At 39.1% G+C, this 72,089-nt stretch overlaps 2 protein-coding genes across 2 annotated transcripts; both read right to left on the reverse strand.

Moving 5' to 3' along the window:
- Nucleotides 1–31,307: 31,307 nt before the first annotated feature.
- On the reverse strand, nucleotides 31,308–43,752 carry LOC104236944 (internal alternative NAD(P)H-ubiquinone oxidoreductase A1, mitochondrial-like). The gene is made up of 8 exons (XM_070150592.1): nucleotides 43,246–43,752; nucleotides 36,362–36,575; nucleotides 36,114–36,274; nucleotides 35,824–35,889; nucleotides 33,350–33,510; nucleotides 32,661–32,775; nucleotides 31,865–32,044; nucleotides 31,308–31,790 (listed from the first exon to the last, which is right to left on the reverse strand). The coding sequence occupies exons 1-8, from the start codon at nucleotides 43,663–43,665 to the stop codon at nucleotides 31,638–31,640; spliced, it is 1,470 nt and encodes a 489-aa protein (XP_070006693.1). The 5' UTR covers nucleotides 43,666–43,752; the 3' UTR covers nucleotides 31,308–31,637.
- An 18,031-nt stretch (nucleotides 43,753–61,783) lies between these two features.
- On the reverse strand, nucleotides 61,784–62,317 carry LOC138873683 (uncharacterized). Its single transcript, XM_070152160.1, has one exon. It carries the CDS (start codon nucleotides 62,315–62,317, stop codon nucleotides 61,784–61,786), a length of 534 nt encoding a protein of 177 aa, XP_070008261.1.
- Nucleotides 62,318–72,089: the final 9,772 nt, after the last annotated feature.

Here is a 72,089-nt window from a genome sequence, read left to right on the forward strand (position 1 = left end):
CTGATCTTTCCTTGTTTGATGCAGGCTCAAATTCGAGGACAAATTCTCTTCAAGAAGAGAGGAATGATAGTATCCATGGCAGCTTGTTGTGGCCAAACACATACGTAAATATACACGGCCATCAAGTAATAAATTGATAAGATAGAGTGACGAACCCATGAAGACTTGTTATCAACTATTAACTAGATCAAACTATCCTAATTATCTTAACAATGATTAAACTCAAAAGTAGTAATACTAAAATAATTTATCTAAAAAGAAAATAAATAATAAACTTTGAACAAAGGAAGAGTAGATTTTTATGTATCAATGTAATGAAAACGATCCGGGGTTATGAGATATCTAACATTTCTATTGTATTCTTCAATTAACTTGACTAACTAATTCATCTAGTTTATTGATTGACAAGGTTAATATTTCTCATAAGAATCTGTCGAGTTCTTACTCGCCTATTCAAGCTAACTTAACGCCTATATGTCTATGGAATTTAACTAACAAGAACACATTTATAATTCCTGTACATCAACTAAGCAAGACAATTAGGTATATATGTATCTTAACCGCAAATCCGTTCTCCGATGCTCAAGTTTAAGAACTTGCTCTACTCAATCCTATGTGCAATCTAGAATTCCTACTTTCGAGTTCAATTCTAGATTCGTTGATAATATTTAATTGGTGATCAAGTAATTAAATAATTAAGTGCAAGATTGAATAAATAAACCAATATGATAAATCAAGAAAGCAAAATCAATATCCGAATAACAATAATCATGAAAGAAATACAACCCTAGAACGTGAAGTTTAGCTCCACATAGATATGGTAGCCAAACAAGAAATCATACAAAGAAACATAAAAATTACTAAGGTTTGTGGAAGAAAAGATAAAATCCGGCTTCATGGCGGCTCTGTGCTCTCCCTTTGATAACACAAAGGTTGGGAGATCCAAGAACTTAAAGAAAATAAGTTGAAGAAATACGAAAGTAGTAAAGAAATGCAATTGAATTGAGAAAAGCAAAAAAAATAAACTAGATATGTGGAAATTCAAGGAAAGATCCAAGAACCCCGAGATTATGTTAATCTAGATTTTGACAAGATCCTAATGACAATACGTTGGTTATGAAACCAATTGCCTTCACCAGAGATAAGCTAATCAAGAACTAGATTCGGATCTTAACTTCTAGTTTGGATAACTTACTAGTTGCCTTCGAAGAATATCAAAAGAAACCAAAGATATCACAAGAAAGAAAATTATCTTACTACCTTAACCTATAAACTAGTTAAGGTTTCAAGATAAATCTCAAAGTAAAGTTCATAAAGATTCAAAAGAACTCACAATAATAATATTAATCTTCAATGTTGTTTCTCCACAATGAAAGACAAGCACCCCTTTATATAGTAGTAAAGAAGGAGCTAGTCAAGACTTCAATAAATGGGAATTATATTCCCTAGAAGCATAGAAGACTAACCATACTAAGACCAATGTAGTCAACATACAGATAACCAATGCAAGTCAACATAGATTAAACAACTATTAAATATATATTCTAGAAACTATTTGTGGGCTTATTTGGGCTGCTGAAAATTTCCCTTTTTGGGGCATATTTGGGCCTCATTCCATCTCTTCTTCGACTTTAATTTGGGCCTCCAAATAGTTGTAAGACTTCGCCCAAAGATCCTCCTTGTGTTGGAGCTCTTCTTCTATTATAAGACACTTTTTAATTGCCAATTGAAGCCCATAAGCTTGTCTTGAAATTTCTTTGTTTCAGACCTTGTCATGGGCCTTCTTGGAGCTTCCAGGGCTTCATACTTCTGCTATAATGACATTGAGTTGCCGCGGATGCTATCATTCCCCTCTTCTTGAAGAGAATTCGTCCTCGAATTTGAGCATGCAACAAACAAGGAAAGATCAGAAACATTGAAGGTAGCACTAACTTGATATTCACTAGGAAGGTCAAGTTTCTACGCATTGTCTCCAATCCTTCCAAGGACTTCAAATGATTCATATCCTCTTGGATCTAATTTGGATCTTCGTTTGGCATGAAATCTTTCCTTCCTAAAATGCACCCAAACTAAATCTCCAGGCTTAAAAATAATAGATTATCGCCCTTTATTTCTTCTTAAGGTAGTTTGTTCATTTTCCCTTCAATTGCAAGCCTCGTATAATCATGAATCTTCTTTATCATTTCATCATTATTCCTACCATCAAGATTAACAATGTCACTAGTAGGCAAACACAACAAATTAAGGGGAGTGAGGAGATTAAATCCATAAACAACTTTAAAAGTAGACTTACCAGATGAAGAGTGGATTGTTCTATTATAGGCAAACTCTACCATGGGCAAATGTTCTTCTCAAGAAGTTAATTCCTTTTAAAACAACTTTCAACATATTCTCTAAGGTCCTATTAACTACTTCCGTTTGTCCATCAGTTTGTGGATGACAAGATATAGAAAATAGCACTTTATTTCCCACCTTCGCCTACAAAACTCTCCAAAAGTGGCTTAAGAATTTAGCATCCCTATCACTGACGATAGTTTTAGGTATGCCATGTAATTTAACCACTTCCTTCACAAATAAATCAGCCACATGTAATGCATCATTAGTCTTCAAGCATGGAACAAAACAAGCTATTTTTGAAAATCTATCTACCACCACAAATATACTATCCTTACCATACTTAGTTCTAGGAGGTCCTAATACAAAATCCATAGAAATATCAATCCAAGGAGAAGTAGGGACATGTAAAGGAGTATATAAACTATGTGGTAACACTTTTGATTTGGCTTGTTTACATTCAAGACATTGCGAGCACACTTTTTCAACATCCTTTCGCATGCCAGCCCAAAAAAAATATTCAGCAAGTATATCCAAAGTTTTGGCACTACAAAGTGTCCTATGAGTCCACCACAATGTGCTTCCCTAACAAACAATTCACGCAAAGAGAAATTAGGAATACACAATTTATTTTCCTTAAAATAGAACCCATTTTGAAGATTAAACCTCTCGTAAGGGACCAACTTACATTCAGCAAAAGCCTTGCCAAAATCAGAATCATTAGAATAAACCATTGATTTGATCAAAACACAACAATTTAGAAGTAAGAGAAGAAACAAGACACACTTTCTTGAAAGTGCATCAGCAACCACATTCTCTTTTCCTTGCTTGTAAGCAATCACACATGGGAAAGTTTCAATGAATTCAACCCATTTTGCATGGCGACGATTAAGCTTACCTTGTGTCACGACCCAAAACTCAACCTGTCGTGATGGTGCCTATCATGATACTAGGCAAGCCGATAACTCATACACACCAACACTTTCAAATGCAAAATATACTAAAACAAGTTTAAATAAATGAAAATTTCATAAAACTAGATGAAACTTCCCAACTCAATACATAAATTCCCAAAACCTGGGTGTCATTGAGTACATGAGCACTATATAGTAACACAATCTAATACATTGTCTAAGAAAGTAGAACAAACAAAGCAAAAACTGAGAGATAGGGGATGAGAGTCAAGGTTTGCAGACGCCAAAGCAGCTACCTCGATAATCTTCGAATAGGTAAAACTCTATGATCAACAACCACCGTGCCCGAAAATGCCCGGATCTGCACACGAGGTGTAGGGTGTAGTGTGAATACAACCAACTCAATAAGTATCGTAAATAAACAAGTCAAGGTAAGAGAAGCTTAAATAATTGAGAATACTAGTTATTCCGGTTTAATAATGTCTTTTTAAACCAGCACAACGCAATATTTAAAACTAACTCATTAAGCTTCGTGAGAAGAATATCCGTGTGTATACATGTGCACTGTTTCTCAAATACCCTGCTCAAATAGTACTATGATATGTAGAGGAAGGAAACCAATAAATCAGATAAATGCTCAAGAAGATGCAAATTTCCACACACTGCACGGACAACTCACGTGTTGTACGGACAACTCATGTGTGACACGGACAAATCACGTGTCAATATTATCAATATATGAATTCGTACGGACAACTCACGTGCCAATAATATCATTAAGTGGATCCGCACGGACAACTCATGTGCCAATAACACAATCCGCCCGACACAGTCACAGTTCGCCAGTCCAAACACATCATACAGAAGTAATAAAACAAGTATACATATATATGATGAATGAAATAATATTCTCACACTCCTGGATTTGTATAAGTGATATGCTAAAGTGTAGGTATGTGCAAAATGTGTTATCGTAGCTCAAACATGCAATTTCATCAATGAAAAGCATCTATCAAGTTCGTTCAGGGGTTAAACCTCTATGTAGCCTCATCATGGCTCAAATGGATCACATAAACTGTTACACCATGTGAGATATGATAGCTTAAAGCTTAACAGTCATTTCTAGGCTTATAAGAGCACGAGCACAACTCAAACATGAATACATAATCCTGGTGCCTGTATATGGGCTCATCCCCATGCATGTGAGCACCTAAAGGCATGCGGCTATCACAATTCAGGCAACTAGTGCCTCAACAAAGTTTAAATACGATACTTACCTAGAGCAAATCGAATCACTCCACTAGCAAGCCCTTGCCTCGCGAATCGGCCTCTGAACGCCTTGAATCTAGCCACAAACAATTCGATACAATCAACACGAGTTATAGGAATCAATTCCATATGAAAATGCTAAGCTCTTATTCAAAAGTAAAAAAGTCAACTCAAAAGTCAATCCCCAGGCCCACATCTCAGAATTTAATAAAAGTTACAAAATTCGAAAGCCCATTCAACTAACATACTAAATCTACCAAATTCTAACACTAAATCGTCATAAATCCCCAAATTTAACTCTTCAATCCCTAGCCTAAAACTCACCGAAATTCCACCTAAAAAACACACAAACTAGGTGGGAAATTCAATGGAGAAATAATATTATTGCATAGAAATGATCAAGAGTGACTTACCTCAAGAAACCCCTCGAACTCTCTCTCAAAAATCGCCTTAGTCCGAGTTTGCAAAGTTCAAAATGATAAAAATCACAAAAACCATTCGGCTTATATTCTGCCCAGTGCTTTTCGCACTTACTGCCCTTTTGTTTGCTTCTGCGGTCAAGTCTCTGCATCTGCAAAACTCACTTAAAACTTCGCTCCATAACCTCTGTGGCCCCCAATCCCGCATCTGAAGACTCGCTCTTGTGTAACAAGGTTCGCTTCTGTGAACTACCATTTCCAACTCACCCTCCGCTTCTGCGGAGCCACACATGCATCTGCGGGGTTGTAGATGCAACATTTCCATCGCACCTAGAACCCATCAGCAGCCCAGTCAAACTTGCTTCTACAATGCCATTCCTGTACCTGCAGCCTCGCACCTGCGACCATGACCCTTGCAGGTGCAATTACACCAATCCAACACTCATCAACAATCTCTTAAGCTCAAAATTCGATACACTAACCCTCCAAAATAAACCCGAGGCCCCTGGGACCTCAACCAAATATACCAACAAGTCCTAAAACATGATATGAACTTAGTAGAGGACTCAAATCACATCAAACAACATCAAAAACACGAATTTCACCCCAATTCAAGTCTAATAAAAACTAAGAAATTCCAACTTCTACAATCGATACCGAAACTTATTAAATCAATTCTGATTGACCCCAAATTTTGCACATAAGTCACAAATGACATAACAGACCTTTTCCAACTTCCAAAACCAAAATCCTAGCCCGGTAACCACAAAGACAACTCTCGGTCAAACTCCTCAACTTTCCAAACTTCTAATTTTCGTCTTCCGCCCTTTCAAGCCAAAATCAACTACGGACCTCCAAATCGCTATTCGGACACACTCCTAATTCCAAAATTATCCAATGCAGGTATCGAAATCATCAAAACTTCATTTTGGAGTCGTTTACTCATAAGTCAACATCCGATGAACCTTTTCAACTTAAGTTTTCAACCATGGGACTAAGTGTCCCAACTTATTCTGAAACATCCCGGAAACTAACCCAACTACCCCTACAAGTCAATAACGACAATTGATCATAGACTAAGTAGTAAATAGGGGAATGAGTCTATGACACTCAAAATGACTGGCCGATTTGTTACATCCTCCCCCTCTTAAACAAACGTTCGTCCTCGAACGGGTCTAGAAACATACTTGGAGTCTCAAATAGGCATGGATATCTGCTCCGCATCTCCCGCTCGATCTACCAAGTAGACTCCTCAATTGGCTGACCTCTCCACTGTACCTTCACTGAAGCTATATTCTTTGACCTTAACTTTTGAACTTGCGGGTCCAAAATGGCCACTGGCTCCACATCATAAGTCAAATCACCATCCAACTAAACTGTGCTGAAGTCCAAAGCATGAGACGGATCACCAACATACCTTTGGAGCATAGAAACATGAAACACTGGATAAACACTCAACAGACTAGGCAGTAAGGCAAGCTTGTAAGCCACCTCCCAAATCCTCTGAAGCGCCTCAAACGGACCAATGTATTGAGGGCTCAACTTGCCCTTCTTCTCGAACCTCATAACACCTTTCATAGGTGAAAATCTGAGTAGTACCTTCTCCCTAACTATGTAAGCTACATCATGGACCTTCCAATTGGTGTAGCTCTTCTATCGAGATTGCATCATGCGAAGCCAATCCTGAATCAACTTAACCTTATCCAAAACATCCTGAACCAAGTTAGTACCCAATATCCTAGCCTTACTTGGCTCGAACCAACCCATTGGAGACCGACACCGTCTCCCATACAAAGCCTCATTCGGAGCCATCTAAATTCTTGATTGGTAGCTGTTGTTATAGGCAAACTCGGCAAAAGACAAAAACTGATCCTAGGAAACCCGAAATCTATGACACAAGCGCGTAGCATATCCTTCAATATCTGAATAGTGCGCTCGAACTGACCGTTTGTCTGAGGGTGGAATGCTGTACTCAATGCAACCTATATACCCAACTCTCATTGTACTGCTCTCCAAAGTTGCGATGTAAACTATGTGCCCTGATCTAAAATGAAAGACACCGGCATACCGTGAAGGCGAACAATCTTGCGGATGTAGATCTCAGCCAACCACTCTGAAGATTAAGTAGTCCCAACTGGAATGAAATGCACAGACTTGGTCAATAGATCCAGAATCACCCAAATAGCATCAAACTTCCTCGAAGTCCGTTGGAGCCCAACTACAAAATCCATGGTGATACGCTCCCATTTTCACTATGGTATCTCAAGCCTCTGAAGTAATCCGCCCAGTCTATGATGCTCGTATTTCACCTTTGACAGTTTAGGCACCGAGCTACAAACCCCACTATGTCTTTCTTCATTCTCCTCCACTAATAGTGTTGCCTCAAGTCCTGGTACATCTTTGTGACACCCGGATGAATGGAATACCACGAACTATGGGCCTGCTCAAGAATCAACTCATATAGCCCCTCCACATTGGGCACACAAATCCGACCCTGCATCCGCAACACCCCATCATCCCCAATAGTAACCTTCTTGGCATCACCATGCTGAGTTGTGTCCTTAAGGATAAGCAAATAGGGATTATCATACTGGCGCTCCCTGATGTGATCATATAAAGAAGACCGAGAAACCATACTAGCTAGAACCCGACTGGGCTCCGAATTATCTAATCTCACAAACTTGTTGCACAAGGACTGAAAATCGGCTGCAAGCGGTCTCTCACCAACAGGAATAAATGCAAGGCTACCCATACTCACTGCCTTTCTACTCAAGGAATCGGCCAACACATTGGCTTTCTCGGGATGATACAAAATGGTAATATCATAGTCCTTTAGCAGCTCCAACCATCTCCGCTATCTCAAATTTATATCCTTTTATTTGAACAAGTGCTGGAGACTCTGATGATCTATAAATGCCTCACAAGACACCATAGAGATAATGCCTTCAAGTCATTAATGCATGTATGATGGCTACCAATTCTAAATCATGAACAAGGTAGTTCTTCTCATGGGGCTTCAACTGACGTGAAGCATAATCAATTACTCTACCTCCTACATCAACACACACCCAATACTGATTTGAGAAGCAACACAATACACTGTATAAGAGCCTTACTCTGAAGGCAAAACTAGAACTAGAGTTATGGTCAAGGTAGTCTTGAGCTTCTGATAGCTCTCCTCACACTCATCCGACCACCTGAACAGAGCACCCTTCTGGGTTAATTTGGTCAAAGGCGCTGCAATGGACGAGAAGCCCTGCACAAAGCAATGATAATATCCGGTCAAGCCGAGGAAGCTCTGAATCTCAGTAGCTGAAGACGGTCTGGACCAACTCTGAACCACTTCTATCTTCTTTGGAACCACCTTAATCCCGTCACTGCACACCATGTGCCCCAAGAACGCCATCGAACTAAGCCAAAACTCACACTTGTATAACTTGGCATAAAGCTTCTCATCCTTCAACCGCTGTAGTACAATCCTCAAATACTGGGCATGATCTTCCTGGCTACATGAGTATACCAGGATATTATCAATGCATACTATAACAAACAGATCAAGATATGGCTGAAATACACTGTTCATCAGATGCATGAATGCTACTGGGGCATGGTCAGCCCAAAAAACATCACAAGGAACTCATAGTGACCATAACGGGTTCTGAGTGCCGTCTTCAAAATATCCGAGTCCCGAATTTTCAGCCGTTGATACCCAGACCTCAAATCAATCTTAGAGAACACCCTCTCTCCCTGAAGCTGGTCAAATAGATCATCAATTCACGACAAATGATGCTTGTTCTTGATTGTAACTTGTTCAATTGCCTATAGTCGATGCATATGGTACATCCTTCTTCTTCACAAATAGAACGAGTGCATCCCCAAAGTGACAACTAGGCCGAATAAACCCCTTATCAAAGAGCTCCTGAAGCTGCTCTTTCAATTCCTTCAACTCACCTAGTGCCATATCATACGGAGGAAAAAATGGGCTAAGTTCCCGGCACCAAGTAAATACCAAATTAATATCCCTGTCTGGTGGCAATCCTGACAGGTCGGCAGGAAACATATCCTGAAAGTCTCGTACTATCGGTACATAATCAATAGTAGGGGTATCAACACTAACATCCCTCACAAAGGCCACATATGATAGACACCCCTTCCCAACCATACGTTGGGCCTTCAAATAAGAAATCACCTTGCTAGGAACATAATCTAGAGAACCTCTCAACTCGATCCTTGGCAACCCCGATATTGCTAATGGCACGGTCATAGCGTGACAATCCAGAATTGCATGACATGGAGACAGCAAATCCATACCCAAAATCACATCGAAATCAACCATACTAAGTAATAAGAGATCGACTCTAGTCTCCGCTCCCCCAATAGTCACCACACAGAACCGATACACACGGTCCACAACAATAGTATTGCCCACCAGCATAGATACATGACATGTGAAACTAAGGACTCACGAGGCATATCCAAATAACTAGTAAAATAGGATGATACATTGAAATAAGTAGAACCAGGGTCAAATAATGTGGAAACATCCTTGTGGCATACTAAAACAATACCTGTGATCACTGTGTCTGAAGCAATAGCCTTTGGCCTGGTAGGGATAACATAGAATCGAGCCTGACCACCACCTGATCGGCCTCCCCTTTTAGGATGACCCCAAGCTGCCTGAGCCCCACCCCGAGCTGGCTGAGCATATAATGTAACTACTAGTGCGGTATCATCGACCGAGAACTCTGCTGTGGAACCCCACTCAAAAATCTAGGGCAATCCCTCTTGAGATGACTCAAGTCCCTGCACTCGAAACAACCCCTCATCTAATGGAGTTGCTACTCTTGATAACTCAAGGAACTGCTTGTAAAGACCTAAGCAAACAAAGCATGGAGAGAACTCTGCACTGGTAATGCACTAAATGATGACTGACCCGAGCGAACACTATAAGAATCGTGGCTAACTGATGCACCACAATGAGCTGGAAGATCCATCTGAGTGGGCCTATAAAGACGACCCCTGCTGTGGTGGGACTGACCCCTAGAAGAAACACCGCTGAAACCACGAGGCCTCTTGGCCTCTCTCTCCTCACGCTTCTAGGTATGGACCAACTCTAGCCTTCGAGCAATGTCAACCACCTCGTCGAACCTAGAACTTAATACACTCTTCTAAGTCATAACAAAATGCAACTGAAAGTTGAGGCCATCAATGAACCTCCTAATCGTCTCCCTCTCAGTGGGATTCAACCAAACTGTGTGATGGGCTAACTCTGAAAACCTCATCTCATACTAGGTCACAGACATGCCCTCCTGACGTAGCTGCTCGAACTGCTTGCGCAACTCCTCCCTGTGAGCTTGTGGCATAAACTTCTTCAAGAAGAAGATGAAGAACTCATGCCATGAAAGTAGTGCTGCACCGACTGACCTACTCCTCTCATAAGTCTCCCACCATATGAAAGCTGCCTCAGTCAACTGAAAAGTAGTAAATGAGACCCCACTAGTCTCTAGAATACCTGTCGTGCGAAGAATCTGTTGGCACCTATCGAAGAAGTACTAAGCATTCTCTGAATCAACCCCACTAAATGATGGAGACTGGAGCCTCCCAAATCTCTCTAGTCTCTTTTACTCCTTATCACTCATAACGGGACCCACCTGGGCATGAGCAATTGCAACTAGTTGGGATGGTAGTACCTTCGGTGTCTGAATTCCCTGCACCACCTACTCTAGAGTGTGGGCAGCGGGAGTCTGAGCACCTCCCCTAGCTTGAGAAGTGGTTGTTGTGGCCGGAACTGAAACCTCCTGGGCAAGGCTAGTGCAAACAGTTAGTATCTGGGCCAAACCCTCCTGAAGGCCTGGAATCACAATAAGTACAGTTGGTGCTTGAGCTAGTCCCACCGACTCAACCACATCTAGAACCTGCTCCTGAGCTGGGGCAATTGGTGGGTCTGCATGTGCTGCTTTTGCTGTTGTACGAGCTGCACCTCGGCCTCAACCGTGGCCTCGGCCTCTCATGTCCCTAACTGGTGGTACTGATGGCCGTATGCCCGATCTGCTAGCACGTGTCCTCTGTGAGAGAATAGAATAACAGAAGTTTAGTTCCCGGAATCAACAAATTGGTAAGACAATAATACAAGAATGTGAAATTTTCCTAAAGGTTCGACAGCCTCTCAAAGATAAGTACAGACGTCTCCGTGCCAATCCACAAGACTCTACTAAACCTGCTCGCGACTCGTGAGACCTGTGTAACCTAGGCTATGATACCAACTTGTCATGACCCAAAACGCTACTTGTCGTGATGGCGCCTATCATGATACTAGGCAAGCTGACAACTCATACATACCAACATTTTTAAATTCAAAATATACTAAAACAAGTTTAAATAAATGAAAATCTCATAAAACTGGATGAAACTTCACATCTCAATACAGAAATTCCCAAAACCTGGGTGTCACTAAGTACATGAGCATCTATATTGTGACACAGTCTAATACATTGTCTAAAAAAGTGGAACAAAATAAGCAAAAACTTAGAGATAGGGAAGGAGAGTCAAGGTCTGCGGATGCCAAGAACCTACCTCGAATCTAGCCACAAAAAATTCGATACAATCAATATGAGTTATAGGAATCAATTCCATATGAAAATGCTAAGATCTTATTCAAAAGTCAAAAAGTCAATTCAAAAGTCAACCCCTGGGCCCACGTCTCAGAATCCAATAAAAGTTACAAAATCCGAAAGCTCATTCCACCACGAGTCCAACCATAGAAAATTTACCAAATTCCGACACCAAATCATCAGTCAAATCCCCAAATTTAACTCTCTAATCCCTAGCCTAAAACTCCCAAAAGGCCACTTCAAAAACACACAAACTAGGTGAAAAATTCAATGGGAAAATAAAATTATTACATAAAAATGATCAAGAGTGACTTACCTCAAGACACCCCTCATACGTAAAGGTCTGTCGTAAGCAAACTAATGTAGGGGAAAAATGAGATAATATTTGAAAGTATATAAAGTAAGTTAATCATGTTACCTTGGAGGATACAAATATTGAAAATCATGAAAAACACGTACAAAGAGGGTTGGAAGGTTCAGAAGCTAAAGGAATTGAAGAAAATAATGTTTCGTCGAAAGTCGACAAGTTGGGAATGTTATAACATGTACATTTGGGGTGAGACTAGGGTGATTAACATGATAAGTAGGTTATGTTATGATTTATTTTATTTGTATGATAGTCGTGTGTTAAGGTTTGAAGTCAAGCGAGTTGTGGAACAAAAGTCGATGAAAGTCATCACAAGTTACGTTCATAAGTTTTACTGAAAATATGGGTCAAATATAACTGCGATATTCTCCCAATATACTTAGAGTTATGGGGTGTTCTATCCATCAAATTGAATATCTATGAGTCTACATTCTAACTCATTAAACCATTTGTCAATACGACATTAGAGTAGAGAGTTATGGGCATTTTTGCGAGACGACGCAGATTGTTAGGTGACAAGTAGGTGTGTCACCTACTTGCTTAAATGAGTGGATTATACATGTCCCAATGAGCCAGTTCGGGTCGTCCAAAGAGTCCTTTTAAAGGCCTATTTCCTTCATATATAGGTCATAATAACCAGACATAAGCTCTGCAAAAAAAATCCTCCCAAAAAATATTTGGGTCAAATGTAACTGCAATTTTCTCCCCATATATTAGATTTATGGGGTGTTCCACCCATCAAATTTAATATCTATGAGTCTAATTTCTAACACATTAAACTGTTTGTCAATATGACATCGGAGTAGAGAGTTATGGGCATTTTTGTGAAACTGTGCCAGACCGCTAGGTGACAACTAGGTGTGTCACCTACTTGCTTAAATGAGAGGATTATACATGTCCCAAAAATGGGCAATTTTGGGTTGTCCAAAGAGGCATTTAAAGGCCTATTTCCTTCAGATATTATACTGATAATAAGGCATAATAACCAGACATAAGCTCTGGAAAAAAAAAATTCTCCCAAAATATACCCACAAACCCTAATTAATTTTCTCTACCTTTCAAGTTCTAATTGGAGGTAAAACCTAGAGTTTGAAGAACCAAGATAGGAGCTGGGTTATCCAAAAAATAAGGTAAGTTTACTATTCTCTTTCATCCATTTTTCTGCTGTAAATGCATGGTAAGTAGTTCTATATTTGTAAGAACTCACAGGACGGTGATCGGAAGCCGTGAGTTCGAGTTATTCACTTGTAGTGGACTATTTTGTGTTGCTGTTGGGATGCATGTTTTACTACTATTTTGTGGAGTTTTGGAGGATGAAGGGTGTGGAGAAACACTACATAAATGTAGGGTGGTAGGCTGGTCGTTCATCGTAATATTTTTGAGTTGTTTGACACTACTACAGTGGTCATTTTGTGTATGAAGAGATTGGGGTGTGTTGGGCTATTTTGTAGTATTTTGTGGTGTATATAAGGTTGGAATATATATATATATATATATATATATATATATATATATATGTTTGCATTGTTGTGTTCTTGTATTGTTGGTGTTATCTTGAATTTGGAGGAAGTAAAGATTATAGAGGAGATGCTGCCCGTTTTAATACAAAATAAGTTTGTCGTTTGTTGTGCGATAGTGGTACCTTTCATAACTTAATGATAGTATTATTATTGTTGCTATAGATTAAGGTGCGAAGAGGCGAGTTCAACTTGGTGATTGGAAAGATTGTGATAAGGTATGTTAAGGCTAAACCCTTCATTTATTTTGGCATGATCTCATAACTACATGTGTTTGATAACGAGGCATAAAGAGAAGTTCATACTCCCGAATTTGTATACATTATCCTAGTCTCATAAGTTGCAGTATTCTCCTTTATCGGGACTTTATATTCAATTGAGTATTGTCTTCTTCCAGTCAAGAGAGTGGAGGGTCTATATATATACAATATTACAGTATTTTCACCACCATCGAGTTATAATCGGTGTGCAGGCCTAATGATAGGCTATAATTGCATATTTTATTTGATTATTACACTCTAATTTACTGCACTTTAGTTGAGTTTGCGCTTTAATCGCTAGTGTTTTGTACTAACAGTGTGTTTTATGTCTTGTAGGAGTGATTCCGAGCTATATAGATGTTATAAAATGAATTCAAGTGATTTTGAGCTTTGAAGTCTGAGTAAAAGCCCATGGAATTAAGCCGGGATCGTATTCTGGGATCAACGAATGATAAAGCAATAAAACGAAGACTCGAGTAGGCATATTGCGCACTGTCTAGTAAAATGCACATAGCTTTTTATGCAGAACTCCATTTTAGCTGCACAATATATGGTTGGAAAGCTAACTCAAAGGGCTACAACCTTCATGTTTTACGTGTTTTCGAATTCTAAGCGGAACAGGGTGAAAAACGTGGTCGAAACAGCAACCGCGGAGCTAAGGCGGCAAAAATAGTATACCTGCCATATACCGCGGTTGACCGCGGCCGCGGCAGTCCAGACGTGAAATATTGTCCTTTTTCGCGTAGGAGAAGGTATAATTGTTTGGGCCCGACCCTACTTGTTATATATACATGGAAAAATGGTATTTTTAAGTGGGACACACTTTTGACATAAAAATTAGACCTAAGGAGGCTAAGGAGACCGAGGATTCGACCTAAGGAGTCAAGAACACAATAGGAGGAAGGCGGGGAATTCTTCAACGAGTTTTTCCTTCCTCTTCCTATTTTTCATTGTTGGTTATGATTTTTAGTATTGTAGGTTTACATACTATTATGAATAGCTAAATTGTTATCTAGGGTTTTGATAGAGCCTTTTGTAGGATAAATTCTTGTTATGTTTTTATATAATTGAGCCATTGGATTTCTCTACTTGTTCAACTACGTGTTTATTGTTGTTGATTGAATGGCCATCGATTGACTGTGCCTATTTATTATGTGTTGCTTGAGAAAGGATACATATTTAGGTGATTGTTGAACAACGTCACTCCTAACGTATGTGAGAAATCAATACAACGGGTTTAAAGGTAGGTTTAGAAATAACAAAGCCTTGACGTGGTCATAATGAGAGGTTAGATAAAGCCAACTAGCGTAGTTCGAGAGAATATGTCTAGTAAATTGTTGTAGTTGCTCGAGAGAGAATTACGACACCTAAAGTGCTCACGATCAGTAGATAATACATTTGCGAAATTGTAGGGAATATAGCTAGAAGGATTCCGACAATTGGGGAAATCATAACTCTAGACCTCTTTAATTTAGTCTCCAACCATTTGTCTCGTTAGTTGATAATTTTTTACCGTTTTCTAGTATTTGCTAATTAATTAGTTAGAAATATAAATCTCAATCTTTATAATTTAGAAAATTGTTCAAACTTGTCTTTTTAGTGATATTAAACAGATATAGCTAACCCTTAGTTCTCTGTGGGATTCGACTCCAAACTTTTAGACCGGAATATATTTGCAGCAACCGCTTATCCTTTTTAGGACTAGAGTTGGGCGTGATCAAATTTTGGCGCCGTTGCCGGGGAACTAACGGTATAGTTGTAACTGTATATATTGCTAGGTTTCGAGTTTGAACTTTTATTTTGTTTTATTTTGTTTTGTTTTTTTGTATTTTTTATTTTTTTTATAGCTATTGATCTGAGAAACATGACATCTTAGAATTATGGGAATTTAGGTGTAGATAATTCTACTATTAATCTCCATACATATTGTGAAGGAAACCACCCATGACAAAATTTTCAAAACGTTCCTGAGAGTGAGTTATCTGCACCAACTCAATCTTATTTGTGGAATGTGTGTGATGTGTGTGGTGGTAAAAATGGTCACTTTTATGGTTGTGCTTATATTTCTTATCTTCCCCCAACCCCTTATTATGATGGTTCTACCTTTTCTTGTGAAGTTAGCAGGAATAAATAGCCTAGGGATGCAGACCTGAAGGAGATCAAGGATATGTTAAAGTGCCTTCTGGAACAAAATAATGAGAAACAACTGCAGATAGAGAGGCAAGTGACAACTATTCGCAACTTGGAGACTCAATTGAGTCAAGTGGTTGGAGCTGTTAATGCTCAACAAGACAATATTGGGGATAGTAGCCAAGAAGAGCATGAATTTGAGGTGTTAATTGGGGAGGCCAGAGTAGAACATCAACAACCTAGCCAACTACAATTTGAGGATGTCAATGTTGAAGAAGTGGGACTAGAGTCAGCCAAGGACATTGAGGATACAAATTTTGTTTACTCTAGTGTCATTGGTGTTGAGGATGCTGAAAGTCCTGAAGTTCATGTGTTTGAGCGCATTGATCTTCACTCCAAACATTTTTCCATATTGGGCTTGGATGATGATATGGAAATAGAGTCATCCGAGCCGATTGAGGAGTCAAGGAATGAGGAACAAGGTGTCTAAAGTTTGGAATTTTTCTTGCCAGAAAGACAGGACTATATACCTCATCTAAAAGCCAAGAAGTGTAGAATAGTACAATGGTTGCTTGGGCCAATTAGATTTGTTCCTCCACCCCTAGATCATAGCCGAAAACTTGATGCCAAATTGGGGGTTCAATTTATAAGCTCAAGGTGGAGGCAAAAAAGTGATTCGCGTCGTGTCGCGACGTTAAATCAAGCGCTTGTTGGGAGGCAACCCAACTTTATTGCTTTCTTTTATTTTTTTAATTGAATTATTTTTGTAGTGTCAATTTTTTATTTTCTAGGAGCATGGAAAGCAAAGGTATTGGAAAGATGCAACAACAAACCAAATGGTTGGAACTAAGTGTGAGGTACCCGCACGAAGGACCAAGCTTGGGAGAAGTCTGAGTACCCCATGAGCTTTTAGTGCTTCAGTCTTTGGCCTACCAGGGAGTCTCTTTTATTCTTTTATTAGTTATGGTGTACAATGCACAATTTTAAGTGTGGGGTGAGGAGATTGTCTGGGTGACTTTCTATGCTATTTTAGTTGTGTTAGTTTAATTGAATAATTTTATTTTTTAAATAGAAAAGATTGGACTTTTTCCGACGATGGATATATTAGACAATTTTCTTGAGGGATTTAAGTCTAAAGAAAAAAAACAAAAAGATTTTCTTTTGTTAGGTAGTGTAGCAATTACCCCTTGGTTTTTCTTTAAACCACGGTTCTTTTCCAAGGGTTTTGTTTGAACCGGGTGTAGTTATTTTTTTTGGAGTAGGAGCCATTGTGTTGTGTTTTGAATTGAAGCAATATATCTTGACTTTGTTATGACTTGAGAATAGTGAGTACTTTGGTTGTGACGCTTAGACTCAGTTTTTGACTCTTGTATAAGTACCTTAAATTGTATGATCTTAACTTTCCTTAACTGCTTTGACTAGAGTGTCTATGAATCCAATCCTGAGTGAGTTATGTGCCATGTGTGTGTAAGGTTTTGTGTCATTTTGTGCATTGTATTTGATGCCTAGAACTTGCCCCGTGTGTTTGCAAAGCGAAATAGTAGTTTTGTTCAGTCTAGGAAGTGATATAGGCGTTTTTTTGTTGAGCCAGAGATGTATATTTTATCCGCCTAATTGTTTTGTATCGTAGTTAATCCCTTTGAGTCTGTAATCTTGTTTTTGTGGAAACCACATTACAAGCCTTACCCATTTATTCGAATTAACCATCTATTTGAACCATTGTAACCTCTCATGAGCACTTGAATTGTTAATGAACTTTGTAAAGGTTAAAGTGTGGAGTGGTTGGTTTGGCTTTTGAGTGGAACAAATTAAATAAGGAGAAATGTGCAATGTTTTGAAAAAGTAATAGCCACTTGAATTAAAAAAAATAGTTGGATTGTTGTGAAAAAAAAATTCCTTGATAAGTGGTGGCTCTTGATGTAAGTGCGCTTAAAAAATAATGGGGTAATATACATTGATGTGAAGGTGGAGTTTTGGTTTGACATAAGTATTGCGTTTGAATGTTAAAGTATATGTATTAAAGTGCTTAGGGAGGTGTAGTCACTCTTATATATAAATGTATCCTACCCATCCCGTAGCCTACATTATAACCAAATAAAGTCCTAATTGATCTTAGATTGAATGAGCTTTATTAGTGGAGTAATACACTACGGGCAAGCTTATGGTGCATCTTTTGTGGCATATGAATATTATTTCTGAGAGTGAGTGAATTCTTTCTATCTTGAGTTCCTAAGTGTTCTTAAATTTTATTGTGTGGAACTACTCTCTTTTGTTGTGTGAGGGCACTTGATTCATGAAGGAAAGGTAATGTCAGTGACCTCTATGTTAGAGTAAGTAGGTGAGTTGTGAATAATGCATAGTACTTGTGAGTCAAATCTTGAGGTGAAGATGTTACGCTTTTGTGCTTAGTCTATTTTAAATATTCTTGGTGTGATGAGTTAGGAAAATTGTTTAAAAAGGTAGTGTCTATCTAAAGTGTAGTTTGATTGCTCGAGGACGAGCAATGGTTTAAGTGTGGGGTGTTGATGATAGGCTATAATTGCGTATTTTAGTCGATTATTACACTCTAATTTACTGCACTTTAGTTGAGTTTGCGCTTTAATCGCTAGTGTTTTGCACTAACGGTGTATTTTATGCCTTATAGGAGTGATTCCGAGCTATATAGATGTTATAGAATGAATTCAACTGATTTGGAGCTTTGAAGTCTGAGTAAAAATTCAAGGAATTAAGCCGGGATTGTATTCGGGGATCAATGGATAATAAAGCAACAAAACGAAGACTCGAGTAGGCATATTGCGTATTGTATAATAAAATGCACATAACGTTTTGCTCAGAACTCCATTGTGGCTTCACAATATATTGTTGGAAAGCTAACTCAAAGGGCTAGAACTTTCATGTTTTATGTGTTTTCACATTCCAAGAGGAACAGGGTGAAAAGTGTGGTCGAAACCGCGACCGTGGAGCTGAGGTGACAGAAACAGTATACTTGCCATATACCGCGGTTGACCGCGGCCGCGGTAGTCCAGACGTGAAATATTGTCCTTTTTCATGTAGGAGAAAGTATAATTGTTTGGGCCCGACCCTACTTGGTATATATACATGGAAAAACGGTATTTTTAAGTGGGACACACTTTTGACATAAAAATTAGACCTAAGGAGGCTAAGGATACCGAGGATTCGACCTAAGGAGTCAAGAGCACAATAGGAGCAAGGCGGAGAATTCTTCAACGAGTTTTTCCTTCCTCTTCCTATTTTTCATTGTTGGTTATGATTTTTAGTATTGTAATTTTACATACTATTATGAATAGCTAAATTGTTATTTAGGGTTTTGATAGAACCTTTTGTAGGATAAATTCTTGTTATGTTTTTATATAATTGAGCCGTTGGATTTCTCTACTTGTTCAACTACGTGTTTATTGTTATTGATTGAATGGCCATCGATTGACTGTGCCTATTTATTATGTGTTTCTTGAGAAAGGATACATATTTAGGTGATTGTTGAACAACGTCACTCCTAACGTATGTGAGAAATCAATACAACGGGTTTAAAGGTAGGTTTAGATATAACAAAGCCTTGACGTGGTCATAATGAGAGGGTAGATAAAGCCAACTAGCGTAGTTCGAGAGAATATGTCTAGTAAATTATTGTAGTTGCTCGAGAGAGAATTACGACACCTAAAGTGCTCACGATCAGTAGATAATACATTGGCGAAATTGTAGGGAATATTGCTAGAAGGATTCCGACAATTGGGGAAATCATAAATCTAGACCTCTTTAATTTAGTCTCCAACCCTTTGTCTCATTAGTTGATAATTTTATCATTTTCTAGTATTTGCTAGTTAATTAGTTAGAAATATAAATCTCAATCTTTATAATTTAGAAAATTGTTCAAACTTGTTTATTAGTGATATTAAACAGATATAGCTAAGCCTTAGTTTTCTGTGGGATTCGACTCCGGACTTTTAGACCGGAGTATATTTGCAGTGACCGCTTATCCTTGTTAGGATTAGAGTTGGGCGTGATCAAATCCCCTATTGGGCAACCTCTAATCAAATGGTAAGTTATATAACGAGCCTATTATGTCCGAGCACCTATGAGCGAGCCCAAAATAGACGAGATATAGAGCCTAGTATGGCCGAGTGCCTATGAGCGAGCCTACTACGAGCGAGCAGTTACACGCATTGAGCCTTATAGGGTTTGACATTTATTTTACTTACTATATTGAAAGAGTTGAGTCAGTATCAGCAGGTAAGTATATCTCCGGATCATCTTTGACTCCAAGTTACTTTCAGTTATTATACTATCAGTTCAGTTTCAGCTTTCAGTTATTTTATTGCCTTACATACTTGGTACATTATTTCGTACTGACGTCCCTTTTTTGGGGACGCTGCATTTCATGCGTGCTGGTTCAGATAGACAGACGGGTAAACCTCCTAAGTAGGTGTTGCCCAAGTTTAGCCTGCTCGTTAAGCTCTACGTCCTTCGGAGTTGTCGGGTCTAGGGTTTTGTGTACATCTTCTGTGTATATGTATATATGTTATGGGTAGGTCGGGGCCCTGTTCAGATCATAGTACATCCATCAGTAGAGGCTTGTAGACATATCCTGTCAGTTAATACAGTATGTTGGGCTTGTAATCCTTGTATGTATATTTTGTTGGTTTGTCAGCTGTAGTAGTTATGACGTCCTTGTCGTCCCAGATTTATATTGATGGTTAGTCAGCGGTAGTTTTCATTCAGTTTTATATTTTGCTTCGCAAATTGTCTTGCAATGTGGCCCCATGGCCAAAGTATGACATTATATGTTCAGAGTCCCTCAGTTGTAAGTTGGTACGCTAGGTTAGGTGAGGCACCGGGTGCTGGTCTCCCCTTCCCCCTAGGTTCGGGGTGTGACACGATCACACCAGTCCAGCACTTATCAGCAATCTCTTAATTTCAAAATTCGATCGGCTAACTCTCCGAAATCCACCTGAGGCCCCGGGACCTCAAACAAATATATCTACAAGTCCTAAAACACAATAAAAACTTAGTTGAAGCCTCAAATCACATCAAACAACATCAAAAATATGAATCACACCTCAATCAAAAGGCTAATAAAAACTAAGAAATTTTGAGTTCTACAATCGATGTCGAAACTTATTAAATCAAGTCCGATTGACCCCAAATTTTGCACACAAGTCAAAAATGACACAACAGACCTTTTCTAACTTTCGAAATCAAAATCTGAGCCCAGTAACCACAAAGTCAACTCTCGGTCAAACTCCTCAACTTTCCAAACTTCTAATTTTCAATTTTTTCTGTTTGAAGCCAAAATCAACTACGGACCTCCAAATCGCTATCCGAACAGACTCCTAAATCCAAAATCACCCAACGGAGCTATCAGAATCATCAAAACTCCATTCCGGAGTTGTTTACACATAAGACAATATCTGGTCAACCTTTTCAACTTAAGCTTCCAACCTTGGGACTAAGTGTCTTAACTCATTTCGAAACATCCTCGAAACCAATCCAACCACCTCGGCAAGTCACACAATGACAATTGAGCATAGAATAAGCAGTAAATAGGGGAACGAGGCTATAACACTCAAAACGACCAGCCGAGTCGTTACACCTTAACTCTTCAAATATCTTAGGAATTCATGATCAGTCTTAACCACAAACTCTCTTGGCCACAAATAATGTTGCCATATAGCTAAAGCCCTTACCGAAGCATATAGCTCTTTGTAAAGATTAGTTCAATGTAGCTCCACTCAACTTTTCACTAAAGTATGCAATGGGCTTCGAGACTTGCATCAAAACAACACCAAATCCTTTTCCAAAGGCATCATATTCAACCTCAAAAGACTTAGAAAAATTAGGTAATTGCAAAAGAGGATCAAAACACAATTTTTCTTTCAACAAGTTAAAAGCATCATCTTGTTCTTTTTCCCATGAAAAAACCTTATCTTCTTAATAACTTCAGTTAAAGGAGCAGCAATGGTGCTAAAATCTCTAACGAATATCCTATAAAACCTAGCAAGCCCTTGAAAACTCCTAACTTCAGTTACATTGTTAGGTTTAGGCCATTCTTTGATTGCTTTGATTTTCTGTTCATCAACTTCAACTCCCTTATAACTAACCACAAAATCTAAGAATACCTCACGATCCACAAAAAAGTACACTTCTTAAGATTAGGAAACAAGTGTTGCTTTCTAAGAACTTCAAAATTTTGTTTTAAGTGTTCCATATGCTCATCTAGATTTTTAGAATAAATCAAGATATCATCAAAATAAACCACCACATAATTTCCATGAAAATCCTTAAAAACATGATTCATTAATCTCACGAATGTACCGGGTGCATTAGTAGAGGCAAAAGACATAATTAACCACTCATAAAGTCCATATTTGGTTGCAAAAGCAGTTTTCCATTCATCTTTAGGATTCATTCGAATTTGATGGTAACCACTTTTTAGATCAATTTTAGAAACTTTTTTTGATCCATGTAATTGATTCAACATGCCATCAAGACGAGGGATAAGATGGTGATACTTTACCATTGTCTTGTTGATTGCTCCACAATTCATGCACATCCTCCAAGTTCTATCCTTTTTGGATACCAATAGGATAGGAATAGAGTAAGGACTTATTCTCTCTCATACAAAATCTTTCTCAAGCAACTCCTTAACTTGCCTTTGAAGCTGTTTTGTCTCTTCTGGATTACTTCTATAAGCAGGCCTATTTGGAATTTATGCTCCAGGCACAAACTCAATTTGGTGCTCAATGCCACTCAAAGATGGTAGACCATTAGGAATATCCTCAAGGAGGACATCATCAAAATCCTGTAAAAGAGAAGAAACACAACTTGGCAAAGAAGAAGTTAGAAACTCAAATTAATCAAAACTTCTTTGTAAGTAAGTAGTATAATGGGCAGCCCCTCATTTCTTACATTCAAACACTCTTTGTCTATTATGTACAAACTCTCCTTTTTCTTTTCCTTTGCTTTTTTCTGCTCACCAAAACTTTCTTTTTTATCACTCAAACCCTCTTTTACCACTTTGCTCAAGTTGTTGCCCCCCTCTCTCTCTCTCTCTTTCTCTCTCCTTCTCTCTCTCGTCCATCTATCTTTTTTTCTAGCTCTTGGCCTTATTTCTTTTCTTTTCCCTCAAGCTCACTTTTCCCCCTCCCCTTTGTTTTTCCAGTATTTCCCTCAATCTCTACAAGGTGCAAGAGTACACCTCTTGCCATTAAGCTCAAGAGAATATCTATTCTTTCTTCTATCATAAAAAATATTCCTATCATATTGGTACGGACGACCTAACAAGATGTGACAATCTTGCATAGGAACCATATTACAAAGAACATCATCCACATACCTGCCAACATTGAAGGAAATCATGCATTGTTTGTTGACTTTCAGTTCACCACTATCATTCAACCATTGGAGTCTATAGGGCTTAGGGTGTTTCATGCATGCAAGCTCTAACATGTTCACCAAATGTGAACTAACCACATTAGCACAACTACCACTATCAATAATCATAAAACTAGTTTTTCCCCTTATTCCACACCTAGTATGAAATATGTTCTCCCTTTGTTATTCACTATTTATTCCTAAATTAATAGTCATATTTCTCCTAACTACTCCAACCAAACCATCATTAAAAGTCAACTCTACATTATCTTTGCTCACACCTTCCTCTTCTTTCTCTTCCTCACTTTTTTCTCCCTCATATTCTCCATCTATAGTCCTCCTAACTACCCCAACCAAACCATCATTAGTAAGTTCTACACCATCTTCACTTGCTCCTTCCTCTTTTTCCTCACTTTTTTCACTCTCATATCCTCCACTTCTCTCAAAAGAATATTTCTTCTATTTGGACATTCATACATCATATGGCCTCTTTCATGACATTTGTGACATTGAATGGAACTAGAAGATTTAGAGGATCTAGAATTAAAAGCTTTACCTCTCTCTTTTTCAACAACTTTACCTTTCCCCTTGTCTTCTTGAGGTCTAGAAATCACTTCTTATTTTGGACATGGCTTCTTGGAATTGGTGTTTGGCTGACATCTTCATGAGCTAGCTTGCTGCCTTCTTTTATTTTGCTTTTCTATTTTTACAGCCAAATCTACTAACTCATCTATAGTTACATATTGTTGTATCTCTATTACATCAATTATTTCTCTATTTAAACAATTAAGAAATATAGCCATAGTGGCCTTTTCTTCTTTCATACAATTAGCTTGGATCATAGCCATATCCATAGCTTTGAAGTATTCATCAATGGTTCCTTGTTTCAAGGTCTGAAGACGCAGTTGTAAGTCTCTTTGAAAGTGGGAAGGTACTAACCTCTTCCTCATGACTCTCTTCATCTCGGAGCAATGGGTGGTTCTCCATCTTGTTGTCTGTCCCTTGTAAGCTTTTTCCACCAAAGAGAAGCATAATCAGAAAATTCAACAACGACAAGCTTAACCTTCTTACCTTCAGAGTAGTTGTGACAGTCAAAGATGGCCTCAACTTTTCGCTTCCAATCAAGGTACAAGTCTGGGTCTCTTATGCCCTTGAAAGATGACATCTTCATTTTTATGCTACTAATATTATCATCTTCTACTCTACCTCGTTGTCCCATCCTATCTCTTCCCACCCTATCTAGATTTACATCACGAACATCAACAAAATCATCTATAGAATTTTCTTGATTTACAATGGGAGCATAAGGTATATTTTTTCTATTATGAGGCCTAGGATTATTTCGAGATTGTACATCAGGTTGATTTCCCCTCCTAAGTGCAGTTATTGTCTCATTTTGTTCAGCAATAATATTCCTTATCTCTTGGAATTGCAAGTTTCATCTCTCGAATTGTTGGTGCATAGCTTGTGGCGTGAAATCATTTCTTGCTCGGATTTCAGCTTCCTGAAGAGCCCTCTGTTAATCATAACTAGCACTTGTAAGAGACATTTAAAAAAAATAGTTATCACTCAAACTTTGGCTCTTTCCCTCAATTGTTCTCTCCCACTCTTGCCTTTTCCCCCTCAATTAACCTTTTAAAAATACCTTGTAGTTTTATGATAATCACAAATCGTATCAAAGCCCTTAGAGGTAAAATAAGAAATTTTGGGGCACTAAAGAAAGTGAAGAACTAATCCTAGAAAGAGTAGGATTTAGTTGAAACAAAACTCGAACAAAGGAAGCGATTTTTAGAACAAGATCAAAGGAGTAAGAAAAATTGATTATTTTCTTATCCTTAGAGATCTAAGACTCCCTCATCTTGTTTCTTTTCTTGACTTTGTAAACAAACACAAATAAAATCTGATTTCTTGAAGAGCAATATGATCCTCCCTTTTTTTATAATTTTTTTATTGTTTTTACATTGTACTATTCACTGCTACAATACTTTTTTTCTGCTCCTTTGTTCAAGAAATCTCCAAGATTTATCAAGAATAGAATCTTGATACAACCACTCTGATACCACTTGATAACACAAAGGCTCGGAGATCCAAGAACTTGAAGAAAATAAGTTGTAAAAATGCGAAAGCAGTAAAGAAATGCAATTGAATTGAGAAAAGCAAGAAAATAAACTAGATATGTTAAAATTCAAGGAATGATCTAAGAACCCCAATATTATTTTAATCTATATTTTGACAAGATCCTAATAATAACAAGTTAGTTATGAAACCAATTGCCTTCACTAGAGATAAGCTAATCAAGAACTAGATTCGGATCTTGACTTCTGGTTTGAATAACTTATGACAACAACTAGTAAAAGAAACTAGTCGCCTTCGAAAAATATCAAAAGAAATCAAAGATGTCATAAGAAAGAAAATTATCTTACTATCTTAAGCTATGAGCTAGTTAGGGTTGCAAGATAAATCTCAAAGTAAATTTCACAAAGGTTCAAAAGAACTCACAATAATGATATTAATCTTCAATGTTGTTCTCCACAATGAAAGACAAGCACCCATTTATATAGTAGTAAAGAAGGAGCTAGTCAAGACTTCAATAAGTGAGAATTATATTTCCTAGAAGCATAGAAGACTATACACACTAAGACCAATATAGTCAACATACACATAAAACAATGCAAGTCAACATAGATTAAAATAATTATTAAATATATATTCTAGAAACTATTTTTGGGATTATTTAGGCTGCTGAAAATTCCTCTTATGAGGGCATATTTGGGCCTCATTCCATCTCATCTTGGACTTTAATTTGGGCCTCCAAATAATTGTAAGACTTGGCCCAAAGATATTTCTTGTGCTGGAGCTCTTCCTCTATTATAAGACATTTTTTAATTGCCGATTGAAGTCCATTAAGCTTGTCTTGAAATTTCTTTGTTTGAGACCTTGTTATGGGCCTTCTTGGAGCTTCCAGAGCTTCATACTTCTCCTTTAATGACGTTGAGCTGCCATGGATTCTATCAACGGGGCCAATAATATAGTATCAAGCCACTCTGTGGGAAAAATCATGTCATAACATAATGTACCTGGCCTCGAAGTGGACTCGATTGTACCTGGCCTTAATAGGACTCGATAACGTCTCATGTCATATCATAACGTACCCGGCCTCGAAGAGGACTCAGTCGTACCAGGCCTTAAAGGACTCGGTAATGTCAAAACCACATGCAGTGGTGTGCACGTATATATATGAGTGACTCAAGGCCGTTATCCTCCGATTATAATTATGTAATTGTGTCTGTATCAATTGTCCGAGAGTCAGAAATGATCATAAGAAGACATCAGATTCAAAGGCTATCAAGATGAGAAGTGATTCTGACGAAGTACAATAAGAGCCATGAACTATAACAATATGAAACAATGAGGTTCACAAGCTTTAATCTTGAGAATAGAGTTCCTTTTGAAGTAACGACGTTATGGTTACGTTCATGGTAGATTATACCAAGAAAAAGAAAGAGTGAGCCTTAACATATCTTTGTTGTTTACTTAACGAATCAACGTATACCTTTCCGAAGACTTCAATCTACATTAAGACAGTAAAACATGTATTTAATGATATAGAAGGACTTACAAACATGTGCCTAAGCTAGTAGGTCACTTATAGAAAATCGGATAGCCTTTCCCCTATAAAATTCCACTTCCATCATACTCAAATTAGCATCAAAACAAATAAGAACAACATAAAAAATAACACACTCAAGCTACTATATCAAGAACCAGCCGAAGCCTAGCTCAAAACCCTTCCAAAATAGTACACACGCACAAACACCTCAAACATACTTCGACCTCCACTTTGAATTCATAGTTTTTACATGTTTTCTTCTTCATTTCATACATGAATAATTTTAAAAAGAGCACCCATAACATAATCATGTTATATTCCATAATTTCCAGCCATCACAAATCATATTCCCTCTATTCTAATTTATGTGAACCTGTTTGACTGGGCACAAAATTTAAGAAAAAATGAAGACTTTTAGAATTTGTGGTCCTAAACAAGTCAAAAAAGGATCCAGAGTATTTGTGTGGTTGTAAAAGCTTCTCAATAAAGGTAGAATTGTAAGTTTAAGCTAAATTGTTTCCAAATTTAAAAGGGGTCATTCTTTTTGAAATGGACCAAAAAGAAAATAGGTTCACATAAACTGAAATGGAGGGAGTAATTATCACCTCAAAACAGCCCAACAAAACAGTAGCCATATCTTAAGCTATTTCAATGTTATCTTGTAGTAATTTGCCTCAAACAACCTCACCAACACTTGTAAAAGCTTAAGCACAACCAAGGAGATAATACAATTACCTTACACGGTAACTACAACTCAAAATCCAAGCTCCTCTTAGCTCACAACAACCCTTAATGTCATCAACACATCATAGAAGCACTTTCCGCTACCTTTATGGGGTTCTTGATGTTAGATATATGTGGTTTACCTTATAAATTATCTTTAAACCTTTGAGAGATCTTAGATAGACTTCGGAGAGGTATGGGGTGTGCTTTGGTCGAAAAATAAGAGAGATAAGGGCTTCCCCCATTTTTATAACAAAAGGATAAGCTTCCACCGCCTAGGTAGGTCTCATAGGAGCTGTCTGCGTAGTCTCACTAAAACGCGAATATCTATCTATTCCGATAGCGTATCGATGAACGACTTAGTGAGATGGAAACTAGTATCGTAGAACTTAAATTTGGTGGGTAAAGCACCTCGTAAATCCAAGTGCAATGAGAGAAAAGCTTAGTAACATTATACCCAAATTTTTAGTAAAATTATGAACGTAACTTGCAATAACTTTTGTCGACTTTTCTTTTACAACTCACTTGACTGAAAAACCCAACACACAACTATTATACGATTCAAATACCTCATAACAGGAACTTCTTAGAATGTTAAATACTCCTAGTATTACCTCAAAAGTACGGGTTATAACATTCCCAACTTGCCGACTTTCGACGAAATTTATTTGCTTCTATTCATTTAACTTCTAAACCTTCCAACATGTTATATACATGGTTTTATATACTCGTGAACTTGAAAATAGTCTTGATCTCCAAGCTTATGTCGACTAAATCATGACACATTTTAACATGTGAAAATGTGGGATGTCATAGGGATTTTTTGTCCCCTACATCTGAATCATGTGCACGGACATGCTCTCTAGGCAGATTGACCATGAAGTTAACCTAACTAATTGGTTTCCAATTTCAATCAGTTCACACCTTTTCTTTGTTGATGACCTTACACTTTCTGATAGAGCCAACAGAAAGAAATGTGAAACCTTTTCGAGAACTCTTAATACTTTCAATTCACATAAGGTCAATATGACAAGGTCCAAAGTTAGCTTCTCCAAAATTTCTAATCCTTTTGACTTAGAACTATTCTCCAACATACTGGGCATTAAAGCCAGTAACAATATTGGCAAGTACCTGGGCTTTCCCAACTTTCACAAGAGACCCACACATAGTGACTTCCAGTTCATTATTGGCAACATGAATACTAAGTTGGCTGGATAGAAAATTAGGTTCCTTAACATGGCTGGGTACCACTTTGGCCAAGGCCAGCCTTGGCAGTATCCCTTGTCATGTGATGCAGTTCGTAAAGCTCCCTGGTAGCTCCTCCAATAGGATCAACAAAATTCAGAGGGATTTCATATAGGGTACTACTTTTGAGAAGAGGAAGATGCACATGTTCAGGTGGGATGTCATTACCAGATCCAAGCCACATGGTGGCCTTGGCATCCAAAAAGTAGAGCTGAAGAACAGGGCAGGCCACTCAGGCCTTTTTGGAGGCTTTTTTACAAGCCTGACACCTTGTGGGCTAAAACTCTTATTGCTAAGCACTGTAAACCTCATACTACTAGAAGAAAACCCTCATCTAGGACTTGGCAGTGCATTTTTGATGGTTTGAGAATCTTAATAAAGATTCCAGATGGATAGTTAATAAGGGGAATAGAGTTAACTTTTTCACTGACAGTTTGATCCCCAACATGACCCCATAGATACCCTTATTAGTGGACCCAAACTAAATGGGGAGGACTGCATCAATATATCCTCCCTTTTTAGCAATGAAAAGTGGAACTTGGAGAACCTTTCCTTCTCCATTCATAAGACACTGGAATACGCTATCAATAACACTTTCATCAATGATACCTCCCAGAAAGAGGACAAACTCACATGGGGTCTCACCAATAGTGGTATGTTCTATTCAAAGTCAGCATATTCCTTTCTACTAGCTGGGGGGGGGGATCACTAGGCCAGGAACCCTCCTTCACATGGATCTAGAAGCTGGATGCCCCAAACAAGATCAAATTCTTCACCTGGCTCCTAGCTCACAACATGTTACATACCAATAAGTATCTCCACAACATAGGTCTCCACCTAAGCCCTTCATGCACTATGTATAATGCCTTGAGGATCCATCACATATTCTTCTAGTGCATTAATGCCAAAGCCTTCTAGAGTAGTATGTGTCAATGCTGTACGAATCAAGCATTGCCCCAACCATTTCTCTTCAATCCAAACTCCTGGAATGAGATATGGTCCAAACTTAAGGACATGGCCTTCAATGATTGCATCCACCGGCAGTTCCTCCTACCTTTGGGCTTCTGAAATATATGGCTAACCAGGAACAACAATCTGTTTCACAATAGGAAAGATCATGTCCCAACGCAAAATGTTATTGCTAAGGCTATGGAATACCGCCTAGTGGCCAGGAGCAATTCCCAAAAGCAGTGGGTTACCATAAATGTCAAATGGAACCTCCTGACAGGGGTACTTACAAGCATAACACTGATGGATCCTCCTTTGGGAACCCACATACAGGGGGTATGGGGGTTTCATCAGAAATCACTCCGACGACTAGATTATTTGGCTACATGAAGGGCTTTCCTGTTATCACTAACAATCTGGCCGAACTAAATACACTCGTCCAGGTGCTCAAGTTAGCAGTAGAACACAAACTAACCCCCTTAATCATAAACATTGACTCATTGGAAGTCATCAGAATGTTAAATGATGGACACTTGCCTTATGACCCTAAATTTTGAATCCAGGTCCTTGATGGTCCGACTGTGAAATCCAGCTATTAGTTAGAGCTTCAGGGAGCAGAATCGGGTGGCACACCTTCTAGCTAAGGAAGGAGCAAAAGGGAAGCTTTTTGATAAGACAATTTTTGATAGTTCCTCCGGTGTTTGTCAATGATGTAATGTGGGCAGACATCCTAGGAACTACATTTAGTAGAAAAACTTTGGGTTGTAATATTATAAACACTCTTCCTAACAATGATGGCCACCTGCGCAGCCCATGAACATGCAAGGCGTGTAATTATTGTTTTGTTTTGTGAAGTAACTAGTTTATGAAAAAAAAAAAAAACTCACCCCAAAGAGGTTGGCACAAGCCCCGGCATACCATGCTCTGGCTCCAACTCAACTCATTCACTGTCTTTCTAATTTGACTACCTTCACCATCGCATTACATGAAAATACTCATTACATCGAACCTCTATTCAAAATTTTGCATTACTTTCCTATGGTATTGGTTGCCTTTTCCTTCTATTCTTTTTCTCTTCAGTTCATAATTTGGAGTCTTGGACTTTCTAAAGGATTATACCTCAACCAATATTCATAGCAATTATTTTTTATGATTTTTACACGTACCGTTATAGCGTCTTTCCAATAAATAATGAACGAGCAAGTCGAGCAACAACGAATAAATTGCTAGTCTACACTTTATAGCATCTGATACATGTCAATACCTTTTTTTTTTAAATATTACCAAGGATAAATCTATCATATCAGGTACATGTTTTGTACCAAATTTATCAAATCTGGTGCATCTACATGCTGCTGGATTGTATATAACTTGAAGATTCCACTTTGAGTTCCCTCTTACAGAAGAAATCAAGAATATGCAATATAACACATCAGTATCGAGCTAAAAGAAATGCACTCTAAATTCAAGACAAAATCAGCTCAAACAGTCCTATAGGGGGGGGGGGGGAATAGTCGATAACTTCTATAAAGCAAGAGGAGCATAAAGATTAACACGGGAACCTCATTAAGTAACAGCAAAAACCTTATTTATTTAGCCACTTTGGCAATTGCAATTTTAAGCACCTGGTCATCAATCCCTTACTAAAAGGAAGAGTACAAGTAACAACAGTAGTTTTTTCCAAAGCATGAACTCCCTTCTAACTAGGCATCCTCCAACTATTACCAATAATAGGCTAGATAAGAACCTATATCGAATTTCTGCAAGTCATACCGCAATCTTACTTAAGAAGTTGATAATAGCTTAACTTATTCAAGAAATCAACTTGGAGGAGAAGTAACACATTCAATACCACACAGTTTACCATGCTGAGACAAACTGAAGGAAGTTTTGGTAAAAGTTCATATCCGACTTATATCACGGCCAAAGATAAAAGTTGTCAACCAGTTGATTGCTACATAGAATCTGTTCCGCCAGCTTACAACACGAGTTAGATATGCTGAACGCCAAATTAACCAACTCGTGAATCCAGCCAAAGAGAGACCTTTTCCCGCCTGCAATAAGTCATCAAATGAATAAGCTAACAAGTTTTATCGGGTACGAAGCATTTCCACAAAATGATAAAGACCTTGCTCTCTCTAAGGTCCACAAGGGCCTTATATCTGCCAACAGTAGCCATGCTCCCTAAGTGTTTATACATAAATGGATCTCCGAGGTTCATGTCCTTTGCAGAATTAGCATGCCCTCCACCTTCTTTACCCAACCGGTTCAACAGACCTGCCAGATATTTTCCCTGGCGTTCTGCAACCTGATCAAACCAAAGAATGGTATATCAAGAAAATTGGACTAGTTCACCTTTCAAAGCTGCAGTTAGTTCAGACACACTGTATCTTAACCATAACAGAATATCCATCATCCATCACAGACATCCAACAACCATATGCAACACAAAGAGTACGATTATGTAAGGTGTTATTATACAGCAAGTTCCATGAATTTTCTCCACTCACCTAACAGAATCATGCACTAAACTACATAAATAATTAGATAAAAAAAATTGAAATGCCACCTACAATGGCTAATAGCATAGTTTAAGGTGGCGGAAATCTGAGATGGTGAATGGTGAGTAACAACCAGCCACCGCAACAGTATTTCCTCATATGATAATATGCATTATAGAGTTAGAGCCTCTGAAAACAGAGGGTTTTATAGCTTACATAATCATCTATAATAGAGCACTTAAATCAGCAGCACATAACTGTGTTTTCAAATCAGGTGAATCGATGATGCGGTAATCTAGATGTATATAATTAGCCCCAATAATTTTCAAAACTTTATGACTTTGCAACCTCATCTTTAGGCTTGACACACTTCGGCAACTCTATACAAACAATTTTAAGAAATGTATTGTCCCAGTAACTCACTTGAGCCAAAGCTGGAAGAACTTGTTTGCCTGTACCCTCAAGGAACCCACTGCAATCGCCAATTGAGAAGACATCCTGAACTGATGGGACGCGTAACCATTCATCAATCCCTATCCTGTTAGTTTACAGATACTTGTCAGTATATTATAGACAAATAAAACAACATAAAATAGCCCTAGCTTTGGAAAGACGAAACATGGAAAACCATGGGCGGCAATGATCCAGCTATCTATTTGAACATAAGTTGGAGTCGGCCACTTTCATATTCTTATTCTAGGTTATCAAAAAAAGAAAAGTTGTTTTTCAAGACCGGTTTTGGAGACGCCTTTCTTGAGCCGAGGTTCTATCGGAAACATCTTCTCTACCTCTCACAAGGTAGGGATAAGGTATGTATAGCCCACCCTCCTCAGACCACAATTGTGGGATTACACTGGGTCTCTCACAAGGTAGGGGTAAAGTCTGCGTATACCCCGCCCTCCCCAGGCCCACTTGTGGGATTACACTGGGTTTGTTGTTATTGTAGTATCAAAAAAGAAAAGTTGAAGTCGACCGCTTTGGCAACTTATGATCACTAAACAGAACAACCTCACCTATTCCAGCTGAGCAGGAAAATCTTACCAAGTCCAATAATCATTAAATGTCCAGATACAGAAATAAGTGACTTGCTACAATTCTAACTCTAGGCTTACCTCCCCCTAGCTTTTGGTAAATCCAGAGAGTTCACAAAAGGCGAGGGCCCAACCCCAGTAGACCACACTAACAGACCATATGGGACATCTGTGCCATCACTAAGAATTATCTTCTCAGGTTGCACATCCTTTACAACTCCTCGTACAAGACGAACTCCTGACTGAAAACTGACATTAATAATAACTGGAAAGAAATACAATAAGGATAGAATATCAAATACCTGACATAAATAAATGAAAGTTATAACCAGCATGCTCAAGTTGAACCGGTTGGGAGCAAACAACATGAAAGTTCATCTTCATGTATGCCAGCATAAAAAAGATGGAGTAAAAGACAAAAAAGTATGGCAAGGAAGTCCCATGGAAGAGAAACAAGCGTATGAGTGAGAAATTAATCCAGAACTGGAGCCATAGGAGCAACAAGGGCATAAAATAGAAAATTAATTCCAGTGCTGGAGCCAGATATGGCAGAAAAATAATCCACTACAGGAGCCATATGAAAGCGAAAAGGCCATAAAGAAGAAAACTAATTCTAGTCCAGAGAAATTAAGGTAGTATTATTTCACATATTCATTGGAGTGATGGGGCCTACTGATGATCAAGGACAAGTTTGAATAAAAGAAGTAATTTAGAATAATACTTCTCCGTGGATTATTTAATTCCCTGACTATATTAAAGTTCAGTAATTTTAATGGGACAATTTATAACAGATCAATCATCACTAGCACAGGATATTTCATCTTATGCATAAAATATATTCAAGCATTCCTTGGAGTAATGGTGCCTTATGACTATCAACGGCAGCTTCAGACAAAACACATCAATTTAGGATAAAGCTTCTCCGCTGTATATGAGGTTCTCTGACCATTATCATGTTCTGGAAGTTCAGTGGTGTAATTCACAAATAATCACCAGCAAAAGTTGTATTGGTCAATATAAATAAAAATGATGCTTTCGCATTAAGAAAGAACCGAGGAACAATTTTGCAATTGTCCCGTCTTAAATTCACTCTGAAGCTTCATCATCTTGCAATTCACCTAGTATGGAGTAACTGAAATTCAGAACACAGTTCTATCAGCTAGCTGATAAAGAGGTAACATGCCAAAGTTCATATTGAACTCTCTCCTATACATGGATTCAGCAACTGTCTTTTTGGTTCTTAATTCTGCCTCTGGAGATTAGACACACATGGTAAAGCTACTATGCCAGGTGACCCAGGAAGCATCATCCTACTAGCATCATAATTTGGAGAAATGGATAAGCAGAAAGTTCTTCTCATCTTTGATGAATTTTTATTCCTAATCCTTTTGGCTGAGCTTCATGAATATACGATGAGACTGTTAAGCTTATGGAAAGCAGATTCTTTTTTTATGGATGGATATGGAGACGAGCTTTGTTGTGTTTGGTGATGCATTCTCAAATCCTAAGGCTATCCCCTGACCTTTTAGAGCTGCTAAAAAGGTTGCAAGAATCATAGGTACAGACAATGCAGAACCTGCTTCATTGAACAATTTTTTTGAGAATGAATGTGATAGTTTGACTGCACGTATAGGTATGGCTTAGTGGTCGATGAAGCTAGAATAAAGATCATGGCAGACCAGGACCTCAACCCTACCAGAGGAAAAAAAAGGCAGGTGATTTGTTTCCATTAGGGACAGATTTACACTACCTATATTGTTGCAAAGATGTAGATGTCCCATGAAATAATCGAGGTGAGGATAAGTTAGTCTCGACACCATTGTTTCCAATTTTTCTTTTGCGTGCACGGTGGGGAGTGGGGGTGGGGTGAGAGTTTGGCATCCAGGAAGGAAAGACATTTCAAAGCTCTATGTTGTCAGCCATTACTCAGTTTTTGTGGCTTGGATGTAACATAGTGAACTTTTCCATGTTTGTGAAAAGACATAAGTTCTCATATGCAGTTGTTTTTGATATATATACAGATGCAAGAGGTCTATATTCTTTCATTCAAGTGTCCGCCAATTTCTTCTATTATTCTTAATCTGATAAGTCTCACACTTCAATGGAACTCTCCAAATTACTTCATCATAAAACTCTCCAAGTACCTTGACTCTTCTATCACGGATGGCTTCAACAGAGGTACTCAGAACAAGTTGTATAACCAATCTACTCAATCTTCCTTGGGTAATAGTATAAATTCTATAGAACAATCAAGAAAAAGTTCTTTTCCAAAGCTATAAATAATTATCAAATATATAGCTTTTGTATATTATGAGAACCTCAAAGTCGCAATTCTTATAGATTGAAACTGCACATTTTAATACGCCAACCACTATCCCCAGAAATGTCATAACGCAAATTAAAAATTGTGAAGTAATGATTTCTTATGAGAAAACAAATGATCTCTCCATATCTGACAATGCTATAGTACATACAACACGTAACATGTATGCACTACATAGTTATATATATGGCAGAATAACGCATAATTATATATCTCTTTGACAAATTCTCACCTTAGTCAACTGTTTGATTGCATATACACGTAAACGATCATCGAAGGAGGATAAGATCTCATTTGCCTGTCAGATGAGGACACAGAGATTAAAGTAATTAATGCTACAGCTCCTTCACTGGTAAATAACAGAAAAGCAAGTATAGTGATACTACCACCTTAAACAACAGAAATATTTGAAGAATATCTTTCACAAAGATTCTTAACTCAGGAGATATACTGGCAGTGCAGTGAAAAGAACCAAAAAACTACAAAGAGGCATAGCCATTTTAAAAATTGTAAAAAGTTTACCTCAATCAATGTAACGTGAATATAATCTTTGACATGAGCATATCTTTGATGAACATCCCTCATGATAAAGTCGCTAAGTTCACCGCTGAACTCAACTCCTGTTGGCCCACCTCCAACGACTACACAGTGTAAGAGACGGCGCTTTTCTTCCTCGGTAACTCCTGCGCCCATTACCAAATCAAGAAATTAGTCTATTACTTACTTTAGATATCAGGTGTTTCAAATGAATCTCTGCATGACAAACATACCAGGCACATCAGACAGCATCAGGTTTAGAAGTAGTTTCCTACGTATTTCCTGAGCATGGTGAACCTCACGCAGAAAAATAGCATGCTCCATTACACCCTTAATCCCAAAGGTCATAGCTTGTGCTCCAGAAGCAATCACCAACTTGTCATATGAAATATTGAAGTTCCACGGCTCAAGGACATCAACTCCATCTGTCACAGTTTGGCAGCTCACCTGATGTACACACAAAGTGATAAAGGAGCATCTATTGTCCCATGACGAGTCTAGTAAAATACTCTAAAGTTGTTAATTCTCTAAGAGTAAACATCCAATAAAAAATAGTGCATTTGGAGGTGTGTTTGGTAGGAAGGAAAATATTTTTTAATTTTTCCATGTTTGGTTGGCTTAAATGTTATGAAAAATATTTTCCTCGTGAACTCATTTTCCTTCAATTGGAGCAAAATGTTTTCTCTATCAAGAGAAGGGAAAATATTGACCCAAACTGGAGGGCCGTGACGGGCACCCAGTGCCTTACTCAAACGAGCATCAACGTAACGTATCTTTCTTACCACACCATAATGGGTAAATGGGCCAGAAGGGCCGTCATGAGATAACCAGAATAAAACATAAGGGAATACTAAACATAGGACGACCCAACATGATATAGAAACTTATACATGTGACATACGGACCGATAAGACCGACATGATCATTTGTACACTCAAAAAATGGCCTACAAGGTCATACAAGTATCCATACACATATCTGTCTACAAGTCTCTAAGAGTACATAAACGTCATAAAGGTCGGGACAGGGCCCCGCCATACCAATCAATATATGTCCAAATCATGCTGATCAAATAGGCAACTCTGGAGCAAGTGGAATGCACCAACACCTTCCACTGAGTTGATAGCCTACTAGGAGGACTCTCAACCTGTCTATCGGGACCTGCGGGCATGAAACGCAGCATCCCCAGGCAAAAGGGACGTCAGTACAAATAAAGTACCGAGTATGTAAGGCATGAAAGCAGTATATAAAAGACATGAAAGAAACATGGAGTAAAGAACTCAACATGTAAGTCTAAATAACTCTGTGAATCATGAAACACTTATAATGTCATGCATATGCGTATAAATGTCACATCATGCATAGGTATATGCGTACATAACATTATCAAGTCTCTGAGGGCATCCCATACTATCATCGGCCTCTGTGGGCGAAATCATCAATGTATACCAGCTGATCAGGTGGTGGTGCGTATATAACGCCATAATCTTTCCCCATGCCCCATATACATATAATATACGCGTATATAACACCATCTGGTCATGGGTCAATGTACATGTATAAATGAATGCAATGCATAATAAAGTAAATCAATAAGATCTCTCGGAATGTCATAAGATCAATATGCCTTCGGTTAATATCACGAAACAATCTTTATCAGCTTAAATGTTTTCTGAGACCCATGAACAGACGATATGATAGTAGGACATACGGGGAATTAAGAACATACGCAACCCTAATACTTCTAAGAATAGAATTATTTGTGAAAGTTCCGTGCTTGCTCGTTTCGTTGTATCATATGGATCATGCAAAAAGGAAAGAAGGAATAGCCTTAACATACCTTAACTCCTTCATACCTTCCAAGCAATTCATCAAACAACTCAACTCAATCTACCATAGTATAAGGAGATTCAAAATCAGTGCCGAGTAAAGGCTAAGTCCGCAACTTAAACTAGTAGCTCATTTATGTAAATTTGGGCAACATCTCCTTTGGAACAAGGGCCTCCTCCAATACCATATACCAACAACAACCAGAGCAATACAATCAGCAATTCAAAAACAACCCGACTACAATTCGGTACATTTAATATAGCAAAAACCCCAAATATACCATAATACACCCAATCAACAAGTTATCAATTAGCCTGAATTGCAACGACGAGCGACCAACCCACTACCCTACCACATTTGGCATTTCTCCACGCCGTTTAACCTTCCAAACTCCATAAATCAGCAGCACAATAGGCCAACACGAGTGGACTACAAAATAGTCCACTAAAAATGAAATAATTGGAACTCACGGCTTCCGATCACCGTCCCGTGAGTTCTAACTATTAGGAAATGAATTTATCAACCTTCTTTGATATTTAAAAGCTTAAATACAGAAAGTAGGAGTTTCTTAACTATGAAGTACCTTCCAAAACTCAAACTACAAAGAAAAAGAGAGGCGATATAGCGATACTTACGTCGTAGGGATCGTTCTAATGTTATCGTTTTTTGGTTTCGTACCAGGGATGTTATTCTTCTTTGAAACCCTTGTAGAGAGCATAAGGGTATGTTTCTGGGGGTTCTCTGGTCGTTTTCTATGTTAAAATGAAGAAAAAGAAGACTTTGAGGCATATATATCCACTTTTGAAAAGTCAAAGAGGTGCTAGCTTGGCACCCTAGCATTGGCTCTTCTTCCGACACTTATATCTTTTTATCCGAATGTCGTATGAACGAACAGTTAAGAGCTGTGGAAACTACATTCCAATACCTTCAATTTGGTATATAATATGTCCCAAAAAGACCTCATATAACACATGAAATGGATTGCTCAAAAAGCTTTAGTGACACATCTACTTGTCACCTATACAGTCTGCAAAGTCTCGCGAAACTGCAAATATCTCTCTACTCCGACGTCGTATCGACAAACGGTTTAATGTGTTAGAAACTAGACTCATAGATATTCAATTTGGTATGTATATCACCCCATAATTCAAAGAACATTGGGAGAAAATCTCAGCTATATTTGACCTAATTTTCAGCACATTTATGAATGTAACTTGTGATTACCTTTGCCAACTTTTGTTCCACAACTCGCTTAACTTCAAAACGTAATACACGACTATAATAACTCATAACATAGCCTCCTTATAAGGTTAAGCACCCTATTCTTATCCCAAAAGTAGATGTTATAATATTCCCAACTTGTCGACTTTCGACAAAATTTATTTTCTTCAATTTATTTAGCTTCTAAGCCTTTCAACCCTCTTGGTACTATTATTCATGATCTTAAATATTCGTAACCTCCATGGTAACATGATTAACTTACTTTATATACTTTCAAAGATGATCTCATTTCCGAGCTTACATCAATTGACTTACGACGTACTCTCACGTACATCATTCCCCCCCTTTGGAACATTCGTCCTCGAATGTTGATTGATGTGTTTATCAGTCTCATAACCTATAGCGCGAATACTTTAATATTGTCCTTTCTATCTAGGCATCTATTATGTGAATAAATCCAAAGGCTAGGGCATTCCCCCCTTTAGGCCTCTTTCTCACACCATGACCTGTGGTCGGAATACTTCCAATCTCGTAACTGTTGCTACATTCTATCATGTAGCCTGTACGACTTTGTCCTTGTTTGTGCGCCTATGCGACTCTTCTCTCCTTTTTCCTCCATCTCTAGCCAATCTCTGCCAAAATTTCTATAGATCTCTGGGAGTTAAACTTTCGAGGACGAATGTTTCTAAGGGGGGAGATTGTCACACCCTGTGCGTCCCAAGGTGACGTATAATGAATATGAGACTTGTTAATCATTATTTAAATGAGTTTAAAGTCATAATATGACTATATATGATGTTTGGATATAAAATATAAAGTTTGGAAAAAATCGGATTTAAGTTGCAGAAAAACCAACTAGGGATTTGCCTTGTAACAGAGCTTTTTGAGCAATACATTTCGTGTGCTATGTGAGGTCTTTTGGGATACCAAATTGAAGGTCTTGGAATGTAGTTTCCAACGCTCTTAACCATTTGTTCATATGACATCCAGATAAAAAGATATAAGCGTCGGAAGATGGGCCAATGCTAGGGTGCCAAGCTAGCACCTCTTTGACTTTTCCAAAGTTGATATATATAGGTATTAGGCCGTCTTTATCTTCATTTTCCCATAGAACACGACCAGAGAACATCCATAAACATATCCATAAGCTCTCTTCTAGGGTTCCAAAGAAGATTAACATCCCGGGTATGAAATCAAGAAGCGATAACATTAGAACGATTGCTACGACGTAAGTATCGCTATATTCCCTCTCTTTTTCTTTGTAATTTGAGTTTTGAAAGGTACTTCATAGTTAAGAAAGTGTCTACTTTCTGTATTTAAGCTTTAAATATCAAGGAAGGTTGATAAATTCGTTTCCTATTAGTTAGAACTCACGGGAAAGTGATCGAAAGCCGTGAGTCTAGTGGACTGTTTTTTTGTCCACTCGTGTTGGCATATTGTGCTGCTGATTTATGGAGTTTGGAAGGATAAAAGGCCGGGGAGAAACTCCACATCTGGTAGGGTAGTAGGTTGGTCACTTGCCATTGCAATTTCAGGCTAATTGATAACTTGTTGATTGGGTGTGTTATGGTATATTTAGGGTTTTTGTTGTATTGAAGGTCCCGAATTGTAGTTGTTGTTTTTGAGTTGCTGATTTTATTGTGTTTGTATCTCGCCTATAGTAGGCTTGAGGGAGCAGTAAAATGAGGGAAAATGCTGCCCATTTTATTTTAGAATCGAGTTATCGTTTGAGATACATGATATGCTAGCACCATCTAAGTTGTACATGTATTTCTTTGTTATAGGGTTGGCGCGCTAGTTGTCATAAGCTTGTTGTTGAGTTGCATTGACGACTTGAGGTATGCTAAGGCTATTCCTTCTTTTCTTTTGGCATGATCCATATAATACAACGAAACGAGAAAGCACACAACTTTCATAAATGATTCTATTCTTAGAAGTACTAGGGTTGCCTATGTTCTTGATTCCCCATATGTCCTACTATCATATCGTCTGTTCATGGGTCTCATGGCATTCCGTGAGATCTTATTGACTTACTTCATTATGTATTGCATCCATTTATACATGTATATTGACCCGTGACCAGATGGCATTATATACGCGTATAGTATATGTATATGGGGTATGGGGAACGATTATGGCGTTATGTACGCACCACCACCTGATCAACTGGTATACGTTTATGATTTCGCCCACAGAGGCTGAGATGATATGATGGGATACCCTCATAGGCTTGATCATGTTATGTACACATATACCTATGCATGATACGACATTTATAAGCATATGCATGACATTATAAATGTTTCATGATTCACAGAGCTATTCAGACTTACAGGTTGAGTCTTTTACTCCATGTTTCTTTCATGTCTTTTATATACTGATTTTTATACCTTACATACTCGGTACATTATTCCTACTGACGCCCTCATTACCTGGGGGCCAGCGTTTCATTTCTGCAGGTGCAGGTGCAGGTAGACAGGCTGACGGTCCCCCTTTTTAGGATCCTTGCTAAGCGAGAGTTGGTGTGCTCCATTTGATCCGGAGCTGCTATTTTGTTTTGGTACGTACATATATGGGTATGTCGGGGCCCAGTCCTGTCTTTTATACAGTTGTACACTGTATTAGAGGTCTGTAGATAGTCATGTATAGTTGGATAGTATGTAGCCTTGTCGGCTCACCCTACCGTATTCCATATATATATATATGTCTCTTTTGGGCATGTTTTCCCGCATATGTTATTCACATGAATTAGTAGTTTATTACCAGACGTTATGCATGACCTACACTTATTTCATGTTTATATCTTAGACGTATGCTTAGGGGTGTTCGACAGGTAGAACTCGGGCACTCGTCACGGCCCACCCACCCCAGTTATTACCACCATCCCCACCCACACCCCAACCCAACCCCCACCCCCACCCCCACCCTAAATAGAAATATTATTAAGAGTACTTTTTGTTTATATTGTAGATAAAGTACTTTTTTCATTTCAACAAAATGAAATTTTCTTTTCATTATGTAAAAATAGTGTTTTCTTTTATTTCAACAAAAAAATACTCTTTTTCATGATGTAGAAAAATTATTTTCTTTCATTTAAAAAAAATTATGTAGTAAAAAGTATTTTCTTTTATTTTAACAAAATGAATATTTTTCAACAAAATGATTACAGTCTTTTCATGTTGTAGAAAGAGTACTTTCTTTTTCAACCAAAAAAGAGTATTTTCTCTTTAGTTATGAAGCACAAATTTCAACATTATTTTTGCGTGAAAAAGTAAACAACACATTAGTTCTTTTGGTTTTGTATCAAATTTTAAAAGAATTATTATATTCTTGAAGAAAATAGAGCCTGGAGACGTTAGGTATTTAGGGAAGGAGAGCACAGGAAACATGGGGATTGGGGGAAGGGGAGGAAGGAGAGTAACATAAAAATTTATTTTCCCAAATAATATTTTCTAGTCTCTAGCCAAACACTAGAAAATATTTTCAAAAAAAAAAAAAAAAATTCATTCACCAACCAAACATGGTAAAATAAGTGATAAAATCACTCATTTTCCAGAACAATATTTTCCAAGAAATCATTTTTCATGGAAAATATTTTCCTTCCTACCAAACACACCCGAGGTAGATGGAAATTTCCAAAGTTTGGTTATCTTGATTAGTAGAAAATGTTTTCCACCAAAAAGAAAAGGATGACTTGTCTCCTTGATAGACAGACTCATTTTACTTTAAAAGTATCTTAAGTTTTTACTTCATATCACTTAATTCAATCAACAGTTGGACATTACTGTCAATTTTAAATATACAAAAGTATAATCTGAACGCTATCCACATTCCTTATCCTACATCTTCTAGGACTTGTAAAGTTGTCCCAACTCTTATACAAATTAGAAAACGATCCCAAAAAATAACTTCCTAAAGTAAAGCATTTCAATTGACTTTAAACTTGTGATTTGACTATTAATGAGTCTTTCTTTAAGAAACTGCATACTCAAAGGAGTAGCTTTTATCTACAATAGGAAAGTTTAAAAGAAAAGGGACCAAAAGGAAAGTGACAAGATAGGCATACCACATGGTTGGCAAAATCAACGCCAGTGCAATTAGCAAGATAGAAATAAGAATTGGGTTCCCTCGAAATAGCAGGTTGAATCCGGCTGATGGGTTCTGCTACGGACCTGAACTCGAGAGTACCCACACAGGTGGATGCCAGGAGTGGGGTGAACACCATATGGTTCCTAGGCGAGACACACACCACATCGTAAATGCTGGTGTCAAGGCCCTTCATAAGCCTGCATCCAGCCCATCCTGAACCCAGCACTACCACCCTGGGTTTCTGGTCCCCCTTTGTTGGCTCCAACCCTGAAGTATCAGCCACCGAATAGTCCCTATTGAATTGCAGCAATTGGGAGAGCGATGGTGACACTGGGGTTAAAGATTTGAATGATGATCTGGTCGAAGAGACTTTGATGACATTCTTGAACCAATGCATATTGTGAGAATTTTTCTTAATGTTGGTCCCTCCTGTATTATTGGAACAATCAAAATTTAATTATATGAGAATTCCCCAAGTGTTATGTTAGCGGGTACTAATAGTTATTAATTAAAGGATTGTTTGGTTGGAATACAATTTATACCGGTATAAGTTATATTGGAATAAGTTATGCTGAGATTATTATTTATTCATTGTTTGGTATGTTTTATTAAAAATGACAATTGCATAATTTTTTAGAAGAAGTCATAAATTATATCAGTGTTAATTATCCCTATAAGGTATAAGTTATCTCAGTATTAAAATTAACACCAAAATAACTTATACCTAATTTACTAACCAAATAAAATATTAAAATAATATTAAATTTTTATAACACTTTTATACCTCGTACCAAACGAGCCCTAAAGAGTTTGATTTAGGGTTTGACAGTCAATGCAAGGTGGCAGCTAATTGCGACTTAGGTGGCCGCCTTAGCTTTTTCAGCATAGGGCGTCTGGCACTTTCTGCGTCATTCCGTAGGCGGAGGCATTTGTGGGGCCATTCCAGTATTCCTTGGATGGTTGTTTGGCTTTTTTTTTTTTTTTTTTTTTTGATACATTAAGTTATATCTAAACTTGTACCAAGAACACAGTTGCACGCTGGAAATTTACGGGTGTTCATGTAACCCCGTTAAATGCATTTGGAGCAGATCATTTTGCCCCATCTATGGCGCAGACCAGTTCAACGTTGAGTCCGGAATCAAAGTGTGTTATTTTTGGACTCAAAGCATAAACATAGGTAAAATAAACAATTTGTGATCATTTTATATATAGCGCATGGATTGCATGCGCTATACCTTAACGACACGTTTGTCCGTTAAGATATAGCGCATGCAACCAATGCCTTATATTTGAATTTTAAATTGGCGGTCAAAATATAAGTATAGCGCATATACGAGATGCGTTGTACCTAAAGTTAAAAAGACAACTAGGTATAGAGCATCTCATATATGTGTTATACTTATATTAGAAAGGAAAAATATCAGTAATGTCCATTTATAAGTAGTTTATTACAAAAATTGTCCAATTCATAAATACTATTAATATTAGCCAATTAGCTATTTGTAGCTAATAAAATAGTCAAATATTTACTTTCTTTTGAATTGGTGTTATTAGAATAGATTGGGTACACCTTAAGGAGCTTGAATCTCAATTTTGGAATGATTTGGTGGAGTTTTGAGTTGGTTTGAATTAAAAATTCGAAGCAGAAGATGAACATCAAAAAATGATATCTGTATCACATTGTATATGTCACAACCCGAAAATCCCACCCTCGGGACCGTGATGGCGCCTAACATTTCACTTGCTAGGCAAGCCAACGTTAGAATAGTTTATCAATTTTTAACAATTCATATAAAATAATAATAAAGAAGCCGAAATAACTGAAATAAATCTGAGGTAAAGTGCAGAAATTTATAACAACTGAAATATCTAATACAACCCAGAATCTGACGAGCGCACGAGCAACTAGAATAGTACAAATAAAGGTCTGCATAAAAGTAAAGCTATCTGAGGGAAACTAGACAGCTAAGATAAAGAAGAAAGGGACTTTAGGGGCTGCTGACGACGAGCAACTGTACCTCAAGTCTCCACTCAATAGCCGACCCAAGCAATCTACGGACCGCCGCTGAGACCGAAATCTGCACAGAAAGGGCAGAGTGCAGTATGAGTACAACCGAACCTATGTACTCTGTAAGTGCCTAGCCTAACCTCAACGAAGTAAGGATGAGGCTAAGGTAATCACTTATAATAACTTGTACGTAGTATAAAATAATGACAAGAAAGAAGAATACGGAAACGGATTAAAATAGTTAACACATGGAAGTAACTCAATCTCCGAAGGAAAACCAGTAAATGCCAGAAATACCAATCCTTAGAGTCTCGTATGAAAGTATCGAAGCCAACACAATACAACAAGGAGTATAAATCACATAAACTGTTGCGGCGCGCAATCTGGTCCCACCGTACAACATAATTCTCCCTTGTTCCACCATAATAATATCAACAATAATAAGTAAATATATGTTGCTGCACGCAACCCGATCCCACCATATAATTAGAATTAATATCATAATTCACTCTTATTTCACCATATCAATCCACCCTTTTTTCACTGTTGTGGGGCAGAACCCGATCCCACCATATCAATATAAATTCACCCTTATTTTTCCATATCAATCCATCCTTATTTCATCTATTGCGGCATGCAACCCGATTTCACCATACAATATGAATAAATCAATAAGTACAATTAATTTAATAACTCGAATCACAAGAATTCTCTACAATTAACGAATATGAAGCAGAACGAGAAGGGAAATCTCGTCCCGAATTAAGTAAAGAATACTAAGCAGAAAAGCAAATAAAATAAATATTACCTAAAGAGTACAAGTAAGTTAATTAAGGCAAGTAGCAGTTACTCATGAAAGCACGTGAGAATCTAACATTTGTAACACGAGAATGATAAATGACAAGTAGCAGATAAAGGCGTATGTAACAGTTAAGATAGGGAATGAAATAATTAATGAAATGGAGGGAAAGCAGGGAAACAAGTAATTTGACGGCGTATATACACTCGTTACCTCGCATATACGCCGTTATACATGAATTTCACACAATATATAGCTCAAGAATTCCTAAATCCCTCAAATCAAGGTTAAACCCAATACTTACATTACTCCGTAATCAAGTCAGAGCTCTACCGGGGCCTTTCTTCTAGAATCCGCCTCCGAACCAATCGTATCTAAACAAAATCGACTCGATAATATCAAATAATGCTAGAAAAATCAAATACAATACATAAAGTTGAGATATTTATACTTTTCCCAAAAAGTCAACCCCGAACTCGCTTAGTCAAAACTCGAGATTCAGACCAAAACCCATTTACCATTCACCCCCAAGCCTGATTATATAATTAGTTTTGAAATATGACCCCATTTGAGGTTTAAATCCCGAATTTTGCAACCCCCTCCTGATAACTAGGGATTTTGACGCATTTTATGCTCCTTCTTGCTTACGCTTTGATTATAAATTCATACAAAATAGTCCCAAAAGGCTTATAAGTTGTGCTTGACTGTAGGTTTGATCAACAAAGTGACAAGATGTTAAAGATCAGCTCAAAAAGAGTGAAACTTGCACAAGTACCAAAGACAAGAAAACTCAGGAAAAACAGGCCTAGTGCGGCCACACTACACTTTGTGCGGTCCGCACTAGAGAGGTTCAGAGACTTAGCATTCCAGGCTTCGAAGCTATGCGACCGCACTACACTTTGTGCGGTCCGCGGTGGACCTCTGCGGTCGCACTCCCATTCTGTGCGGTCCGCGGTCGAGTTTGTACGGACCTCGCTAGAAGCCTCCGCGGCCACAGTCCATTTTGTGCAGTCCGCGGAGCCTGGGTTCAGAGAGTCAAGATTGCAAGTTCAAGAGCCTAGTGCGGCCGCACACCATTTTGTGCAGTCCGCACTAACCTCGTAGGGGCAATTTTGTCCAGTTTTTCCAGCCTAATATAAATAGAACCTTTTTCCATTTTAGGGCATCAGATATTATCAGACGTTAGCTGCGCTCTTGAGAAGACTTTTCTTAGCCATTTTGAGCATTTTTACTTAGTTTTTATCATTGAATCTTTGTATTTACCTTAGCAATTAATTAATATGTCTTTATCTTAATCTATTTCTCTGTTTTTCTCTTCAAGCATGAGTAGTTAGACCCATTAGCTAGGGTTGTGGCTCAACCCTAGTGTGGGTAATTGATGGGTGTTGTGATTTAAGGTTAGATTGACTATAGGTGTTTGTTATTTGGGTCAATTTCATGGTTTAATCTATGAGTTAGTAGTTGCAAACACTAGTTTGTGCTAAGTTGACTTGGGTTCTTCTTGAGAAAGAGAGTCTAAGTCTCCGAAATGGACCCAACAAGGAATTAGGATGGACTCAAGAGAATTGATAGTTCCAATTAAAGGGTTAAACCTTGAGAGAGTAATACCCGACTTGAACCCCAGTTGCTTGAGCAAAATTTGCCTATCCTATTGGTCTTGAGAAAGTCAATTGGACAAAATCAATCTCTCTACTGAGGGGTGTGAGAGTGAGTAAAATTGTGCAACGGTTATCGCATATTCCCCAATCATGTCAATCATGCCTTAGGTTCAATTACCAGTCAATTGGCCTCCTAGGAGGATGCCACTACCCTAGTGCCTTTTAAACTATTAGATACAACTTGTAGCAATTTACTCATAGTTAATCTAGTAGCAATTATAATTTGTAGGTTGATAATAGTAGAATATAAAGAAAACCCAAAAATGATTAGAAGTGATATTTGGAACATATACGCAATTCCAACCTAAATAGATACTCGACTCCATTCCTAGCTCTCTGTGGAAATCGATCCCGACCCACAAATCGGGTAAAAGCTATTGTGACCCTCTCTTCCTACTTTTTAGTAGAGTGGAGTAGGCTGCGATCAACTTTTTGGCGTCGTTGCCGGGGAGCTAACGGTTTTGGCTATCTATTTAGTTAGTTTTGTGTATTGTTCTTCTTTCCTTCTTTGTTACTTACTTGTTTGTGTCACTACTTAGGTACCAACATGGCTTTGAACAACACTAATGACCCTCTTGGAAACGTGATAGTGCGGGAGGAGGTAGAGGATCTTGAGCAAGATGAGGTGCCTCTTGCACCTCAAGGACAACGTAGAGGCCGCAATGCCAATGCGAATCCAAATGACAATATTCCAGACCCTCCTCTGCCACCTCCAAGAGTGGCTCCCAGAGTACTTCTGAACCAGGGTTATGCAAGTGCTATTGTCCCACCCAGAATCCGGGCGGGCAACTTTCAGATAACCAATGTGATGTTGACCTTACTTGAGCAGCGTGGGTACTTCACGGGCGTTGCGAATCAAAATGCCTAGAAACATCTCAAGGGGTTTGTAGATACATGTTGGGGGAGCAAGCATGAGAATGTATTCGAGGATGCGCTGAGATTGAGACTTTTCCCGTTCTCACTTCGGGGGAAGGCATTAAACTGGCTCGAGAGACTCCCCAACCATTCCATCATAACTTGGGATGAGTTGGCGGATAAGTTTATTGCCAAATTCTTCTCTCCTAGTCATATGGTGGCACTTCGAGATGAAATATTAGCCTTCAAGCAAGAGCCAACGGAACCTTTGCATGAGATTTGGGAGCGGGTATAGAATGATGGTGAAGGGGTGCCCAAATAATGATATGACCGAGGCGATGATCCAACAAACCTTCTACCGGGGCATAAATACTACAAATCAATGCATTGTTAACCAATTGGCCGGGGGCAATTTTATGAAGCTTTCTTATGATGAGGCATGTGATGTACTTGATGAAATGGCGGACACTTCTTCAGCATGGCAGAGTAGAGCAAATGTGCCTCAAGGTGACCCTACGGTTATCCATTTGCACAAGGAATTACATGATCACGGGCAAGCGATAGCTAAGCTTACTACTACTATAAACCAATTGGTTAAGGAGCAGTTGCAACAAGTTCAGAATCTTCGCCAAGTGAATGCTATGGAGGGTGTTAATATGCTTGTCAATAAGAGAAGGCAAAAGAGGCAACAAAATCAAGGGAATTCTGAGCAATATGATGATACATGTGATGGGTTTCAAAATGATGGTTATGATGATCAAAGTGAAGAGGTACAATATTCCAATAACTATCAAGGCAATAGAGGCAACTCTTCAAACCAACAATGGCGACCCCAAGGAAATTGGGGCAATCAACAACAAGGTGGTGGCAATTGGAACAACAACAACCAAAACAACAATTGGGGTAATCAAAACAACAACCAAGACAATTAGAATGGAAATCACAATAATTGGGGCAACAATAACAATCAAGGCAGGTGGAACAACAATAGAAACCAAGGCAACCGGGGGCAAGGCTTTCAAAGACCCCCAATGTACCAACAACCGAACAATCCACCCCTTTCCCTTCTCAAGGTCCTAGTTCTTCTGGTAATGATATGGGTAGAATTGAAATGATGTTCGAGCAGATGATGAAGATGAATGCGGATTCTGATGCATATTTAGCTTCTCACAACACCTCTATCCGAAACTTGGAGGTGCAATTAGGCCAAATCTCTCAGTCATTGAATACTCGCCCGAAGGGTGCTCTACCAAGTGATACGGTAGTGAACCCAAAGGGTGGGAACAATCATGTTATGGCGGTCACAACAAGAAGTTGAAAAGATGGTGATGTGAATGCCTCTAAGCAAAAGCAAGTCGTGGATGATGATGTTGAGTTTCAAGATGACGAAGTCCCTTTGGTAGTTGAAGATGTGGTTGATGAAAATGTGAACAATGAGTGGGTATTGATATTCAAGAAGTCGAGGTGGAAACCCAAAATGATGTGAACCCGTCTAGGGAAGACATAATTGACATGCCGGAGCCGGTTGTGCCAAAAGCCAAGGCTCCTTTGCCAAGGCCACCTCCATCTTATCCTTAAAGGCTCGCGAAGCAGAACAATGATAATCAGTTTAAAAAGTTCATTGACATGATGAAAAGCTTATCTATTAATGTGCCTTTGGTGGAGGCACTTAAACAAATGTCGGGTTATGCAAAATTCATGAAAGACTTGGTTACAAAGAAGCATTCTATGGATTGTGAAACTATAAAGATGACTCACCAATTTAGTGCTATAGTGCATTCAATGGACCCGAAGCTTGAAGATCCCGTGCTTTCACCATTCCTTGCACCATTGGGAGTGCGGATTTTGCCAAGGCTCTATGTGCCTTGGGAGCTAGTATCAATTTGATTCCATACTTGGTTTTCAAAACTTTGGGTATCGGGCAGCCTAGACCAACTTCAATGAGACTTCAAATGGCGGATCGATCGATGAAGCGACCTTTGGGCATTATTGATGACGTGCTTGTCCGGGTGGACAAATTTATTTTGCCGGCCGACTTTGTCATTTTGGATTGTGAAGTAGACTATGAGGTTCCTATTATCTTGGGTAGACCTTTCCTTGCAACGGGGAAGGAATTGGTTGATGTTGAAGCGGGTGAGCTCACTTTTCGAGTGGGTGATAAAAAGGTCGTTTTCCATGTTTGCAAGTCTATGAAGCAACCCAATAGCACCGAGGTGTGCTCATTTATAGACCTTGTCACTGCTATGATTGTGGATGATACCAGTGATATGATCAACGTGGAGGATCCTCTTGAGGCTGTGCTATTAAATCTTGATACCAATGAGGATGCAAGTAGAGTGGAGTGCGTGAATGCCTTACATGGGATGAGCTCTTATTCTTATGAGCCTAGAAAATTGTCTTTGGATCTTGAAAACCGGAAAACTCCACCAACAAAACCATCAATTGAGGAGCCACCAGTGTTGGAGTTGAAACCACTTCCTCCACACCTCGGGTATGAATTCTTGGGCTCAAACTCTACTTTACCAGTTATTCTTTCTTCTTGCCTTACTAAGATGCAGGTTGAGACCACTTTGGCGGTACTTCAAAAGCAGAAAAGGGCAATTGGATGGACTCAAGCTGACATTCGGGAAATAAGCCCCGCATTTTGTATGCACAAAATTATCTTGGAGGATGATGCAAAGCCTTCCTTGGAGCATCAAAGAAGATTGAACGAGGCTATGCAAGAAGTGGTGAAGAAAGAAGTGATCAAATGGTTGAATGCCGGGGTTGTGTACTCCATTTCTGATAGCTCATGGACTTCTCCGGTGCAATGTGTACCGAAGAAGGGTGGTATGACTGTGGTGACCAATGACAACAATGAACTTATTCCTACTCGGACAGTCACAGGTTGGAGGGTTTGCATGGACTACCGGAAGCTAAACAAGGTGACCCGAAAGGACCATTTCCCATTGTCATTCCTTGACCAAATGTTTGATCGTCTCGCAGGGCGTGCTTTTTATTGCTTTTTGGATGGGTATTCAGGGTATAATCAAATCTTAATTGCCCTGGAGGACCAAGAGAAGACCACCTTTACTTGTCTGTATGGAACCTTCGCTTTCTCTCGGATGCCGTTCGAATTGTGTAATGCTCCGGTGACATTCCAAAGATGCATGATGGCTATTTTCACCAACATGGTGGAAGATATATTGGTGGTCTTCATGGATGATTTCAGTGTGGTTGGTGATTCCTTTGAAGAATGTTTGAGAAATTTGGATAGAGTATTGGCCCGATGTGAAGACACAAACCTCGTACTCAATTGGGAAAAATGCCATTTCATGGTTGAAGAGGGTATAGTGTTGGGTCACAAAATTTCAAAACATGGAATTGAAGTTGACAAAGCCAAGATAGATGTGATTTCAAGGCTTCCTACCCCCATTTCTGTCAAAGGGGTGCGGAGTTTTCTTGGGCACATGGGGTTCTACCGAAGGTTTATAAAATATTTTTCAAAGGTGGTAAACCCCTTGTGCAAGCTACTAGAAAAGGATGCAAAGTTTGTGTTCGATGAGGGATGTATGCAAGCATTTGAGCTTCTCAAGCTTAAGTTGACCACTACCCCAATCATTACCTCAACAATTGGAGCTTGCCTTTCGAGCTCATATATGACGCAAGTGACGTTGCGGTTGGGGCTGTCTTGGATCAAAAGGTTAACAAGATATTTCATCCAGTGTACTACGCAAGAAAGACCATGGATGAGGCTCAAAGGAACTACACGGTTACCGAAAAAGAGTTGTTGGCTATAGTATTTGCAATGGAAAAGTTTCGGCCGTATCTTATGGGGGCCAAGGTCATAATGCACACCGATCATGCCGCTCTTAGGTACTTGATGACAAAGAAAGACTCCAAGGCAAGATTGATGCGATGGGTGTTACCACTTCAAGAGTTTGATCTAGAAATTATGGACCGCAAAAGGTAGTGAGAACCAAGTGGCGGACCACTTGTCCCGTTTGGAGAAGGAGGGGAGGCCTTGTGATGGCCTTGAGATCAATGATTCATTTCCCGATGAACAACTCCTTGCGGTGTCAATGAATGATATGCCATGGTTTGCCGATGTTGCCAATTACCTTGTGACTGGAGTAATCCCGTGTGAGCTCTCTTCTAACCAAAGGAAGAAGCTCAAGCGGGATAGTTTGGATTTCTATTGGGATGAGCCATACTTGTTCAAGATTTGCTCGGATGGTGTGATTCATAGATATGTCCCGGAGGAAGAACAATTGAGTATCTTAGAGGCTTGCCATTCTTCACCCTATGGTGGCCATCACGGTGGGTGAGGACTACCTCGAAAGTTCTTAGTTGTGGATTCTATTTTCCAACCTTATTCAAAGATGCGGGTGATTTTGTAAAGAGGTGTGAAGATTGCCAAAGAGCGGGTGGAATTTCAAAAAGGGATGAGATGCCTCTCAACACCATTCTTGAAGTGGATATCTTTGATGTTTGGGGCATCGATTTCATGGGTCCATTTGTTAGCTCTTGTGGGAATACTTACATTCTCGTGGAGGTTGACTATGTTTCAAAATGGGTTAAAGCCATGGATTTTCCTAACAATGAAGCCCGAAGTGTTGTTGCATTTCTTAAGAAGAGCATTTTTACAAGGTTTGGCACTCCCCGTGCGATTATTAGTGATGGGGGATCTCATTTTTGCAATAAAACTTTCGACATGTTTCTTTCTAAGTACGGTTAATGACAAAGTTTCTACCCCCTATCACCCTCAAGCAAGTGGTCAAGTGGAAGTCTCCAACCGGGAAAGCAAAAGCATATTGTCAAAGACGGTCAATGCACATAGGACCGATTGGTCGAAGAAGTTGGATGATGCTCTATGGGCTTATCGGACGTCTTACAAAACTGCGATTGGGATGTCTCCGTATCGGTTGGTGTTTGGGAAAGCATGCCATCTTCCAGTTGAGTTAGAGCACAAGACCATGTGGGCTTTAAGGAAGTTGAATCTTGAATGGGATGTTGCAGCCAATTTTCGTGTAGAGCAACTCAATGAACTCGATGAATTTAGATTCCATGCCTACTCCAGTTCGTCCTTGTATAAGGACAAGATGAAGTACCTTCATGACAAATATGCTCATGGAAAGGAGTTCAACGTAAGTGATTTGATTCTCTTGTTCAACTCCCGGTTACGTCTATTTCCGGGAAAGCTCAAATCCAAATGGAGTGGACCGTTTGAAGTTGTGTTTGTGACCCCTTTTGGTTCTCTTGATTTGAAAAATAAAAATGGTGAAGTCTTCAGAGTTAACGGGCACTGGGTCAAGCATTATCTTGGGAAAATTGATGACAGCCATGTGGTGGTACTTTTTCACTTCAAATGATGTGATGGTAACCTGCGTCGTGCCGCGACGTTAAATCAGGCGCTTCTTGGGAGGCAACCCATGTGTTTTTCTTCTTGTTGTTTTCTTTGTAGTATAGGATTTATTTTTGGGCTAACTGGTTGTGAGATGTTGCAGGGATTATGTTGATGTAGTGCAAGACATAATGATGAAATTGTTTAGTCTCTGAAGTTGCCAGTGCGGCCGCACTACACTTTGTGCGGTCCGCACTGGTAAAGGCCAAAGTGATACCTTTCTGAAGTTGGCCACTGCGGCCATACTACACTTTGTGCGGTCCGCAGTGGATCACTGCGGCCGCGGTCTGTTTTGTGCGGACCGCAGTGGGAAATTGGCCAAGTTTGATCATAATAGCTCAGTGCGGACCGCGGTCCATTTTGTGCGGTCCGCACTGGTAGGTGAGAATGGGTTCCAAGGGTTTTTATATAAATAGACCTTGAGGGCCTCCTTTTACTCTTTTCGAAAAATTGAACCTCAGAGACTCTAAATACTGTTCCTCTTCTTCTTTGATCGTAATTGCTTGATTGACACTATTTAACTTCACTTCATCTCATAATTTGGTAACATTACACTCATTTCTTCTTTGTTTAATTTTGTAATTTTGTTTAAATTCCATTTTTCTTGACTTCTGTTCTTATTCCTCCCATAATTAGTTCGATTTCTAGGTTAGATTAGTTTAAATGTTGATTCCTGTGAACTTAGTAGTTTACTGGACTGGGTAATCTATTAGGGCCTCTAATTAGATGGAAATTTGACCTTAAAAGTAAAATCTTAAGCCCTAACTTAGTGCCACTTCTGGGCACCCTGTGCGGAACGCGGTGCGCCAGTGCGGTCTACAGTACCACTTTGTGCGGACCACACTGATGAAATTCTGAAAGATAACCCTTGGGCAGTGTGGCCGCACTACATTTTGTGCGGTCCGCACTGGACCAGTGCGGTCGCAGTACCATTTTGTGCGGGCCACACTATCAAGATTCAGAGGGTGGGTATTCTAAACCCCACCCATGTGTGGACCGCACTACCATTTTGTGCGCACCGCACTAGGCCCTGTGCGGCCGTACTCCATTTTGTGCGGTCCGCACTGGGTAGCCTCTAAGGACTATCTGCAACACTTTGATTCTGTTCTGCAATTTATTCTGCTGCAATAACTTGAACTGCCTTGATTGATACTAATAAATACATTGAATAATGTTTGCAGACAATGGTAAAACAAAGAGGCAAGGGATCAAAACAACCCAGCAGAGGTGAATCTTCCTGGGGTGAAAAAGAGAAAATGGTCAAACTCACTCCCCAAGCTAGGCAAAACATCAAGAACATGAGGAAGGCCGTAAAAGCGGCTGACAGAGCCATTGGCATGCCGGGGAGTGAGTACGAGCCCTCTCAGGAGATCTCTTCGGACTCAGTCTCAGAATACATCCCGTATCCGGAGAGGGCCAGACATAGAGACACCCCTCCCTCATCACCCACTGGCCAAGCACCAGGGCATGTTTCTACTGAATTGTCTAAGGGCTCAGCAGCCGGCAATGGTGAATACTCCACCTCCCCCACAGCTTCATTATCTGGGGAGGGTGCAGGCAGAGGTGAGGAGAAGGTACAGGGAGATGAGAAGGCAGCTGGAGGTGGTGAGCCTCATGCGGGAGGTATTGCCAGAACAAGAAAACCTGATGTCTGGGAGGATAGGTTCGTGAGCGAGGTGACATACCACAAATTTCGGGAGTGGTCGCCGGTGAGAAAGTTGATACCGGAGCGGAGTTTTATTGACAATGATCTACTACCCCACAACCCCAACGTGCAGAGACAGTTCAAAACTAGAGTGGGTTTGGAGCACTTCTTAGATAACTGTGTGGACGCCAACGAGCATTTGGTCAAAGAGTTTTATTGTAATGTAGCCCACATCAAAAAGCGCTCCAAGGTGACCAAAGTTCGTAATTTGAAAGTTTTGTTCGATGGGAAGTCAATTAATGAATACTTGGGCTTCGGTGAGGAGGATGAGAATCTATATATGGCAAAGATGGAGATGGGGAGGAGGTCCGTCCATGGTTAGCTCAGTAATTGGCAATCCCAGGTACTGTTCCTGATTGGTTGACAGCTGGGGTCAAAATATTGCGGAGGATCCTAAACTTTGAGGCGAGGGGTTGGGAGACCTTTGTTTGCAACCGGTTGGACCCGACCACTCATGACCAGACCCTTCCTCTCCACCGGGCTATTTTGGTTGCTTCCATTATGGCGGGGTACCCCATAAACGTGGGGAGTGTGATGTCCAGAGTTATTACCATTGTGGGAGCAGAGCATGACCGGAACTACCCTTTCCCCAGCTTCCTCACTGAGTACTTCATAGATCTAGAGGTGGAGCCGAGGCTATATGACATCAAGGTCAAGGCGACAACCCCATTTTACTGGTATAGCTTGAAGGGGAATGACAACCCCAAGGACAAGAACTACAAAGCCCCTGCTTCTGCCCCAACTGGCCAGTTTGAAGAGCCAGTTGTGGTAGAGGTCCCTGCTGAGCCTACCTCCACTTCTGCTGACTTATCCCCTGGACCTTCCGCATCTTCAGCCATTCATCGTAGCCCTTCCACATCAGCAGTCCTGGAGATCCCATCTACCCGGGCCCATCCCATTACTGCCCACCGGCTGAGCCATGCCCTGCTGAGTATAAACAACTGGATGTAGATTGCCTCATCCAAGTTTTCCAAATTGACTACTACTGTAGAGGCTCAGTTGGCACCTCAGCCAGCACAGGTCCCACAATCGATAGGGGATGTTTTGAAAGAGATACTCGAGAACTAGAATAAAATCCTCACCACTCAGGATGCATTGGCCAAGGCAGTTGATTCACATAGCAAGGCTCTCAAGGAGCTTGCTCGGGAGCACAAAAAGCTTAGGAAGACACGGGCCTCCAAGGAGTCCGTGAAGGAGTTGCGGACAGATGTTGATAGACTGAAGGCAGACCAGCTGCCTTTGGACCTGTTGCTTGATGATCTAGTCCCAGCAGCTCATCCACAGCCAAATCAGACCCAGAGGCCTCCTAAGAAGAGGAGGATTCCTAAAGCAGATGATGCCATCATCCAGTTGGCGGACCCCCCGGAGACTTCCTCCAGTCAGCCACCAGATGTACCAGTTCCATAGCCTGTCGAGGTCTAGGCCCCGGTCCCAGTAGCAGCAGAGTAGACCACTAGGAACAAGTTTGAGGTTCCCGAGCACACAGAGGACCTAGGGACCACCCATGATCCTATGCAGACAGACACGACTTAGGGAGTCTTCTATATCCTTTTTCTCTATATTTTTGGTGCTTAGTTAGACTAGTTGGCATTGGGGATAATGCTAGCTTTCATTTGAGGGGGTTAGCCCTACATTTTTTGGATGATTATTGTTGATATTTTTTTTATGCTTTCTTGATTTTTCACATTTGGTCTGTATATAATTTGATATTTAGTTACTTTTATCGCACTTTTTATCTTTCTTTGGGTCTGTATATAAAGTTATATCACGTTGTATATATTCATCCCCCGTTGTATATTCAAATCCCATATTGTATATATTCATTCTATTTTTCGCAAAAAAATTTCTTTCGTATTTAGCTTCTTATTTATGTTCGTAGCTTTTTGTTTTGCTTTGGACGTTTTCAATAAGCCTTTGGTTTTCTTAATTCCACGGTTCTTTCCAAAGGTGGAGTATTGTGTGAACCGGGTGGCTCTTTCCAATGATGGATGGCGTGACAACCCTTAAGGGTTTGAGTCCGTTTTTCTTTTTGTTTTAGTAGTTTGTAGTTAAGGGTACCTCAAGCAAAGCTTCACTTGGACCTAGCACATTTGCCTTTGATCCCATGGTCAAAGACAAACTGTTGTGTTTAGAATGGTGAAAGTCGTGACCTTGAGACTTTTGTGTTGACCGATAATCATCAAGTGGTTTTTTGGGACGATTGTGTGCTCAAATCGTATCTAAGGTCATTGTGGGACCCCGACTCTAGGTCTTTATCAAGAACCATGATACAAGCCTATACCCATTCTAAAAGATACCCTCTCTTGGCATCCAATCTTTCCTTTAGTACATGGCAAAAGTATAAGTTTGGGGGGAGATACGAGGATGACAACGAAGTGGTAAAAAGGCACCAAAAAGAAAAGAAAAGAAAAGGCAATGAAAAAGAAAGAAAAGCAAAAGACAAAAAGAATGATCAATGTGAAAAGGAATAAAGAGGGATTCAAGGAAAGCAAAGAATGAAAGGTGTGGAAAAGTTGAAAAAGGAGAAAAGGTTAGAAAAGCATAAAAAAAGTGACAATATGTCTTTCTAACCTCTTAGAAAAGAAGTGAAATGACTCAAAGAGTCAAGAGAATGTTCACCAAATGAATTAAAAGAAGTGCTTAAGGGAAGATGAAACCCACTTAGATCAAAACATTTCCTACTCTGAACCAAAAGCCTTCACAATGACTCCACAAAAGCCCTATATGATTTTAAGTTGAATGAAGCTTACATTAGTGGATACTCACATAAGGGGCAAGCATATGGTACTTAGAGCCGGACTTGTGACTTTTTATTAAGAGAGATGAGTGAATTTCCATTAACCTCGGTTTGTGTACCAATATTCTAAAAAGGTGAGGTTTGCTTAGGGAGAGTTGAGGATGTGTGAGTTTGGGTTCCACAATTACCAAAGTAATTGAGAGAGTTCTTTGATGTGTTGAGTCAACTCTTTATGCTCTTGTGTCACACTTGATCCATGATTTTTCAAAGGTTAAATGTTGTTAATGATTCATTTGTATTGAGGGCAATTGTTAGTCCCAATTGATGCTAGTTGAGGTTGCTTTAGGACAACTAAAAATTTCTTGAATTTTTTCTTAAGGGGTGGGTCTTATTTTGTTTGCTTGAGGACAAGCAAAAGCTTAAGTTTGGGGGAGTTGATAACTAGGGATTTTGACGCATTTTATGCTCCTTCTTGCTTGCGCTTTGATTATAAATTCATACAAAATAATCCCAAAAGGCTCATAAGTTGTGCTTGATTGCAGGTTTGATCAACAAAGTGACAAGATGTCAAAGATTAGTTCAAAAGGAGTGAAACTTGCACAAGTACCAAAGATAAGACAAACTCAGGAAAAACAGGCCTAGTGCGGCCGCACTACACTTTGTGCGGTCCACACTAGAGAGGTTCAGAGACTCAGCATTTCAAGCTTCGAAGCAATGCGGCCGCACTACACTTTGTGCGGTTCGCGATGGACCTCTGCGGCCGCACTCCCATTCTGTGCGGTCCGCAAAGACAAGGTTCAGAGAGATGCCAAGTTCAGAGGTTCAAGCATGTGCGGTCCGCAGTCGAGTTTGTGCAGACTGCGCTAGAAGCCTCCACGACCGCAGTCCATTTTATGCGGTTCGCGGATCCTGGGTTCAGATAGTCAAGATTGCAAGTTCCAGAGCCTAGTGCGACCGCACACCATTTTGTGCAGTCCGCACTAACCCCGCAGGGGCAATTTTGTCCAGTTTTACCAGCTTAATATAAATAGAACCTCTTTCCATTTTTAGGGCATCAGATATTATCAGACGTTAGCTGCGCTCGTAAGAAGACTTTTCTTAGCCATTTTGGGCATTTTACTTAGTTTTTATCATTGAATCTTTGTATTTACCTTAGCAATTAATTAATGTCTTTATCTTCATATATTTCTCTATTTTTCTCTTCAAGCATGACTAGCTAGACCCATTAGCTAGGGTTGTGGCTCAACCCTAGTGTGGGTAATTGATGAATGTTGTGATTTAAGGTTAGATTGACTATAAATGTTTGTTATTTGGGTCAATTTCATGGTTTAATCTATGAATTAGTGGTTGCAAACACTAGTTTGTGCTAAGTTGACTTGGGTTCTTCTTGAGAAAGAGAGCCTAAGTCTCCGAAATGGACCCAACAAGGAATTAGGATGGACTCAAGAGAATTGATAGTCCCAATTAAAGGGTTAAGCCTCTAGAGAGTAATACCCGACTTGAACCCTAGTTGCTTGAGCAAAATTTGCCTACCCTATTGGTCTTGAGAAAGTCAATTGGGCAAAATCACTCTCTCTACCGACAGGTGTGAGAGTGGGTATAATTGTGCAACGATTATCGCATATTCCCCAATCATGTCAATCATGCCTTAGGTTCAATTACCTGTCAATTGGCCACCTAGGAGGATGCCACTACCCTAGTACCTTTTAAACTATTAAATACAACTTGTAGCAATTTACTCATAGTTAATCTAGTAGCAATTATAATTTGTAGTTTGATAATAGTAGAATATAAAGAAAAGCCAAAAATGATTAGAAGTGATATTTGGAACAAATACGCAATTCCAACGTAAATAGATACTCGACTCCATTCCTAGCTCTCTGTGAAAATCGATCCCGACCCACAAATCGGGATAAAGCTATTGTGATCCTCTCTTCCTACTTTTTAGTAGTGTGGAGTAGGCTGCGATCACCTCCCCCTCCCCAATTCTTCCCAAATTTCTAGTTTTCTACCATAGAAGACAAAGATTAAGGTTAGAAATTAATGGGTGATGATGAAAATTGAAGAATAAGTTAAAGTACACTAACCTATGAAAGGATGATTAAATTTCTCCTCCAAATTGCCTCTAGACCGAACTCTAATGGAAATATGGTGAAAAATGGGTAAAATCCCGTATTTGAAATATTTTAAGGCCCGTGTGTCAGGTCTTCATCGCGTTCGCGAAGGACCTATCGCATTTGCGATGCACATCAGCCAAAATGGCTTTCGTATTCGCAAAGGGTGCTCCCCAAGGACTTCGTGTTCGCGAGCCAATGATCGCGTTTGCGTAGAGGAACACACTGATCCCCTTCCCAAGTCCAAAGCCTACGCGTTCGCGTAAACATGGTCGCGTTCGCGAAGGGTAAATCCCCTATTGTTCCGTGTTCGCGTCCCAGCTATCGCATTCGCGATTAAGGAAATCCGCCCCAACCCAGTTTCCCCTTCGCGATCGCGAAGCATAATGCACCAGGTGACAACAGTAGCTAAAAAACTAGAATTTCTATGTCTGACACACCCGTAGCCTATCCGAAACTTACCTGACCCCTCGGGACTCCAAACCAAACATGCACACAAATACAAAAATATTATACGAGCTCACTCGCGCGATCAAAACACCAAAATAACACCTAGAACTACAAATCAGACACCAAAACGAATGAAATTTTCAATGAAACTTAAGAACTTTCATTTTAACAACCGGACATTTGAATCACGTCAAATCAACTCTGTTTTGCACCAAATTTTGTAGTCTGCAATTCATAAATACAGTAATGAACTTATACCATGTTCCAGAACAAATTCGGTCCCGGTAATAACAAAGTAAAACTTCGGTCAAACTTGAAATTTCTTTAAACCTTTAAACTTCTAATTTTCAACAAATTGTGATAAATCAAGCTAGGGACCTCCGAATTCGATTTCGGGCATACGCCCAAACCCCAAATCATGATACGAACCCACCAGGACTGTCAAAATACATATTCGACTCTATTTGCTCAAAACGTTGATCAAAGTCTACTCAAATGAGTTTTAAAGCACAATTTCACAATTTAATCATCTTTTCACATAAAAACCTTCCGAAAGAAGACACGGATAGTGCATGCATATCGAGGAAGACTAAACGGAGCTATTTGATGTTTCTAAACACATAATTAAGGGTTAAAACTATAAATAACCTATCGGGTCATCACATTCTCCACCTCTAAAATAAACGTTCATCCTCGAACGGATATAGAAAAGTACTTGGAGTGGTGAAAAGGTGTGGATATCTACTTCGCATGTCCAACTCGGACTCCCAAGTGACTGCCTCGATCTACTAGCCTCTCCACTGTACTCAAACTGAAAGATAACTCTTAGACCTCAACTGCTGGACCTGTCGAGCTAGAATAGCCACTAGCTCCTCCTCACAAGTCAAAACCTTGTCCAACTGGACTGAGCTAAAATCTAACATATGAGACAGATCACCATGATACTTCCGAAGCATGGCCACATGGAACACTGGATGGATTTCTGATAAACTAGGTGGTAATGCGAGCATGTAGGCCACCTCACCCACTCTCTCAAGGATCTCAAAGGGTTTAATGTACCTAGGGCTCAACTTGCCCTTCTTTCCGAACCTCATCACACCATTCATGGGTGAAACCCGGGGCAATACCCTCTCTCTAACCATGAATGTAACATCGCAAACTCTACGATAGGCATAACTCTTCTGCCTAGACTGAGCTGTGCGAAGTCGATCCTGAATAATCTTGACCTTATCCAAGGCATACTGTACCAAATCTATACCCAACAATCGAGCCTCCCCCGGCTCGAACCATTCAACCAGCGAATGGTATCGCCTCCCGTATAATGCCTCATAGGGAGCCATCTGAATGCTCGATTGGTAGCTGTTGTTATAGGCAAACTCCGCAAGCGGCAAGAATAGATCTCAAGAACCCCCAAAATCCATAACACAAGTGCAAAACATATCCTCCAATATCTAAATAGTCCGCTCGGATTGTCTGTCTGTCTAGGGATAAAATGTACTCAACCCACCCTGCGTGCCCAACTCACATTGTACTGCCCTCCAAAATACAAGGTAAACTGCGTAGCTCGATCAAAAATGATAAACATGGGCACATCGTGAAGACGTACGATCTCGCGGATATAGATCTCAGCTAACCAATCTGAAAAAAAGATGACTGCCACTAAAATAAAATACGCCGACTTGGTCAACCTGTCCACAATGACCCATACTGTGTCGAACTTCCTCTGTGTCCGTGGGAATCCAACAACAAAATCCATAGTGATATGCTCCCACTTCCATTCAGGAATCTCTAACTTTTGAAGCAATCCACCAGGCCTCTGATGCTCGTACTTTACTTGCTGACAATTTAGACACCGAGCTACATACACAACTATCTTCTTCATTCTTCTCCACTAATAATGCTGCCGCAAGTCCTGATACATCTTGGCGGCACTTGGATGAATAGAATACCGGGAACTATGGGCCTCCTCAAGAATGAACTCACGAAGCCCATCCACATTAGGCACACAAATACGACCATGCATCCTCAAAACCCCATCATCTCCAACAGTAACTTGCTTGGCACCACCGTGTCGCACTGTGTACTTAAGGACAAGCAAATGAGGACCATCATACTGACGCTCTCTGATGCGCTCATACAAGGAAGATCGAGCGACAGTACAAGCTAGAACACGATTGGGCTCTAAAACATCTAACCTCATGAACTGATTGGCCAAAGCCTAAACATCTCATGCAAGTGGTCTCTCACCAACTAGAATGTATGCAAGGCTGCCCATACTCACTGACTTTCTAATCAAGGTATCTGCCACCACATTGGCCTTCCTAGGGTGATACAAAATGGTGATATCATAGTATTTCAACAGCTCCAACCACCTCCTCTGGTTCAAATTGAGATCCTTTTGTTTGAACAAATACTGTAAACTCCGATAATCCATGAATACCTCGTATGACATGCCGTAAAGATAGTGCTTCCAAATCTTAAACGCATGAACAATGGCTGCGAACTCCAAGTCATGAACAGGGTAATTCTTCTCATGAACCTTCAACTGCTGCAATGCATATGCAATCACCCTGCCATCCTATATCAATACTGTACCGAGCCCAATATGAGATGCATCGCAATACATTGTGTAAGATCTTGAATCGGTGGATACCACCAATACTGGTGCCATAGTCAAAGCAGTCTTGAGCTTCTGAAAGCTCAACTCACACTTATTTGACCATCTGAATAGAGCACCCTTCTGGGTCAATCTGGTCAATAGGGCTGCTATAGATGAAAAACCCTCTACGAACCGGGTGTAATAACCCACCATACCTTGGAAACTCTGGATCTCTGTAGCTGAAGTAGGCCTGGGCCAGTTCTAAATTGCCTCAATCTTCTTGGGATCCACCTTTATGCCCACTTCTGATACAATGTGCCCCAAAAAGGCGATCGAGTCTAACCAAAACTCACACTTTGAAAGTTTGGCACATAATTGGCTATCCCTCAGATTTTGAGTATAATCCGAAGATGCTGCTCATGCTCCTCTCGACGACAGGAGTTGATCAAGATGTCATCAATAAATACAATCACAAAAGAATCCAAATAGGGCCTGAACACCCGATTTATCAAATCCATAAATAATGTTGGGGCATTTGTCAACCTATATGACATTACTAGATACTTATAATGCACATATCGAGTCTGAAAAGCTGTCTTAGGGACATTGGATGCCCTAATCTTCAACTGATGGTAGCCAGACCTCAAATCAATCTTCGAAAACACTTTGTCACCTTGAAGCTGATCAAATAAGTCATCAGTCCTCGGTAACGGATACTTGTTCTTGATGGTGACCTTGTTCAACTGCCGGTAGTCTGTACACATCCTCATCGATCCATCTTTCTTCTTTACAAACAACACAGGCGCATCCCAGTGCGAGACACTAGGTCTAATAAAGCCCTTATCAAGCAAATATTGCAACTTCTCCTTCAACTCCTTCAGCTCTAGCGGGGCCATACGGTATGGTGGAATAGAAATAGGCTGAGTGCCCGGAGCCAAATTAATACAGAAGTCAATATCTCTATCGGGTGGCATCCTTGGCAGATCTGCAAGAAACACCTCTGAAAACTCACGAACAACTGGTACTGAATCCATGGAAGGAACCTCCGCGCTGGAATCACCAATATAAGCTAAATAAGCTAGACACCCTTTTTGACCATGCGTCGAGTCTTCACGTAAGAGATAACCCTGCTGGTAGAATGGTCAGGAGTCCCCGCCACTCTAATCGAGGCAACCTCGGCATGGCTAAGGTCACGTCTTAGAGTGACAATCCAATATAGCATGATAAGGTAAAAACCAATCCATACCCAAGATGACATTAAAATTTACCATATCAAGAAGTATGAGATCTACACTTGTCTCAAGACTCCTAATAGTAACCACATACGAGCGATAGACGCGATCTGCAACAATAGAATCTCCTACATGCATGAACACATGTACAGGAGCACTCAAAGAATTACGAGGCACAACCAGAAATAAAGCAAAATTGGATGACACATAGGAATAAGTAGACTCCAGATCAAATAGAACTGAAGTGTCTCTATGGCAATCTGGAACAATACTTGTGATAACGCCGTCAGATAACTCAGCCTCAAGCCTAGCTGCAAAAGCATAAAATTTGGGTTAGGCCCCACCACTCTGATCTACTTCTCTGAGACGGGCTATAGTTGGCTGGCCTCCACTTCTAATAGCCTGACCCCTGCCCTTAGCTAGTTGAGCAGGCGGTGAGGCAACCGGTGTCGAAATCATGGCACGAGAACTCTACTGTGGCATGCCGCCCAATAATCTTGGATAGGACCTCTTGATATGCCCAATAACACCACACTCAAAGCACCCATCTTGCTGCCATGGTTGTTGAAACTGAAACTAACCCGAACGGTCCGAATAACCACTGTGATAGCTCTAAATCAGAGGCGAACTGATAGGAGCTGATGGTGCATTGTAGGCTGGATGCCCAAAATAAGGCACATATGGACCACGACTCCCTGAAGCACTATGAGATGTTTGAAGCGCTGATTGAAATGGCCTAGGAGAATGACCTCTACCAAAAGTACCCCTACCTCTAGATGAGGCACCACTAAAACCACTAGAATGACAAGGCCTCTTATCCGACACTTGCCCCCTCTCCTGGGCACGAACCATCTCCATCCACCTAGCAATGTTTGCAGCCGTCTAGAAGTGATATCACTCCCAGTCTCCTTGGTCGTCTATAGCCTGATAGTATAAGTGAGTCCATCCATAAATCTTCTCACTCTCTCCCTCTTAGTAGGAAGTAAGATAATGGCATGAAGAGATAGGTCCACAAAACGAGTCTCATACTGTGTAACAGTCATACTACACTACTAAAAACGCTCGAACTGCCTACGGTACTCCTCTCTTAGGGTGACAAGGAGGAACTTCTCTATAAATAGATGTGATAACTGATCCCAAGTAAGTACATGCAACCCAATTAGTCTGGTCAATAGATAATCTCTCCACCACCTCTTGACCCGTCATCTGAAACACAACAAAATCGACCCCATTGGTCTCAACTATACCCATGTTTTGCAGCATCTCATGGCAGCGGTCAAGATAATCCTATATTTCCTCAGAAGGTGCACCATTGAAGTGAATTGGAAAGAGCTTGGTAAATTTGTCCAATCTCAACAAGGCCTCAGAAGTCATGGCGAGCCTATCACCAGCCTGTGTCGCAATAACCGGCTGAACTACCCCAACTGGCGAGGCTGCTGGAGTCTGATATTAGGGAGCCATCTGCTCCGGAGTGTGAGTAGCGGGAGTCTGTGCTCCTCTCCCAGTTTGTGAGATGACTCGTACCACCAAAAATGTACCGGCCTGGGCCACACTCTCCATAAGGTCCACCAAACGGACTAGAGTGTCCTGAAGCACTTGAGTGGCGATGAACCCCGCCGGGACCTGTGTTGGTCCAACAAGTACAGTCTGAGCTGGAACTTGCTCATAAAAATCTACTTGAGGTTCCACTGCTGGTGCTGATGCTCGAGCTCTAGGTTGAGCTCTGCCTTTGCCTCGGCCTCTGGCGCGAACTTGGTCTCTACCTCTACCTCTAGTAAGAGCTGCCACTAGGGGCTCCGACTGCTGTCCAGCTATATATGCAATACGTGTTCTCGCCATATGCGAGAGAACAAGAAAAAAATAGTTTAATCATCAATAATAGAATAAAATCGCACGACAGAGAAAAATATAAGTGAAATTATTCCTAAATTCCATAGCCTCTGGAGATAAGTACAGATGCCTTCGTACCGATCCTCCAGACTCTACTAAACATGCTCATGACTCGTGAGACCTAGGTAAACTAGTGCTCTAATACCAACTTGTCACGACCCGAAAATCCCACTCTCGAGAATATGATGGCCCCTAACATTTCACTTGCTAGGCAAGCCAAAGTTAGAATAGTTTATCCATTTTTAACAGTTTAGATCAAATAATAATAAAGAAGCCGAAATAACTAAAATAAATCTGAGGTAAAGTGCAGAAATTCATAACAACTGAAATATCTAATACAACCCCGAATCTGGTGTCACGAGTGCAGGAGCTACGAGAATAGTACAAATAAAGGTCTGAATAAAAGTAAAGTTGTTTGAGGGAAAATACACAGCTAAGATAAAGAAGAAGGGGACTTTAGGGGCTACGAATGCCAAGCAGTTGTACCTCAAGTCTCCACTCAATAGCCGACCTAGGCAATCTACGGACCGCCGCTAGGACCGACTCCAAAATCTGCACAAGAAGTGCAGAGTGTAGTATGAGTACAATCGACCCCATGTACTCTGTAAGTACCGAGCCTAACCTCGACAAAGTAGTGACGAGGAAAAGGCAATCACTTACAATAACCTGTACGTAGTATAAAATAATGACATGAAAGAAAAATACGGAAATGAATTAAAGTAGTTAACACACAGAAGTAACTCAATCTCCGAAGGAAAACTAGTAAATGCTAGAAATACCAATCCTTAGAGTCTCGTATGAAAGTACCGAAACTGATGCAATACAACAAGGAATGTAAATCACATAAACTGTTGCGGCGTGCAACCCAATCCCACTGCACAACACAATTCTCCTTTATTCCACCATAATAATATCAACAACAATAAGCAAATATATGTTGCGGCGCGCAATCCGATCCCACCATATAATCAGAATCAATATCATAATTTACCCTTCACCTGTTACGGTGCACAACCCGATCTCACCATATCAATATAACTGCACTATTATTTGGCCATATCAATCCACCCTTATTTCACCTATTGTGGCGCGCAACCCAATCCCACCGTACAATATGAATAAATAAATAAGTTCAATCAATTTAACTACTCGAATCACAAGAATTCTCTACAATTAACGAAAATGAAGCAGAACGAGAAGGGAAATCTCGTCCCAAATTAAGAATTCACTCTAAAAAATACTTAGCAGAAAAGCAAATCAGATAAATGTCACCTAAAGGACACAAGTAAGTCAATTAAGACAAGTAGCAGTCAATCATGAAAATATGGGAGAATCTAACATTTGTAACACGAGAATAATAAATGACAAGTAGCAAATAAAGACATGTAATAGTTAAGACAGGGAATGAAATCATTAATGAAATGCGGGGAAAGCAAGGAAACAAGTAATTTGACGGCGTATATACACTCATCACCTCGCTTATACGCTGTTACACATGAATTTCACATAGCACATAGCTCAAGGATTTCTAATTCCCTCAAATCAAGGTTAAACCCAACACTTACCTCACTCAACAATCAACTCAGAGCTCTAACGGGGCCTTTCCTCTAGAATCCGCCTCCAACCCAATCGTATATAACCAAAATCGACTCGATAACATCAAATAATGCTAGGGAAACATATTACAATATATAAAGTTAAGAGTTTTATACTTTTCCAAAAAAGTCAAAAAAGTCAACCCCGGACCCACTTGGTCAAAACCCAAGATTCAGACAAAAACCCATTTACTCATTTACTCCCGAGCCCGATTATGTAATTAGTTTCGAAATCTGACCCCAATTTGAGGTCTAAATCTCGAATTTCAAAATCCTCCAATTCTTCCCATATCCCTAGTTTTCTACCATGGAAGAACAAATATTTAGGCTAGGAATTAATGGGTGATGATGGAAATGGAAGAGAATAAGTTAAAGTACACTAACCTATGAAAGGGTGATGAAATTTCTCTTCCAAATCGCCTCTAGGCCGAGCTCTAATGGAAAGATGGTGAAAATGAGTGAAATACCGTATTTGAAATATTTTAGGTTTGTGCTTCATGTCTTCATCGTGTTCGCGAAGGACCTGCCGTGTTCGTGATGCACAACGACCAAAATGACCTACATGTTCCCGAGTCCACTCACGCATTCGCGAAGGCTACTTTCCCCAGGGCTTCGCATTCGCGAGTCAATGCTCGCATTCACGTAGAGGAACTCATTGATCCCTTCCCAGGTCCAAAGCCCACGCATTCGTGTTAAGCTGGTTGCGTTCGCAAAGGGTAAATCCCCCATTTTTCCGCGTTTGCGATCGAGCTATCACATACACAATTAAGGAAATCCCCCCAGCTGAGTTTCCCCTTCGCGATCGCGAAGCACAATGTACCAGGTGACAGCAGAAGCTAAAAAAAACTCAGAATTTCTAAGTCTGAAACAACCGTAGCCTATCCGAAACTCACCCGATCCCTCAGAGCTCCAAACCAAACATGCACATAAGTCCAAAAATATTATACAAACTCGCTCGCTCGATCAAAATACCAAAATAACACCTAGAACTACGAATCAGACACCAAAATGAATGAAATTTTCAATGAAACTTATGAACTTTCGTTTTAACAACTAGATGTCCGAATCACGTCAAATGAACTCTGCTTTGCACCACAATTTGCAGACAAGTCATAAATACAGTAATTAACTTATAGCTAGTTCCGGAACCAAAATCTGGACCTGGTAGCATTAAAGTCAAACTTCAATCAAACTTGAAATTTCTTTAAACCTTTAAACTTCTAATTTTCAATAAATTGCGATAAATCAAGATAGGGACCTCCAAAATCCATTCCGGGCATACGCCCAAGTCCTAAATCACAATACAGACCCACCGAGACCGTTAAAATACGGATCTGGGTCCGTTTGTCAAAACATTGACCAAAGTCAACTGAAATAAGTTTTAAAGCACGATTTCACATTTTAATTATTTTTTCACATAAAAACCTTTTGGAAGAAGACACAGACAATGCACGTAAATCAAGGAAGGATAAACAAAGCTATTGGAGGTTTCGAAACACAAAATTAAGGGTTAAAACTATAAATGACCTATTGAGCCATCACAATGTATCACATATGTACTATATTTATATCAAATGTATATCCATGTATACCTGCATGTGAGATACATGTGTGATACATGTTTGATACATGTGTCATAGAAGAATTTTTGAACTCTATTTTAACTACGAATTTTGATACCAAATTAGTCAAAATCACCTCCAATCTTTCTCAATTTTGTGAATTGACTCATCTATATGTTTTCAATGAATCACAACCACACCCATTGAACACTGTCCTTTTTTTGCTTAGATTTTTGGAATCTTGTGTATGTATATATATATATATATATATATATATATATATATATATATATATATATATATATATATATATTTTATCACTTTATTTGCTACCTCATCTATGAAATTTCTTTTCTGTCTTGAACGAATGTTGCTAATCACGCTTAAAGATATGGAAAGAGATCTTTGTGTGTGATTCTTGGAGAGAAAGAACCTTGTTTCTTCGGGTTTTTAATTTTTATATGTGCTTGGCTAATTTTGGTAAGTTTATGCTTAATGGCTAGAAGTTGGTAAGTTGGGAGTTTTTTGATACATTTATGTAAGAATCCCTATTAAAAATGGCCCAGCCATCTTCCTCGACAAAACGCATTCAAGATGGTCCCTCCCATTTTTAAAGCATAAATCTCCATTGGAGCCCGCCCGCCTCTATAATCGTGTCCACTTAGTATTTTAGCGAGCTAACACCCGATCCATGGCGTTGTCGTATAGTGAATCTCTCCTATTTATCATTTCGGTGGTCAAATCTTTAATTTTCTCAGTTAAAAAAACTCTAAAACGAGGTATTCCGACTCACTTTTATAGTAGAACTCATGTATATAAATTACTTATTAGTTGTTTTTACTATGTTGTTTGTTTTTGTCATCATTTTGTGATATGCTTATTTTTTTATTTTTTATCCGGATTAGTTTATTTATGTTAAAAAAATTTATAAAAATTATATATTGCTGTTTTGTTAAATAATTAGTGGTATATGTGACTTTAGTATTGTATATATAATAATATGTGACTTTATTGTTCTTTAGTGCCCTTTAGTATAATGTGGTGCCTTTAATTGTTATGTAGTGCCCTTTAGCGTAGTAAAACTGATAATAAATTTTATTTTATGTTATTTGATGTTTTTATGGCCATTTAGAGTAGTGTGACTTTAGTTCTCTTTAGGATTCTTTAGTCTAGAATATAAACGACGTGCTCTCATTAATTTACTCGGTTAGAGTACTCAATTATGTATTTAATTTATTACTAGATAAATATCAAATATTTTGAATCATAATAGTTAATTGACATTACAAAAGACACGCTGCAGGATTTTTGGGCAAAACATAAAAATTAACAAACAAATCGTTAAGAATGAAATAAATTAAATATTATTTAGTATTAAGTTTGTAGTATTTTATATATTAATTATTATTAAATATCTTGATTATTTATAAAAATTTAATATTTAATTATGTTATAACCCAAAAAATCTAAAAAAAGATGACACTTCAAACAAAATCTTGCCGAATTTCAATCAAAAAAATGTAAGAAACTAACATATAAAATATCAATATAGAAAATTTATCAACCTAAGTATATTTTAGATGAATAATTATAAAATATATCTTGATTATTTTTTGTAAATTGGGCATATTTAATTCTCTTATAACCCAAAAATATCTAAAAAATAGCTGATAGTTCAAACAAAACCCTACCGAATTTTAGTCAAAAAAAGTAAAAACTAACATATAAAATATTAATATAGAAAATTTATCAACCTAAGTATATTTTAGATGAATAATTATAAAATATATCTTGATTATTTATGTCAATTAGGCATATTTAGTTCTCTTATAACCCAAAAATATCTGAAAAATAGCTGACAGTTGAAACAAAATCCTGCCGAATTTTAGTCAAAAAATATAAGAAACTAACATATAAAATAATAACACAGAAATTTTATCAACATAAGTATTATTTATATGAATAATTTCTAAATATATCATGATTAGTTATAAAAATTAAATATTTAATTCTTTGATAACCCAAAAATATATGAAAAAAGATGACAGTTCAAACAAAACCCTGCCGAATTTTAGTCAAAAATGTAAGAAACTAACATATAAAATAATAATGTAGAAAATGTATTAACCTACGTAATAATATAGAAAATTTATAGATTAAATATTAATATAAAAAATATCGCAATATATTTAAAGATGTTAAGCGATTAAACAGAAAATACTTTAATTAGTATT

Source organism: Nicotiana sylvestris, chromosome 7 (genome assembly GCF_000393655.2).
Source record: "Nicotiana sylvestris chromosome 7, ASM39365v2, whole genome shotgun sequence".
Classification (NCBI taxonomy): Eukaryota; Viridiplantae; Streptophyta; class Magnoliopsida; order Solanales; family Solanaceae; genus Nicotiana; species Nicotiana sylvestris.

Bases quoted from the DNA above. Each gene is read 5' to 3' on its own strand.
- LOC138873683 (XM_070152160.1), bottom strand. From the start codon at position 62,317: ATGGCTCCCTATGAGGCATTATACGGGAGGCGATACCATTCGCTGGTT.
- LOC104236944 (XM_070150592.1), bottom strand. From the start codon at position 43,665: ATGCATTGGTTCAAGAATGTCATCAAAGTCTCTTCGACCAGATCATCA. The intron at 32,776-33,349 runs GTAAGCCTAGAG...GTAAACTAACAG, and splicing joins TTACCAAAAGCTAGGGGGAG to GATAGGGATTGATGAATGGT. The intron at 32,045-32,660 runs GTGAGTTACTGG...TGGTTTGATCAG, and splicing joins TTCTTCCAGCTTTGGCTCAA to GTTGCAGAACGCCAGGGAAA.